Genomic DNA, 69018 nt, shown 5'->3' on the forward strand with positions numbered 1-69018 from the left:
TAATATCGGGCGGTAATACAAGTACAAGCTTGTCCGGTAATTTCTGACGAATCTGTACAGCGAATTACACAAATTTGCGTGTTACGCCAAACTTCACACTACGGCGCGCCACGCCACACTGTTTACACACGTAACATGCATTTCGCTGGCACCAAAAATTATATGTAAAAGGCTCCTGCTTGTAGCGGACGTCATCACGCGTCCTGAGCCTGAGCGCACTTAATTTAATTTAATTTAATTTAATTGCAGTCAGAGCAGGTAGCCCATTTCCGGCTAGGTTGACAGTCTAGCATGGGATTTTAAACCTGGCTGAACATCAAGAGATATTGTCGAGCATATAGCATCCAATAACCAAGAATTTAGAAAAAACAAGCTGATAACAGAGCGGCTTTAAAACACGACAGAGAACGTAAATTAAGAACATCACTATCAGAACAGTATATTTTATCCAACAGTTTATTTAGCCTCCACGCGAGAGTTGCTTCTCCAGTTTTCGTCCTCGCCTGCGTTTTGATGGTCGGGCGGCTGTCCTGCCGCAAGTTGTACGGCTTCTTCGGCTCATCGAATACAATCATTTCCGCGACGTACGTGGGGACGTTGAAGGTCACAGGATGCCGGATCTTGTACAGCCAACAGGCTTCCTGGTGCTTCCATCTGGTGAACAACGGCAGTATCCCGAATCGGTCCATTAGTTTCGTTGCTGGCGTTCTCGGGTAATTCGCGATCGCCCGAACAGCGTTTCGTTGTGCAACAGCTAACTTCTCCCGCAAGGACGCAGACGCTCCGTTCCACACAGTAGAACAGTAGTCCAGGTGAGACTGGACAAATGCGTAAAAAAGCCCAATGCGTTGAGAATCACACAGACCGTCTTTTGCACGATTAATGAGGGCAATTCCATGACTAACGCTTTTATGGACCTTATTATAATGTTCGGCCCATTTTAAGTGTTGGTCAATTATCACTCCCAAATGCTTGACAGCTGTTTCTGCTTTAAGCTGATGACCGTTCAAAACAATTGTTGGTACTTCGGTTTCTTTACTGCGAGCAGAATTAACAAACAATAACTTCGACTTTTTTTCGTTAATTACGAGATGGTTGCTGTTGAACCACTCTGTAATAGCCGGCAGTGCACTTTGTAGTTTGCTAGCAGCCATCGCTTTCGTATCCGCTATGACATAGCAGATGGTGTCGTCGGCAAAACTTTCTAGTTGCACGCTTTTAAAGTCGGTTTGAGAAAGTCATTAATGTAAATGGAAAACAAGTTCGGACCGAAATGGACCTTGCGGGACCCCAGTTCGCACTTCCACCCAACGGGAAAAATGTTTGCCGGCCCGTACTCGCTGCATTCTGCCGGTTAAATATGAGTGAAACCATGACAGCGCCGATGATTTAACTCCGATATTTCGTAGCTTTTTCAACAGTGTGTCGTGGCAGACAGATGGAAAGGCCGCCTTTAAGTCGAGAAACAAAATCGCGACTGCTTTTTTTTGGTCAATGGCCGTTTTCCATGCTTCCGTCACTTTTAAAAGTAACGTTTCGCACGAATGGCCGTTGCGAAAACCCGATTGATTAGGAGATAAAATACTATGTTCTTTAAGAAATTTAACCAGTTGGCTTTGTGCGGCTTTTCCAAAAACTTTCGAAAGGTTACACAGCAGAGAAATCGGCCGCAAATCATTCGGGGCTGTTGGGTTGTTGCACTTTGGTAAAGCAACTACCTCAGCCATTTTAAATATTTTCGGAAACGTGTTTCTCTTAAAGCACTGGTTAATTAGGTTAGCAGTCGGCACAACCAAAAGCGGGAAAATTTGTTGTAGAAGTTTATGCGGTACTCCATGAGGCCCTGCACACTTTTCCCGAGCATCTTAACAAAAATCTCGTTAACAACTTCAGCAGTTACGTATTCAAATTCAAATGATGCCGAGGTGTTTTCTTCAGGTACCCTAGCCGGCGGGTGCTGTGCACCATGTTCACCCATGGTAGCAAAATGGTTATTTAATTCCTCAAGATTGAACGGTACGTCATTATTCGGCTTACTTCTGTTCAACAGCTTGTTCAGCTCGCCAAACCAATGCCGAATTTTGCGATTTTCGGAAAAGTATTTCTGTTTAGCGTCCTTGATAGCTAGATTGCAGTTCGCGCTTCAAACGTTTATAATGTCGATTATTACCCTGGTATTCCGGAGTCTTTCGACATTTTTTTACGTTTATACGCGTCATCTTTTTCTCTGGCTAGCTTTTTAACTTTATCATTGAACCACGGCGCTTCTTTCTGAGAAATCCTTTTTGATCGAATCGGAAAACATCTGTCGATTATTGCAAACAAACCACTAACAAAACGGCCCACTTCTTCACAGAGCCTGAAATCTTCAAAGTCTATGTGAGCACAGTTCATTTCGCAAAGAGGGGGGTGTTGCTTATTTGCTTTAATTTTCATACTGCCCGACATTGTCAAGACTCAGGAATATGCATAGTGTATACCGATAGAACTGACGTTTGCAAATTTCCAGGGGCAGGGGCATGCGTATCCAGTAAAACTGGTATTAAATACAAAAACGTGAGTTTGATTTATTGGAGTATGGTTGAAGTTGTTATTTGTGCAAAAGGGTTGTCAGTACGACAGTAGATCTTTCCTCGCGAATTTTTGGAGTCAGAACATCGGCCTCGCGCGAAGCGCGAAGCCTACAGTGCTGTTTGACCAGAAAAATACAAGAAATTCAATAAAATTCAGTTATTTGTTCGGAAATATTTCAGGTTAGTCAAATTTGTTAAATATATAAAATATACAACCAGCGAAGCGTGTTGTGTTGCTAACAGACTTATACCGCCCCGCACTCCGAACAAGGCAAGCGCTCTCTCCATTGATGAACGTGCGACTGACATTCGGCGACAGGGTCGACTATCACTGCAAGTGCTAGAAGCTGTAAAACGGTAGACAAGTAGAGAAATATAAGCGCCAATACCCACCACTTTATCATTTATCGGGCGATTTAACAGATTTTCTAGTAGACACTGACAAATTATAACGTAACCATAATTCTGGCGGTGCATAACTCCAAGTGCTTTTGTTGTACAGTACGTACCGGTAATAATGTAAATCCAAAGTACCGGTTTTGAGTACCGGTTTACTGTAAATCCAAAAGCGGAAACGCGAAAAAGTATAGATAAATGTGCGTTATGTGGCAAAATAAGATCTCTATCGTTTTCATTACGCAGATGGCAATCCCTCTTTTACTCTATCTGTAAATGGACAATTGTTTGTTTCTAAACAACCAATAGGATACTGCATGTTTAACCGGAAAGGTCATTCTCTTGAATAAATACTGGATCATTACTGCGAAAGCTGAAGCACACAGTATTTGTATCGTGTATCAGATAGAAAAAAATCGTGAAGGAATTTCTTAATCGCTCAACGTGTTAATGCTTGATCGGGCCGATTAAGAAAATTCGGGAATTTTTCTAATTGAAGTTTGTTAGGTGACCACTCCGTACACACCCTTTCACACTCTTTTACTTCGTACACAACCTTTTGCACTGCCCTTCATTCCGTGCACAACCTTTGACACTATCATTCACTCGGTACACTACCAATCCACGCTACCTTTCACTCGGTGCACTACCAAACTTTTATATTTATTTATACTCGTACATAAAAATACTTGTGCTCTGTATTACTTATGGTAATCTGGAGTATTTTCTCTAAAACTTTTGCATTATGTCAAGCTCGGAAACAGGGAGTGACCTATGAAACTGGATCGAAAACTCCTTCAAAGCGGTGTCCAAACCCTGCGAAGAAAAACCGGCACAAGGACGTCTAGAATTATTTTCTTACGGGAATTCAATTTTGTAACTGCCGATGATGCTGTGAATATGCAGCAATAACTGCTGTTAACGAAAAAACGGCAGTTCCAGAAATAACGCAGACAAAGGTAGTGCCGAGTGGTTGTGTACGGAGTAAAAGGTAGTGCTCACAAAGGTTGTGCACGGAATGAAAGGTACATGTAGTGCAAATGGTTGTGTACTGAGTAAAAGGGTATGAAACGGTGTGTACGGAGTGGTCACCAATTTGTTAATCAGTACTCGTAGTGATTAAGAAACTTCTCTAGGAAGTGGTTCAAAACTGGCTAGTAGTAGCGTTCTCCGAGTCGCTTTCAGTGGCTCGGTCATGTTTTTAATCGGATTCATTATCGGTTTTGGCGCTTAACGCACATTGCCACATTCCGCTTAGTTATGCTGAAATGTGGTTACTATAAAACATGCCAACTGGCACATCTCCCGCTGAAAGATAGCGTGACACGCATTGGCTTATAGCGCTTCCCTGTTTGTTTGTAAAAGTTTTTGCTCTTTTAAAAAAGTAACAAAACAATTAGAAGCCGGTTAATTACACAGAAGGGGGGAGTGTTAACAACTTTTGAGCACAAGGTTCAATCTAGGTGAGCACATGCACCTTTATGTGAGCACACTTTGTGCTATGTGAGCACAAGTTTTCAGGCCCTGCTTCTTCATCGACATCGCTGTATTCAACAAAATCAGCGTACTTGCTGGTAAACGCGGCGACTTCACTTCGAAAATTTTCAATTTTCGTGTGTTTCCAGTCGCGAAAAAAAACAAATTTGTGCTCCGGTTTTTTGCAAGAGTATGCTGAAACCGTTTTGCACAGTCGATGATCTGAAAAATCGACGTCTTCTGCGTAACAGGACTTGTACAGATTTTTAGGGCTGCATAAAACATAATCAATTTTACTGGTACTTGTCAAAATGGTATTATCAGACTTTCTCAAGCGTTGAGCAACTCGAGTATTTCCGATTACCTTGTCTTCAAAAGAGAATTCAGCAACAAATTCCGTTAACAATTTCAGATACGGGCTGCTAGACATCGGCGAACTGTCGATGTTGAAATCGCCCATAAGAATGTGATCGCTATCCGGGTACTTCAAAAGTACTTCACGCATATGTTCAAACAAAACTTTCGTATCATCTGCATTACAATCGGGCTGGCGATAAACAGTTCCAACGATGATTTTTCTTTTCGAAATTTTAAGTTTTAGCCATAAACACTCAAACCCTTTACTGCGAAATTTTATTTCAATACGCTCAGCTGGGATATATTCAGGAACATAGCTTATAATACCCCCGCCACCAGCTTTGCCGTGAATGGCAGTCCTATGACTTCGGTACATACAATATCCAGGGATGAAGTATAATTGATCAGGATCACAGGAGCTAAGATGAGTCTCAGTTAAGGAAAAGAACTTGGACGAACCATCATCGGAGCACAGATACTTAGTAATTAGGTCAAGCTTAGCATAGCCGAAACCCTGAGCGTTTAAGTGAAGAAACTCCACCGCATGATTAACTGCTAACGCCATGTCTCCTGCGCAACCGATTCCGCTATGTTTGATACCAGACGATAGAGAAAAACTTAATTGTTAATTCAGAACTGATTTCGAAAGAGTACAACTACTATAAAACGAGGAAAACCGAGAAAACTTCTCTGGCTGGCCGGATTAAATTTAATCCACCAGCCAGCCAGCCTGTTATAAAAAAATTATCACTGTTATAAGAAAAAAACGTCTGTCTTGCAGATCTTTGCCACAAGCACGGATCCGCGTATGCGTACTTGCTCCTCACACGTATGGGCACTTAGCAATTTTCTCCAAGTTTAAAAATTCCAGTCCATTCTGTTCACAATATCATGTAACTGGAAGCTCAAATATTCTGGCACCAAAAGTAAACTTCACAATGGCAATCTTATGAAAAAGCAATTGAACCGACCAAAAGTTCATCAAAAAATGATGTTAATTTGGTATAAACTCAGGCAATTTCTATCTGGTTTGCCCTGTTATCAAAACACAGTGCCAATAGAAATCTTCTTGGTCATGACAAATACATTCAGATACAGTATTACTGTATTACAGCCTTTGTGATGTCGTCGTGGATTGTCGCAGACTGGCTCAAAATAACAAAGAACTTATAATATTCTTAAAATATTTTAGCAAACTTTCAAGACGCAAGATCCATGTATTGCATTCTATTCTACAAAACCCGGTAATTTCTAAACACTTGAGTTCGTTAACTGCAAGACAGTCTACAGGTCAAAGTGTAGACATTTTAGTCACAGCATACCGCATAGTCTATCCCATAGTGAACTACATAGTTGTTCCCGCAGTTTATCCCGCAGTAAACCACGCAGTTAACCGCAAAGTTCGTCTTGCAGTGAGACCCACAGTATATTCTGGAGTTCTTTGCATATCGTATGTGCGTGGATCACTCCGTGGTAAACAGTATATTATGTTACGTACAACATCTGAAAATTAATTTTTTTTTATTTTGCGAACGCTTTTAAATTATCTCTGTTGCCGATTGCAACATACTTATCAAAATTTTCAAAACAAAATCGGAAGAAAAATCTACTTATTCACAGTTAACATATCCCTGTACAATCAAGATGAATTCGCATTTTCACTATTTGAAAACCACTATTACCGAAATAAGCAAACCAATATCGTTCTACTGATTAAATTTCAATAACCACCACTTTCACATAAAAAAGTGCTCTTCGTACTAGAAGTCAAATGAACGTTTGAAGAAGGCAGGTTAGAGTGCACCAAATTGATTTGTCTTCCCCTGAACTTGCATTTTATATCAATTAATCTTATTATTAGTTTACAGTAAACTACGTAGTTGACCCCACAATTGATCCCACAGTCAAGAGTATATTAAACCTCGCAGTTCATCTCATAGTATGCTAAGCAGGCGAGTCCGCAGTATACTTGCAAATGACTTACATGACTGGCTTTCCTATCAGCTAAAAAATTTCGGTAATAAACTATCTTAGAGACTCTTCCTTTGATTCCATAGCTTAAGTTTTAATCTGCAGCTATGTGCCTAGTACACAGAAGCACTGGGTTCATGATATTTTGCTAATGTTTTGCTGCCAGTGATAGTTCAGAGCACAGTCTGCATAAACAGAATTTCATATAAGTTTGAGTTTAAAAAAATTTCTTACTTGAAGCAGTTACAATAATACAACTGTTATAAAGTTGCTCATGTGTTTATTAAACAGCGCGGATTGCAAAGCAAATGTATGCAAAAGCGGGCACACAATGGAATACAAACTTCAGTACGTACATGGTGTGCCAGTAAAAATGTAATGAAATACTATGCCTCTGAGGCTGTAAAATTATCGCAAAATGAAATAAAATAAATTTTATTATGTTGTACGGAATATATTATCTTGTTTACAACGGAGCGATCCACTCACATACGATATGCAAGGAACTCCGAAATACACTGTGGGGTTCACTGCAAGACAAACTATGCGGTTAACTGTGTGGTTTACTGCGGGATAAACTGCGGGATCAACTATGTAGTTCACTATGGGATAAACTATGCGGTACGCTGTGACTAAAATGTCAACACTTGACCGTCAGATTGCCTTGCGGTTGATGGATGACAATGTCTAGAACTTATTCGAATTTGCAAAATAAAATGCGATACGTGAATTTTGCGTTTAAAGGATGTTTTTGTCCAAGAACATAAAGGGTTTTTGATTACCTTGTGCCAGTTTGCAAAAACCCACGATGAGCTCACAAAGATTGTGGTACTCGAGTGTACGTGTCTGATTAAGAATTGAACTGATTTTCAAGGACATCCTGATTTTTATTAATTTTGCAGACCTTAAAGAAAACCTTTATTATTTTAATAATTATACATTGATATGAATTGCTAATGAACTAATAGCAGTTTTAATTGCTTTTTCATTTTCTTGTGGCACATAACTGTGCGAGTTTATTTGAGCTTCTAATTACATGATATTGTGAAAGCAGAATGGACTGGAATTGCTAAACTTGGAGAAAATTGCTGAGTGCACATACGTGAGAGGAGCAAGTACGCATACGCGGATCCGTGCGCTCAGGCTCAGGACGCGTGATGACGTCCGCTACAAGCAGGAGCCTTTTACATATAATTTTTTTGTTTTGGCTGGCTGGTAGCTTGTTGCGCGCCATATAATTTAGGGGAATAATAGTAACTGCCTCGCGGAAAGTGACTAGAAAATGGTCGGTGCAGACGCGTTCTTCCCTCGTATGGGAACAATGCCCTCATTGGCTGTGATAATTTAACATCACAACCAATAGAAATTATGAAATACCGGATTACACGGCTCGATTATACTTAAATATTTAGTAGCGCCTAATTAGTAGCACCTAAATTCATATCGCGTTGCTATTAAAAAATTTAGTAGCACCTAGATATACTAGTAATTTGCATTGCACTGCAATAAAATATTATAAGCACCTATTTAGTAGCACCTACATATACTGCACGTGCATTGCAATTTGCAATAAAATATTAATAGCGTCTAATTAGTAGTACCTAGACGAAATTCGCATTGCAAACGCGAATTTATTAAAGTATTTAGTAGCACCTAATTAGTAGCGCCTAGACGGTAATGTAATGGTTGCAAACGCGAATTTATTAAAGTATTTAGTAGCACCTAATTAGTAGCGCCTAGACGGTAATGTAATGGAGCCCATTTCGCAATTTCTATTGGTTGTGATCACGGCCAATGAACGCATTGTTCCCATACGAGGGAAGAACGCGTGTCGGTGCAGTAAGTGACAATCTGACTGCGGAGCGCATAATTAGGCAGTGTGATGAACGTAGTGAAGTGGCCATCGTTATAAGCGCAAACTTCGCGCTGCTGTATCTTTACGTAGGAAATTACCGGACAAGCTTGTACGTCTGCGTAATAACATGCAAGTAAAATGAGTTTTCGTAATTACAGTTAATCAGAAGACAATGAATCTTCCCAAACCGCCCTGCCTAGCTAGGCGCCGGATGACTCAGCTCCACTGAAATCATATGGTTTTATGCATAGACACCAGCGCGATCGTCTCCCCTCCTAATTACAGTATACTCATTTTATCGTAGAAGTGTAGTTATTCGCAACCGTAAATCTTTGTTTACTTTGGCACCGCTGGCCTGCGCGTCCGCGCCTTCAGTCTGTACCTCCTGCGCGTCCGCACCTCGTATAAAATGTAATAGGGAAACAAAGACGCAATAAAGGCTATGTTTTTATAAAGCGCTAGATTGTCAGATGGTAATGTACGATGCTGCCAGTGGTGCATTGGACTTCAGTTTGAACTTTGGAGGTAAACCCGCGGGCTCGCAGCCGATATAGCGCCATGCATTATGCGTACGATTGCTTACTTATACGTCAGCAGCAATTGGCAGTCCCCTGCACCTATGTATGCTGCATACATACTGTGTATACTGACCGTATGCTGCTAGATGTCCACATAAAACCAAGCAAGCAAGACCCGCTAGCTCGTTATTTTGGCGACGAGTACTATATAAATCACTTCGTTCAAAGACAGGAGTGGCCGGCCGAAGATATACAAACCACAAACTTAAACGAATAACCCGTGATGGAGTCAAGGCTCACTTACAGTTGGAGAAAGTTGCGAATGGGCTGCCAATCGTCCGGATACGCCAGGGTGTGCACCCAGCGCGCGTGCACAGTCGTAACCTTTCTTAGCATCTCCTCAGTGACCGGCGGGAAGTTGTCGTTGCAGGCGAGCATGAAGCGGCTGGCCATGTGCATTTTGCCGTCGCTGCACTTGAGAAAGAGCCGCGGAATGCGGATCTGCAGTTTGTCGATGGCCAGTTCGTGTGACTCACTAGTCAGTCGCTTCATGAATTCCCGCTCGTGAGCTGGCAGGAGGCGGCTAACAGGATCATCCCGGTAGGAAATATGTGCAAATAGAATATCGACAAAAAAGCTGAGATTCTCCAGTTGTACAGTATGATATAGTTGCAGGTGTGCTTATATGCCGTTAGTTCAATCATGGCCGTATGTTTCAACCGAGTTTTCCTTTGGTGGCTGAAATATGCGCCTGGGTCGCCGTTATACGTGTGGTCTTTGAAGACGATCAAAGGCAGCCTGGTGACCATTATAGCTTCAAGCAAATTGTTCAGGAACAAAATGTGAAAGGGCGGGGGAAAAGTCAGCAGTGTGAGGCTGATTGTGCTTGAGCTAATTGAGCGGAGGAGTAGAAGTGCCGCTTTGAAGCAGTTGCCGTTGTCCACCTTCAGCCGCCAACAGCTCTCTAGCGAGATACTGATGTGCTCCGTCATGCGCGGACTGCTCAGCAGCAACTGCCACAATGCGCACACCCTGCCAAGACAAACACATGCGCGCGGTTAAAAAATTTTTTTATTTGCAAAGAGTGACCGGGCGTAAACCACAAAAATTAAACGGATACGTACAGATATGTAGTAACATACTAACATCTCTGTATTAGCACACCGTCCAGTCCAGTGGCCTCAGAATTAAATAATAACATTATTGTAAACGTCAATATACCACCACCGCCAGGTAGTACCACATACAGAGTACATACTCTAACAATGAAGTATAAGCGTGGACTATAATATTACTACGAGTATTCATTTTTTTGTTTGGCAATGGTCATTGGTCACCGCACATAACAAAATGCCTGCGCGCTGGAGACTATAATTGAAATGCCTCATTTAAATACTGAAAAAACAATCAAAATCGTTAGTGTCACCAGTCATGTAATTTTGCTGTCACTGGATCGGTCGTGGACAAATAAGTTGCTGAACTGTTACGTATCTACTAAGCGCTAATAACTGTACTTTTATTGGTGCTGAACTTTAGCACTAAATAAACCCCAAAGCAACTGCGAACGTACATGGGCTACGCCAGTTGCTGGGTACAACATAGGTACTCACTACTCGTACAACAACAACTCACATTAACATTCATTAATCTTTACTGTACACTCCATGAAGCGAAACCAGATTCATTACAACTTTCCCGAACTTTTACCACGAATTTTTAAAAAGAGCTTTTTACAATTTGAAAAAAAAGTGATATGGAACTGGTTTTAGTTCACATTATTCCTCTTGGCAACAGGCAAAGTGCCTTTTACGGAGAAGTTTCAAGGAGATCGGATTTATAACCTAAGTTTTGGTGCAGGACAATGCATTCAGATTTTTGGTTCAAGCTAAATCGTCATATCTCGACAACCGGAAGTTGCGCGCACAAATGCTTTCCTCAAAGATGTATGCAAACTGCCTGCCTTTAGAACAGGACAGAACAATACAAAAAAAACGTTTTTGAGTGCCAGCAAATGACAATTTCAGTGGACATACCCGAAAAAATAACCACCATGTACAAGGCCTTGAAAAATTCCTTAAATTAAGCTTCCACTAGAGTTTCCACCGCCCTTTAAGCTGCGATTCGAACTCGAAATTGTGCCTGCAACTGCCGGCTGCTGTGATATCGTCCCGCGAATTTATGTATTTAATTTACACTTGAACACGTTAAACAACTAACTGTCCACCGCCAAAGTTAAGGCTTTCGTATTACCCACGGCCAACCCGGTCTGTTGATTGCTTTGTTTTGCCGTACCGTTTGGTCCTCATTTGTGAATGCACGTCCAGGTGGGAAAATATGTCACTCAGCAGCGAAGGGGTTAGATCACGGATGGAAGCAGTCAGCACCAGTGTGTCATCTAGATATGAAAACATCCCAAAGAAATGAGAACAGACCAAGACATGATACTTCGGTTTCATTTCCGACTAAGATACTTCGATTTCAGCTTTAACAAGTTCCCAATCGTGCCGACCGTTTAAAATTTTCTAAGTTTAACGCGAATTTTCTATGGAAGTGCACACCCAACTTCGCGAGAAGAAACGTCGCAGCTGGCTCGCAAACAACTTTCTATCGTTCGTTAGTTCTTTTAGAGTGAGCTCAAAACAATGAACTCTCTGTACTTACTTATTGTACATATACCGATTAAAACTCAAAATTTGCGCGCAACAACCGGCTGCTGTGCTGTCACCGAAAAATATTAAAAAAACTCTCGGTCGAGCAGACGTTATAAGCGCTACGAAGCCTCTTCATACGTTAACCTCTGAAAACGTTACATTATCCGAAGAACGTTGTAACGAAATTGTCAAAACAGTAGTGTGTGACTAAGAGTTCTACTCAGGGGCGAATTTATGGAGGGGGCACGGGCCCCCTCCGGAATTTTTCAAAAGTGAGCACTTCAAAAAAGTAAAGAGGGTGCTAACCTGCTTCGCATAAGACGCTTTCTTCTGCGCGGAATACTCGGTTAGCGATTGGCGGCAGTTCAGCACGGCTGATCATATGCTTTGCCAGCGCTTCCGCCAGCATGGCAGTCGTCCTTGGTGGGCTGAAGTCGATGGTAATGAACATACAGGCATGCTTTTGAATGCGCAGATGAAATCTACAAGACATCGACGGAAGTGAACTACTGGAATCGTCTTGCCCACTAGCTGTGTGGATATGCATGATGATTCGGTATTTGTCGGAAGGGTCGCTCAGAAGATCTTGTGCTCTGGCAAATGGGATGAAGTGTTTGGTGCAGACTAGATCACTGCGGCGCTCCAGCAAGGATGGCCAAGTGGGCGGCAACTGACGGACAACCTGACCGATGTCGACCAACTCGAAATGACCTCTCTGTGTGGGTGCGTCAGTCGTAACAGCATTAGTCCGAATGCAGTTCATTCCATACATCCACTGACAGCAGGATAAAAGCTGCGTTATAAGGGCTGGACGGAAGCGAAATGGTCCATTATCTTCGTCACGGAGAGCCACGAAACTGTTCCGATAACCTGAAGCTTCATTATTACCGCCGTCATTTACGTAGAATGGGAAGGACCAGACGGCTCCCATATGCATCCACCGCGGTGCGAAGGTCTTAGAACCAAAATGAATGAAGGCCTGGTCGCCGTCCAGGTCCTGAATGAAGCCGAGCCGCCACATGCCATCATCGTTGCGTACGAGCACAGTGTTCTGGCAGTTTAGCTGATCGACATCCGTCCACACCCTCTGAAATCGCGGCATCACACCCAGCGAAAAGGCCATTTCATCCTAAAAACAACGAACGACGTACTCAGGCTGACGTAACTTAATCCTCTATCAGAATTAATCGGAATGCGACTTTTGACTTCACATGCGCTGTGCCATGGTGTTCTCCCCTAGAAACGCTTGTAAACGGTTTCCGAAAGAACTTTAACCCACTTTGCAATGACGGGGGAAGTCATCACTTCATCACTAAAACTTCCCACGACCGGCGTTGGCCGAAGTGCCGCACATGTGTGGCGGTGGCAGCAGTTATTTCGCTGTAGTGCACTGGCTCGCGTGGTGTGGCTTAAGTGCTTTCGTCATCGGTTTTTTATAACGCAAATAACTTCAAAACGAGTGAACCGATTTTGAAAATTTCAAGTACTCTAAAAGAACAAACTTTCCTGAATCCGTTAAAACAAAAGGCGGAAAGAAAAACGAATCAGGAGAAGAATAACAGAAGCTGGCCCACTTAAGTGTATGTCGCCCAATCACTTATCATAGTGGCCCTTAACTGTCTTTACGAGCAGATGAAATGGCACCACAGAGTCTGGTGCATGGAAAACAGCGCACACGCTGCTTGACGTTCTACGTAACGTGTGCGCTGTCCGACAGGGGCAGGCAGGTAGCGGCCGGATCCAAAAGTGGTGCCGTTTCATCTAGCGGCTACAGTACAGTATCTGTAAATGATACGACCCTCAGCGCAAGTACTGTAAAACTATATTTCCCTGTTTCCGCCTGCGCTCCCTCTAAAGCAATACCTAAACGGCCTAATTTGCGTCTCATAGTTCATCGGTAACTGCGATTTCGGTTAGGCGTTGACCCAACTTCGAATGACTATGATGACACTGTCCACCGGCACACTGTCTCATTTTTACGAGCGACTGTGAGGAAAACGCTGCTGCTCGCACTTAAGACAATCTAAATTAGGCCCTTCTCAGCGTTTGTTCTTTTTTTACGGCAGTTTCCTGCGAAGCGAACCGTGACAGGTGCTTATATGCGGTACACGACGGATATCCGTCGTACCATATAAGAAACTGTAGTTTCTGTTTTTGGTGTCCAAATCCGAGTGTAAACAAAGCAACTTTTTGGCGGTCGTAGAGTGCGGAAGTGCCCGGCAAGTTGAAGGCAGCGGTCGGGCCTAACGGCGATGTGTGAGGTGTGTTGTGTTCTGGTCGATGCGTGACGAATAACACCATGACATGTAAGAAAAATGTGTACAGATTTTACTGATTGTAGGACATTAGAAAAACTCTAGAAAATTGTCGAAAAACGGGAAGTTTCGAGAACCAGTGTTTGGCAAAGAAAAAGTCTAACTGGGCAGAAACAGAGTAGAATGTTTACAACCTTACAAGGGGCGCTCGAGAAAGAGTGGTTGCGTTTTTTTACAAAGTTTAAAGCATATTTTTACTCGGGATTAAGATCGTCACATCTTGTTGCGCTATGGGCAGAATTACTTCAGATCGGTTACTGGGTATATGGAAAATTGTTTTAAGCATTTTAGATTAATAATTAAATACCTGGATTATATTATGTAATCTTACATTTAAGAATTTGGCGGAACCTGCCGGCACTCCGCTCACGAGTTGAGCGGCCCCGTAGGTTCAAGCTACTTCGCTTTCTCAATGCGAAAGTCTCAAAATTGTAAGCTAACAACTTTTTTCTATGGTGTGCGAGCACTTTTATTACTCTGATCTTGTTAGTTTTCCGCTCTCCTGCCTTTCCGGAATCTTTCCGTCCATAAGCGAATCTGCAGTTGGCCCACTCGAGCGTTCCAGACGTAAACTATTAATTGTGACGGAGCACAATCAGTTTCAAGTAAAATCTCCGGACTGATAAAGCTATGAACGCAACGCTTACTGAAAACATATAACATAAAATTTTGTTGGCAGAGGTTAAAATAATTTCTAATATTCTCGAATTCCAAGAACAATACTTTATGGAGCAATAAATTGTAGCACTAGTAGTATGGAATACTTAAAGGTAAAACAGTAAGCACAAGGTTTAATAAGGCTTCTTTGATATGGTTTGGTATGACTTCTTAATATACTTCTTTGATAATCTAACGATAGTCTTATTATATGACTTACATATCGTACGTTATTGCTAAAACTGCGAATGTAACACAAATAATTATTACTGCACGAATATTTAATGTTAGTCGTCTCTATGCTCATAATATTACATTTGCACTTCAGATGCGAGTTTGTAATAGACAAATTGCTATTCACAAACATAATCGTTTATTATCGACAAGAAGTCATTTCTTTGTTTGAAAAGAAATTAAAAGTTTGTTTATTATTAATTTTATCTGTAACTTGTTAGACGAATAGAGAAGTATTAAATTACGACGGTAATAGTACTCTAGGTAATCGTTGAATTACCTAGAGTACTCTGTAGTTAGTAGTTACTGTACAGTTACTTATGAAGAGGACGCCGCAATGAGGGCATGGAAATGCGCCAAAATCTCTATGAACTAACTACAATAAAAAACATACAGTAAGTGCAAAGTACAAACACACAAGGTACCCTCAGCGTGCAAAACGTACGTTCTCGGAGGTTCTCAGTCTCACCATGCTGACAGGTTGATGATACGCTTAGCCGTGCAATCGTCCAGAGTACTCACAAACAGAACATTAGGAAAAACACTGTATTTCTAAGATTACGAGCTCAGGAATTCCGTATTGCGGCATAATTTTGGCACAAGCAAAATCAGACTTTCCAAGGCGCAATAATATCATTCCAACGAAGACGCCAGAAGCTGGATCCCCACTATCATGCATTGGCAGCATTAATACGTGCTACATCGCAAATTATTAGCACATGCTACATGGCAAATAACGTGCAGACAATCGTCAGCCACACACCGGCAGGGCTGCGCATGTGTGTGCGGCTGTGCGCTGTCCCAGTCTCTCTCTCCTGCTTTAGAGTGACTTCCTTCGGGCTGCAAGCAGAGCATGTGATCTGCCGGTTTCGGTGGTTCGGGCAAGATACCTGGTGCACAAACCCGTCGCGAGACCCCTGTGCAATTTTCAAAAACAAACTCCTCCTACAGTTTTCATCGGAAAATCTTTCTGAATACACCATTGGATTCGTCTTGAAATTCTGAACAAAACGGTTGAGGCCGATTTTTGAAATTCGTATTTCCCCCTAGACCCTTACTACGGGCGGTCCCCAATTCGACAGCCTGACTTCTGGGGAATTCCCCCGTGCACTTTCAAAAATATACTTCTCCTACAGCTTTTATTGCTTATTTTTTCTGAAAATATTCCTGAACTCGCCGTAAAATTCTGAACAAAACGGTTGAGGCCAAATTTCAAAATTCGTTCCTCCCCCAGCCCGTCTACCCGGGCGGTCGCCTATGTCACAACCCAAGTTTTGGGGCTTTTCCCCCTGACCCCTCAGAAATGGAGAAACCATTTGCGCTTGAAATACTAATTGTATCACTGAAAAAGGCTCGAGAAAATGTCTTTGACTGCCCTTGGGGGCCCGGGGGGATTGCCCCAAGAACTGGGCTGTCGCATTGGCGACCGCCCGCAGTAAGGGTCTAGGGGGAAATATGAATTTCAAAAATCGGCCTCAACCGTTTTGTTAAGTATATCAAAATGAATCCAATGGTGTATCCAGAAAAATTTTCCGATGAAAACTGTAGGAGGAGTTTTTGAAAATTGCACAGGGGTCTCCGCGACAGGCCTGCTGGTGCATTAGTCACGTCTTCAGACCGTTAATCCGTTTCACGCATGTACGAGTAATAAAACGTTCGTAATCAATAATATTGCGTTCGTAATCAGTAAAAAACAAAATAATAGCTAATAAATAATTAATTACCATATCCGCCTAGGAAGGACGCATTAAAAATTTCTCATAGGCGGCAATGTTAACTGCACAGGCTTTATATACGGTCCATAACCCTGAATGAAAAACCGAAAACTATTTATTTTGCCTAATACTGTGTAATATTCTGCATTCTTGAAGATTATGTTTCAGAATTTAACGCTGCAATGAGAATAGTTACGAATTCTCGAAGATTTGGTTCTAAAGCGGGTGGCATGGGCCAGCGCACGCATGCAAGCTTCTCTTATGTGGTCGCTCGACAACCAACAATCTCGCAGCCACAGTTTGAAAGACAGGTTGAAAAAAGTATAATTTGAATTTGCCGGTGTGTGCTGCAAGCCTGCACGCCGTGCACGGTAAAATAACGTTGTACACTTGCTGTCTCAGCATTCGCTGGCTATCGTGCCGGTACTGCCGGACACCGAAAATCTGCTACCAGAACTATAGCCAATTTCCGGCGTACAACTTGGGACAATGACTTTCGCATGCTCAGCAGTTTGCTGCGAAAAAGCAAGCTCGTGACTTTTTCCGCCGCACAGGCGGAGGATAGAAAAGCGGGATTGTACTTGTACTTACAGGGCAGATACATCTTCGTACCGCTCGCTTTTGAAACTCTTGGACCATGGGGAAAATCAGCTAGCCGTTTAGAGAAAGAAATTGGCAAGCGACTTCAACAGCATACGGGTGAGCCTCGCTCCCATGAGTACCTTCGTCAACGTCTGTCGCTGGAAATTCAGCGAGGCAACGCCGCTTCCGTTCTCGGTACAATGGAAGGAGCGGCAGCATTAAATGAGATTTTGTTATTTTGATTAATTGTTTCGAAACTGTGATGTTACCGCATTTTGTGAAATAAAAATCTCACGAAAAGCTCGTGACGGCAAAATTTTAAATTAGCAAAATTGCTCGAACAGTTATCAAATAAAGAAGAAAGCAAATATTTTTGATTACCCATTTGCAGTTTCAATGTTAAACAGAGAATCCGCATGCTGTCTGTGGAACTGGAATGCGGACTATTTGCAATCGCACAAAGTGCAATATCCTGCTATACTTCAGTTCATCACCGGGGATGCTTTTGCGGTTGCTGGCGGTTTTATGGCCACATAAATAATTTTAATATTATTTTTATTTCTGTAGAAAATTTGTAACATAAGTACAATAAGATGCAATATGACCTGTTAGTGCAGTGATTATGCATTAAGCCCAACTATTCTTTATTACTCTGTATATTAATTTGTTCGTAATCTTCCAGTTATTTTTAACCTCTTCATGTTTTCCCAGACCGACTTTCATCTCATAGGGATCCCCTTAAGCATCCGAAAGGGCAGAGGATAAAAGGTGGCAACGGCACCTGCCACTGGCAACTGCCACCGGCAGTGGCAGTTGCCACTACGTGTTCTGGCTAGCGATAAAATGTGGCAACTTAAAAAAATTTAGAATCAGCTAAAATTCGCCTCGAAACGATTTCGCCATCAAACGATAAGTTATAAAGGAAGTACCTTTGTACTTTAACAAATCCACTCTATTAGACTTATGTTTTCGCATGCTTTTTAACGTTTTTTGTGTTTCTAAAACAGTTCCGTATATCCCAGTTCCCACGTACTTGCTTTCTAGTCGTAATACAAGTACAAACTTCGCAAATTAAAACAGCATTTATAACAGAAAACTGGTATCATCCCATTTCGCCTACGGGACATTTCGCCTACGGGAAGTTTCGCCTATAAATTCGATTCGAATCATGAATAACGCTAATACCGAAAGCGTTTTCTTCTGGTTTCTTATTTTTTCTTATATCTCCATGCTTTCTTAGGTGTCTTAGGTTTTCTTCGGTTTTCTTAGGTTTCTTAGTTTGTTTTTTATGATTCGAATCAAATTGTTGTGCGAAATGTATTTGAGCGTACCCATTACACAAAGCGCGTTTCCCCGTGGTATTTGCATAGATACTCGTTGCTTAAAAAACTGTTTCATTCTGGCCAGTGGATATCGCTATACCGTTTCGAACCTTCTCCACTACAGTAGTTTTTTGGTTCCGTTTCCCCAGGGTCCGTAAATTTCGAAGGCAGAGCAAGGAAATCCAAGTTAAGTTATCCCAGCCGAAGCGTTCCATTCTGGTATTCACATAAGAGCACGAAATCTGGGCAAAACTGTTTGATCTGGCTTGACATGTATCACATTCTGGATGACAAAAATAAAGCCACCGCAGAATCTCGGAGTCGCATTTGGAATTTAGATTACTAAAACTTGGACTTGGATAACTTGTCTTATCGATTCGATTCCGTTTTCTTGACTGTTTTTATTGTTTCTCTTTTCTTCTTATATTTCATACTTTTCTTTTGTTACTTACTTTAATTTAAAAACGCAAGAATACGCTAAAGTATAAGAAAAATAAGAAGACGTATGTTCTATAAAGTCGATTTGTGAAAATAAAATGATTCTCTTTATAGAAGTTATCGTTGGATGGCAGAATCGTTTCAAACTGTTTCTGAATTTTTTTAAAGTTGGCACGTTTTATAGCTTGCCAGAACGTGAAGTGGCAACTGCCACTGCCGGTGGCAGTTGCCAGTGGCAGGTGCCACTGCCACCTTTTATCCAGAGGCCGCTCATAAAGAATGCATATGCGTAAACAAAAGCAGAATTGCTTTATGTTAGTCGTATTGAATCTTATTTCGCAAGAACATCCTAGTCTGGCCATCGAAGCTTCGCCCGGAGGTTTTTCCAGCTGGTCATCTTTCAACTGCTTTCGCGTATCAGACAGGCGAGGATCAGGGTTTTCAAACGCAGAACAGTTCGTCGATTCCATACACAGCCATTTTGCTCAGCTTGGACACATCCAGTACCCTCAAGTCCACATCGTTCCAAATTTGCGGAGTTCCGTCCGGATGAAACCCGCTGAACCTGCAGAGCAGGGTAAGGCATTGACACACTGAAGCTAAGGCACGAAATAATGCACAATGCGTGACTGAAACTGCAAGTATCAAGTTTCTACTAATGCTGGGGTAAAACCAGCTGCCCATGCTGCTGCTACAACCAGTAAAATCTAGTTATTCTCAGGGACAGTACTTACTTTTGTCCTGTCTTTATTGCTTACTTTTCTTATCCCTGTATAGTGTTAAGTCAAAAGCGGTTTTAATATCGGGCTGAAAGGAATACGAGCCTAGTCGTCAGTGGTTGTATGGAATTTGGTTGAGAACGTGAACGGCAGAGGAACTGGGTGGGCGCTATGATTTATTGAGTTTTTGGTTCAGAAGCTGAAAAAGTCCGCAGTATGTAGACAAAGTGTAGAAGTCTGGAAGTCGCCGATCTAGCAACTAAAGAGAACATCGAGATTCGAGATGTGCATTGTCAAGACGAAAAGTGCTCGCGCTAAGTTGGTCAGTGCGTTGTGTTGAGTTGGTCACGTGATTCACCGGGAAAGGGGCTTTGGTCTGAGATGCTGATTGGCCTGCAATGGTTTTGGTTATGAGAAATACGTATGCAGAGTTGGCCGTGCAGTGATTTGAGTCGCACTTATAAAGTACAATTTGGGACACTCCGCAGTGCTCTGGGATCCGGTGGTTTACCCCTTGGCACTGCGGGATCTGTTGATTCCCTGACCGGAACGCAGATGCGTCTGTCCGGGCGGTAATTTAAGTACGTCGGCGTGATAGCATGCAAATACAGTGAGTTTTCGTAATTACAGATACAGTAATCCAAAGACAATGAATCTTCCTACACCACCCTCCTTAAGCTAGACGCCGGCTGACTCAGCAGTCTCAGCTCCACTCAAGTCATACATTTAAAAAGCACTAGTTTCGTCAGATGGTATTGCAGGATGTGGGATGCTGCCTGTTGTGCACTGGACTTCAGTTTGGAGGTGACACCTACAGCCAGTATCGCCATGCCTAACTGGGTATAGGTTATGATCATTTTGTGGTCCCCTGCGCCATTTACCTATATAAGTATATACAAAGTACTACAAGATTCGCACATAAAATCACGAAAGCAAGACCGGCTAGCGCGTTATTTTGGCTACAAGCATAAAATCACTCCGTTCAAAGACAGGGCTGGTCTACGACATACAATGGACGCAGTGGCGAATTTAAGGGGGGGCTCCCGGGGCTAATGCCCCCCCGTAACTCGGACGTGAAAAAAATTCGCAAGAGGGGTACGTTGCGAATTTTTTCTCGGCGGAGGTCGCCAAAAAACAGAGAGAATACTCCCCCCTTTGGTATGAGTTCTCTAGCCCCCCGTCGAAACCCGCCTAGACCCCCCTTTGAATGGACGCCACAAATGTGGTTACAGCGATAGCCGATAGCGCTATGCATGCATACAGCTATCGGTGTAACCACATTTGCGGCGATCACTGTACAATCCAGAAACTGGAAGAGATAACCCACGATGAAGGAAAGGTGAACTTACAGCTGTATGAAGTTGCGAATGGGCTGCCAATCGTCCGGATACGTCAGGGTGCGCACCCAGCGCGCGTGCACAATCGTGACCTTTAGTAGCATCTCCTCGGTGACCGGCGCGAAGTTGTCGTTGAAGGCGCTCATGAAGCGGCTGGCCATGTGCATTTTGCCGTCGCTGCACTTGAGAAAGAGCCGCGGAATGCGGATCTGCAGTTTGTCGATGGCCAGTTCGTGTGACTCACTAGTCAGTCGCTTCATGAATTCCCGCTCGTGAGCTGGCAGGAGGCTAGGGACATGGCTATCACCGTACAAAGCGTGTTCAAATATTTCGTACGATAGGTCGCCAAAAAATGCGGTAACTCTCCAGTTAAGCAGCAAAACGTAGTTGCAGGTGTGCTTGTATGCCGTTAGCTCAATCACGGCCGTACCCTATTAAAAGTTTTTGTGTCAATGATAGTTTTTTCAGCACTTTTTTTCGTACGTTTGGTGGCACGTGATACGTGCGATTCACAATACCCCTTAAATCGTTACGTTTTTATCCTGTAAGACACAAATTTGTCCGCTAACCGCCATTTTTATTCTTTCCAGGCATTTTTTGTCCTAGTACAAATATGTACTTTTTAACCGGGAAAATAGTGACCATAAAATTATTATTAATTTTTTTGTTTAATTAGACGAATGCCGTAAATTGCGTATGTTTCTCAAGTTGTTCAGGATGCAGTCACTAGTATGTAGTACCTAATATCATTAATTTTATATTGTGAGTGATGACGTATTGGAAAAAACATTAATAGCTGCACCGTAATTATTCGACGGTAATAATCATTACATTCAGTAAATCTGGAAATACCTATGAAGTCTTAGGTAATATGGTCTACTTGTGATCTTCAATCTTAAAGTACGAAAATCAGTACTGCTTGCGGGTAAAGGGTTTTGTTAATTACTAGAACAAAGTTAATGACCATTCAGTTCACAGCCAAGTGCAATTGTCCTGCTTGTTTTGGGCAACACTGTGCAGTCGATAAAATTAACGTGTTGATTATATTTGCCAGTAGGATCCATTTAATCCTTTTTAATGCCATTAGCCGATCTGCAAAATTCTAACAATTCAAAATAGCTGCTCTTCTCACAAGTCAGCAAAGAAGTGCAGTCACTGCGCACTGGTATAAGATAATAATTGGTCACACCGTCAATACAGAACCACAGAAATACTGCATTTTCTAAACAGTTGCTTTGAATCAACTACTGTAGAATTAGATGCCGGATAGGTATATTCCGAAATTAGCGAAATATAAGTATAAACACCGGTCGTATCAGCAATAAAATTTAATAGTCCAGTGCGGTGCATGCGAAGAGTGTGTTCGTCTGACATTTCACGTTTGGACTTGTGATATCACAGACTAATTTTGCTGATACAGAGTACAGACTCAGTACAGAGTGACTGTACACTCAGTGTACAGAGTGAAAAAGTCCTGCATGTTGATACTGCCGTTGCGAATTCACTCCATGTGAAACACTGATAACACAAGTTTTTTTCGTTATTCTGACTCCAACCGTGACGGAATGTGGTACAGAGTACAGTACATGATGCAGATTGCAGACTGTACAATGTGCGCATTATCAATGCGCGTAATAAGTACGCGTACATGCATGTACACTATGGCGATTTATGGCGGCGTTATAATTATTTCAAGTAGGCATGCGTATGCATTCATATCCTTTTACACAATTAATTATAATTACGGTCTTGTTAGCTTGGCACACGCGGCGCGCTGACTGACCACACTCTACTAGTCGTGTTGGGAAAGCAATCGCATTTGGTGCTTTCTGACGAAGTCGATTTTCTACTGGTTATTTATTTTATCCAAATAATTAAACAAAATGTAACTTCACAGAGTGCTTGAGACTTTAAAAAAAGATGAACCGTTTTCTTGCTGTTTTTTACGTCGTAAAGAATTCAGTGGCGAAAATGCTTTAGCTACGCCACGTTTAGCCATGTAACAAAACCTAATAAGACATATATAATTATAAAAATAATTTTCACAGTTAACATGTACCAGCACAATAACCAACTGGGCGAAGAAAGCAAAATGAATGTAAACGATTGTTATTAATTTTATGCTCACTGTTTACCCGCGCATTACGCGATGTATTCGCGCGAATTCAACTGAATTGCTGTTTTCGACATATTATTCTTCTTATCGACGACAATTTTCGTGTATTGACGATAAATTTGTCGTACACAGCGCAGATAATTGTACTGATCAAGATAAAAAAGTATTGTGTGTACGTTAGCATGTCCTCATCGGACGTGACTTTTGTGAACCGATATGCAAAGTCTATAACACATCAATTTTTTCGTGACTCACTCAGCCAGAACGCATAAGTATGTCTGATAACACAGAAACTATTAATAGGGGTATGTTTCAGTCGAGATTGAAGTTGATGGTTAAAATTAACTCTTGAGTCGCCGTTATAAGTGTGGTCTTTGAAGACGATCAAAGGCAGCCTGGTGACCATTATAGCTTCAAGCAAATTGTTCAGGAACAAAGAGTGACAAGGCGGGGGAAAAGTCAGCAGTGTGAGGCTGATTGTGCTTGAGCTAATTGAGCGGAGGAGTAGAAGTGCCGCTTTGAAGCAGTTGCCGTTGTCCACCTTCAGCCGCCAACAGCTCTCCAGCGAAATACTGATGTGCTCCGTCATGCGCGGACTGCTCAGCAACAACTGCCACAATGCGCAAACCCTGATAACACAACACGCGCGGTCGGTTTAAGCCACCTCAGATAAGAGCAGCTGATGATAAGATCGATTTGATATTTTAATGCACTATCTGTATTCTGTACCGTATATAGGGGGACAAACAAGTCTACTCGGCCCGTTTCCTTGTACTGCTGCCGTCAGCCGCCTGGAATGTGACGTTGCGGCAATACATACGGCTAAATCAGGCGCGGTACATAAGCGCCATGTATAGCCACAACGTAAAACACCAGCCGGCTGACATCAGAAGTACAAGGGACTGGTTCGGCTAGACTCATTTTTCCCCCTATATGTTTTAATATTGGTTTGTTAAGTGTTGCCTGCCAACCGCAACGAGCGCTTTTTCAGTCCTATTCGACTTGTCATCGGAAAACAATTACGAAAACCCCAAATATTCTAAAGGGAAACGGCTCAACAGGCCTACACACGTGTGTATCCACCACAGCTGTCGGTTGCGCACACTCAAAAACACTATTTTGAAATGTTTTGTCTTGTAGAGGGCAAAAAATTTGTACAAAAGGGATAGAATGGAATGAATGGCACTTGCTGACGTCACCCGGCTGGAGTTTTATTTGTGGTTGGCCTCGGAAACATGGTGCACATAAACATGGTGCTCATGTACCGCGCCTGATGTAACCGTATTACTGCCGCATACGCATACGTATACGTATTAACGTCATACTCCAGGTAACGACAGCAAGTACAGGGCCCTCAGCACTCCCGGGAGTGCTGAGCTGAGGCAACTGTCAGCCCCTTTTATGATAATTATTGCTGGCGCACGGGACGGGAAAAAAACACGGGCGTTGGCTGCGTGTACGGAGACTTTGAATAGTTTTAAAAATAAGCGATTTTAACCTGGGCCAGCAAATGCTTCGAGCGTTACGCCAATCGTGATCATGACCTTCGCTCACGTTTTATCAAAACTGTCGCTTCGACGGATGTTGGCGCCGTTAGGGCGCTTTGCACCGTACTGTGTATGGGCACTACAGTTCCCTTTTGTACCCAAGTTGTGTTATTGTTGTTGTTATTGAATAAGGTGAAGTGTAAGCGTTTATACATACAATACTATCAAAGGAGAAAAAGCGTAAACGGTGTCAGAAGTGCAAATTACAAAACACAAATCAAAGTTCGGAAATTAAAACAAATTAGATTCCCGTGCACGCTGCCTAAACCCGTGCAGACGCTCGTGCACGCAGCCAGTGCCCGTGTTTCCCGTGCACCCAGCATGGACCTTTGTATTTACTGTCCGTACAGAGTGCACGCTGAAAACCATTTGTGCAAGCAGCATCCAGTTATTGATATTATATCAAATTACAATCGAGAAAAAGTTCAAATGCACTGCACGTTTAAAATGCAAGTTTTAATAAGCACCGAAAGTCAGCTTATTTATAATTTATCACTTTGCGTTCTGCTGTAGAATCGAACAAAACGATACACAAAAGTGTTTTGGAGCGCCCGCAAGTGGCGGTTTCGGTGGATGTACTCGAAAAAATAGGCAACATTTACCGGGTTCATTTTCTAAAATGAGCGTCCACTATCCCTTGTAAACTAAGTACTTCCAGTTGTAACTCGAAATGTGCCCGGAACAGCCGGCGACTGAGATATCGTCCCGCACAGTTTAAACACCTGAACAAGCTAGTCGACTGTACTGTCCTCCGCCAGAGTTGCGGCTGACGGGGCTTTTGGGCCGCCCACGGCCCACCCGATTTGATGACTGTTTGATTATGCCCGTACCGTTTGGTCGCCATTTGTGAATGCACGTCCAGATGGGAAAATACCTCACTCAGCAGCGAAGGAGTCAGATCACGGATGGAAGCAGTCAGCACCAGTGCGTCATCTAAATATGAAAACATTTTAAAGAACTGCAGGTTGAAACAGACCAAAGAATTTCAAAATATTAACTGTAAGTACAACGTTAACAGGTTTGCAATTGTACGTCTGCACCGACCGAATAGGAATTATGAAGCTTAAGCCCAGACCTGCTGAGGTTGACATAGACTGCGAATTAACAGTACTTAATGATTTTATTCCGCAGGGGGAAAAAATACGCGAAAATTTTATACGTACGTGAAGCAGACCAGAGCGTTGTCGTTCAGGCTTTCTGCCCTATAACAGCCAGCGCTAAAGGGCTGAGTCTGGATCTGACCAATGAAAGTTCGAGTCTGACTACTCTGTATATGTTAATCTTATGTTATTGTTATGTTTCCTTGTGTTATTTTTTATATTCTCCTTCGTATGGTTCTTCTTTTGTCTGGTGTTATTTGTTATGTTCTTCTTCATAAGTTTATTCTTATGTTTTTCTTAGGTTATTCTTGTTTTCGTCTTATTCTCTTAAGAATGTTAAGTTAAGTTAAAAATAAAATATAAGAAAACATAAGAATCATATGAAGAAGCAGATGAGAAGTGATATAAGAAATAGGATAACAATAACAGAAGAAAGACGTAAGAATAACGCAAGAATAACTTAAGACGTAACATAAGAAATAACATAATAACAAAAGAATATCATAAGAATAACATATACTCAGATCACCGTGGTTAGATTCAGACTGTACTTTATCGACCGGAGCGTAGCGGAGGTCCTCTATATTCAAGACTAATGCACTGGTTGATTTCTGTCAGTTACGGAAACCCGTTACAGATGTTCGTTACGGAAGTTCGTTGCGGAAGTTTGTTACGGAAGAGCGTTACGGAAGTTCGTTAGGGAAGAAACATTCTTAAGTTTCGCTGCTGACCGCTATGACGTCGTTTTTGGCTTTCGTGCCATAGCGGGTTTTACAGCGGTACTTCAGCGATTGATCTATGTAAGTTACATAGACAGCACCCACACTTTTATGTACAAATACATCCTACGCATCCCGCGTAATGCACACGAGCAGGCCCGTCTTTTGCTTTTTGAGGGGGGGGGCACCCCATTGTTCTCTCCGAGGGCGAACAATGGGTGCCAGTTCCAAAGCTGCTGCCAGCTGCTGCCACCCGCTACGAATTACCATTTAAGGTGAAATCCCATAACTGTACTTTACTTACGTCCCCGTAGTTACTATAGACTCTTTAACATTTTTTCGTAACTTTAAGGTTAACTTGAAAGTGTTTAAAACTTTAAAGGTTGCATGTATTATTCATCATTCCTTAAATTTGCGGCATTTCTCAAAACCTGGCAGAACAGCCGGAAAACTAGCTCTACGCAGGTGTCTTTTGCAAATGAATAATCCATGGAATTCTACTTATTAATTATGTTCTTCTAGACCATTTCTTTCAAGACGTAACTTCTTAATTAAGTGCAGTTTCCAACAATTTTTAAGTTAGCATTACGAGTAAAAAACAGCCCTGCAACAAATATTTACAAATTTTTGTGCGGTTTGCTAAATTCACTATGTACTGCATCGTGTGCTGACCTATAGAAGTCCCGAAAACGTTCTGTAGTGGAAATTTCGCTTAAGCCTCGCTCGGGTCTGCCAATGCACGACAGCGTGGATTTTTCTAGTTAAGGAACTGCCGAAACTTCAGCTGATTGGCGGAAATGAGGAACGTTTCTAAAACCAAAGTACTGTGTACAATACAGAAACATATTAGGTACATACAGTACAGTGTGCACTGCTATATCCCATGAACCGTTTTCCTCAATTATGTACACCCACTACAACGCAGGTTATTATAGACCAAAATTAATGTCGAAATAAATAACACATTTTTTCGTCTTTGTAAGCAATTTATTTAAAACAGTAATAAAACGCAATTTATGAGCAGTGAAGTAGTTTCGTCGGATGGCTTACGCTTTTGACATCATCCGTATGCAAGAACCAATACAGTTTTTCATGATTTCCGAAAATTCATTCAGCAAATTCAATGCAAGGTTAACAAGACAATATTCGGCCTGAGGCGTCAGTACGTAGCTACATATGTACATACATAATAAATAGCTACTACCGTACAGTGAAACTTCCCTACAACATACACCCTCCGTTCCAGGCTTTCTGAATATTGTTACAGAGGGGTGTATGTTATACAGAAGCACTCCCCCCAGGGGCACTGCCCTCATGGGCTCAGGGGCACGGCCCCCGGGAGTGTTATTTAACCAAAAAATAAACAAAATATCAGAGTGTGGACATTATCGGTCTGAATGTTGGTTTTGCTGCCCTTTTGTATGCTTGGAGCTGGAAGATCTGGTACTGATCAGATTAAAAACAGAAGCCGGAACCTTATTTTAGAGACACCGAAATGGTTTTCTTCACCAGCCTAGTAAACCGTATGTTACGCAGGGGTTGAATAAGCTGGGAAAGCTGTTCCCGGTTCCGTAAAAGGTGTATGTTATAGCTGTAAAGGGGTGAATGTTATTAAGAGAACTGCCCCTGTGTTATAGTCTACCGGGCGGTTTGGTTCCCAGCTTCTTGTATGCAGCAAAGGGGTGAATGTTATAGGAAGGTGAATGTTAAGAGGAGTTTCACTGTATTATGTAGTGCACAGTAAAGGTGGGTCTCGAATTCTAAGCGAATGTAGCTAACAACAGCCGTAACAAAGCGCCGTTGAGGAACCGTAACAAAGCGAAGCTTTGTTATGGTTCCTCAACGCATGAGTGGGCGGTAGGCAGTGGCCACGGCTACAGAGAGGGTTCGCAAAGCCAGGTGTTGATGTATTGTAGCTAGATTCGCCTCGAATCTGAGACCCACCCTAGCCATTGAAAGTAGCACTAAAAACTCTCTGTACATGCAGCGGTCTTTAGTATTACTTACAGTGAGTCACATGTGGCACGATAGCAGTTAAAGACCTAAAGCGGGATAACTCCTAACCTGTTTCGAACGGGGCAGTTCCACTTGCGCAGAAAACTCGATCAGCCATAGACGGCAGTTCACTCCGACCGACCAGATGCTTCGCCAACACTTCCGCCAACATGGCAGTCGTAAGTGACTGTGATTTTGAGTCGATGGTTATGAACATGCAGACATCTTTTTGAATGCGCAGATGAAATCTGCAATAGAAGGGCGGAAGTGATGATCGGAGCTCGTGGCTCCCAAGAGCCGTGCTTATGTGCTTGATGATCCGGTATTTGTCGGAAGGGTCGCTCAGACAAACTTGGGCTCTGTCAAACGGGATGAAGTGCTTGGTGCAGACTAAACCATTGCGGCACTCCAGCAAGGATGGCCAAGTGGGCGGCAATTGACAGACAACCTGGCCGATGTCCGTTAACTCGAAGTAATCTCTCTGCGTGGGCAGGTCAGTTGTGGCAGCATCGGTTCGGATGCAAAACATTCCATGAATTACAACAGGATAAGAGATGCGTTATAACGGCTGGTCTGAAGTGAAAGGGTCCGTTGTCTTCGTCGCGGAGAGCCACAAAAACCGGAACGTTCAGAAAACCTTTGTATGGATACATAGGATCTCCCGCATAGTAAAATGGGAAGGACCAGACGGTTCCTATATGCATCCACCGCGACGTGACCTTTTTGGAGCCGAAATGGATGAAAACCTGGTCGCCTTCTATATCCTGAATGTAACCGACCCACCACGTGTCGTTATCGTTGCGTACGAGCACAGTGTTCTGGCAGTTTAGCTGGTCGACATCCGTCCACACCCTCTGAAATCGCGGCATTACACCCAGCGAAAAGGCCATTTCATCCTAAAAACAATGAACGACGCACTCGGGCTGACGTGACTTAATCATGCACCTAAATTAATCGGAATGCGGCTTCTGATTTCACATCCACAACGCCTAGGAAAGCTGGTCTAAAATTAATAAAATTCGACAAGATTTGAAATCCTTCACAAGTTTGCCTGCTCCTGTGATGTAAAACGAATTATATCTTTACTGAAAAAGTTTTCGTATATGAGAGGACAAGCGATTTGCGAATTTGTCTGTGGATTACGCGCACTTTTCACTTCTGGTGACCTTTACCTCTTTCGGCCTTTCAGTCATTGACTGGCTGATATCGCTCGCTTTGACTTCCATACTTATTCTGTGCTGATACTTTGACTATAAATGACATTTTAAAAGCACATTTCCCTATTTTTGCCTGCACTATCTCTAAAACAATACCTAACTGGCTGTAGCTTAGCTTTTCAGTATGTGTCATATGTTTATCTAAAATCAAACGATTTCTGGAGATCGCCTGCCACCTTTTCAGTTTTATCCTCTGCGGGCACTGCCCATAATTGAATCGTAATTAGAAATTTTCCAATAAATCGCAGTCTTAAAATCGTAGTTTTTGATTTTCCTTTGAACTGCTGTTGGGCAAGCAAATTCAAAGCGCCAACTATGCCCAGGAGGACGAACTGTGTCACTGGTAAATTACCATAATCGAAACCGCCACCCTGGCGCCTTTTCCCTAATCGCAGGGCCGTAATCCAGTAACAGTAACAGCAGCAGGTACCTTGAAAATACGCCGGCGGTTGCATCTGCCTAGCCGATGCAGAACAGTTGCGCTGTGAATGTGTCAAGGGTGAAGTGAAGGTTGCTAACGTACGAAACAATACAACTGTCGGTTCTTGTTTTTGACTTCACGGTCTCAAGGAATATTAATAATAAATTTGACGTATGTGGACGTTTGTTCCAAAAACAAATTCAGGGAACCGTACAAACTGTACGGTACAGTTTCCAGTTTTTGCCATAGTTAGTGGTAGAAAATATTCCCCCGAAAACGAAAACCTCTCGCGCGTAGCCAAAACTCGTGGCGCGAGATACTATCGCACGCAGCCAAAACCCAAAGTGCGGGAGTATTTTCGCGCGTAGACATGACGATTTATTTATTGTAAGTAACTGAGCATAGTTAAGTGCTAGTATTACAGTTCAAAATAGTAAGAACAAGGTGTAAAATATGACAGTATGTTACGTATATTGTTATTTTATGTTATTGTGTGTTGTTTTTAAAACGGGTGGCGGAGCGCATGTACAAAGTAAAACAAATTGTTATTATTGCACGAATGTTCAATGTCACACGACTCTATGAGTCTATAGACTAAACAACTTCAAAATTAATACTGCGATCTTCCATTAATACTTCAGTTGTGAGTTTGTGATAGACAACTTGCTATTCACAAACATGTTTGGTTATTATCTGCAACTGCAAGACATTTCGTCGCTTAATACGGTTTGCTATTGTATTATTATATTTAGAATTAAGAATATTTGCAGTAAATAGGGGAGATAGGGAGATATTTGTGCAATTATGGTGTATGACCATGCTGTAATAATTCGTTACCTACTCAGTGGATACCTGTGCAACAGAACTTGACACTGAGGGCATGGAGATGCACCAAAATCTCTGCAATAATTATTAAAATAAAAATATACAGATAAGTCCGTAAGTGCAAAGCGCAACCAAGCAAATTAAGTCCTCTCAGCGTAAAAACAAACTGCGTTTTCACCAAAAATTCACCAAAAATTGCACCTCACCATGATGTGATGCTGACAAGCTGACAACCAGATTATCCGCACAATCGTCCAGGGTACGGCACAAATCGAACGTTAGGTATAACACTGTATTTCGTAGACGATTACGAGCCCATCCGAAATTCCATAATTATTATAATTTTGACACAGTGCAAAACAAAACTTTTTAAGGCGCAAATGCCGCGCAATATTATACACCAGACGCCAAGAACTGCATCACCACTGCTATTATCATGCAACGGCAGCATTTATAATGCAGTCTGTCTATTGCAGTATATTCAGCACATGCTGCACAGCAATAGCGTGCAGACAACCGTCTGCCACGAACCGGTATGAGGGCGGCAGGGCTGCAAGCCGCATGTACGTACACGGTATATGAGCTGTCCCACTTTCTCTCCTGCTGTAGAACAACTTCCTTCGGGCTGCTAGCGGCGCATGTGTGCTGCTGGTTTCTCAGGCAAGATATTTCGTGCCTTTTAGTCGCGTATACCGTCGTTGTACGTACGTATTGTATGCGTAGGCCACTGAATAATCTTCGGCGGCATCCATAAATTACGTAACGCAAAAATTCGACATTTTGATACCCCCCTCCCCCTATGTCACCAGTGCTATCAAACTCAGATCCCCTCCCCTGAGCGCTACGTAACAAATTTAGAACCCCTCCATAGATATAGCATGGTGATGTCATAATCGTAACAAGTTTTTAATACCCCCCCCCTCCCCCTTTGTAACAACAGTAACGCTTTCAGGACCTCCCCCCTCCCCCAACTTGTGTGACGTAATTTATGGATGCCGCCTTATGTGTATTTATTATTCTGTGTCTTGCCACTGTCTTCTGTCTGGCCAAGACCGGTGCGCTTCTCGTGCTGCGCCGGGAGCTGAACACCGAAAATCTACTTAATAATACGTATTATTAATTTGATGCCATATTCGGCGTACAACTTATGGCAATGATTTTTGTCAAATTATCCACGCACGACCTACTGCAGTAGTTAGTGCGGTTAATTTCGCGCAAAAATTATGCGCCAAAACATCATTGTTCAAATTTTTCTAGTGTATCATAATCGACCTTTGGTCTGAAATAATTGTGTCTATCTATTTAGTAGACTTGTACTTGTAAATGGTATGCACTGTAACGTAAATAATATATGGTCTATGATATATGGTCTATGATTAGGTCTATGACTCTATAAGTAAATAATATATGGTCTATGATTAGGTAGCCAGAAAGCCGCCGTCAACCGGAAGATGCACACCGTGATGAATTTTGACCCGTCTGATAGGAGAAACACCACCGCATTGACACAGTCGTCCACGTCTGCAATCAGGCCAAAATAACCGCAACACCTCGATGTCTTGCTGTTGTTGACAAGCTCTATGTGCTCAGGTACAGTCAATACCTCCTAGCCGCTCCAAAGGTATGCGGTCTAAGAAGGGCTGCGCGGTTGTAGGGTCCGTCTTGTAGCCGGCCTCCATATCCGTCAAAATCAGATTTGAAAACATCGAGTTATAAGATGAATCTACGAATAAGTATAAAAGTACGCTATGATTCCTGAACTGGTTAGCAATATTTTAACTAGTAATAGTTTTTTATTTAATTTTTCGTAACTGTATCTTAAGTCCTTGCACTTGAAGGAAATTTGAAGAGTGCAGCCAGACGCACTTGTACGACCGCATTCACCATTCACATATACACGGCTTGCAACTAACGCATGTTAGAACGTGAATTGACTGAACGTTTATCCGGCTATACAGCACCGTACCGCTCATAGCGTACAAATTTCCTTCAAGTGCAGGGTTAGGGTACAGTACTAGAGGTTTTGCTATTTAAAGCTGTCATATATCTGTTTGTACGAATTTATTTGGTACATTTGTCCATTGATTTCCAGATAATTGCTAAATAAATTCAATGTATGCCGGTTTTATACTTCATGTGGCCCAAGCTCCAGCGCCATGCTGCGCTGCTTTGGAAGCACAGTACACTGTTACATGGTGTGTAACGCTACTTCTGGACAGATACTGGATACAATGACGATGGATCCAGGTGTCTTCCGGTCAATCAACGACTTGGCAACAACCTGCCCAATTAATTAACAACACAAGGTTTAGCTTTTTTTTGGCTTTGGAATTAAACATTAGTACGAGGGCCTGGGAAACATTTATAACGGCTTTCAGATTCACTCCCATTTGTCTGCAAAGCGGGGGACTGGTGACCTTTATTTAAACCGCATGATTGATATAATAAAAAAACGACTGCAAATGATGGTAAACGTATGGATTATTATCGATTATATTATGGTAAACAGTTTACCGTACTTAACCGTTAGCCACGGTACGGCCAAGCCGGTTGTTTTTACCGCAAAAATACAGCACCATAACCGTTAAGCCGTTGGCTAAAACCGTACGTAACCGTATGAAAACTAACTACCAAGTAGATTTTTGTAGGGTTCCGGTCGGGGAAACACTGGTTACCAACTCTAAGATATAACGGCAGCTGTAGCCGGCTAACTTGTTTCGCTCGGGACACTTTCGCTTGCACAATGCACGGAATACTCGGTTGGCGATCGACGGCAGTTCAGCCCGGCTGGTCAGCTGCGCCTCCAGCACTTGCAACAGCATGGCAAGCGTCAGGGGCGGCCTTAATGGGTCCGTCGTGAAAAAAATGAAATGAACATGCAGCCATCACCGTGATACGTAGGTGAAACCGGCAAGAGTATGACGGACAAGATGACATCTGCTTTTCCCCAAGAGCCGTGCTCACGTGCTTGATGAGGAGCAGTTTGTCGGAAGGGTCGCTCAGCAGGGCGTGTGCTCTGGCAAACGGAATAAAGTGCTTGGCGTACAGCAGGTGAGCGCTCCAGCAGTGATGGCCCGGGGTGGCGGTAACTGGCTCACAACCTGACCGTGGTCAACCATCCCAAAATGCGCTCTCTGTGTGGGAGCGTTAACCACGGCAGTATCGGTACAGTATCAGTCTGTACTCTGTGTGCACTCTGTGTGTAGCTCATCGGTTAAATCGTTCTTCTAACCGTAAGCCCTTTTCGGCACATGCCCTAGCTTGAGCATACTTTCGTTAGCCCGTCAGCACGCTCAGGGAGGAATGTTCATCAGACACAGCAGCCTGATAGAGCTTGAAAGCTTTAGCTGGCAGAAATATTTATTCATTAAAGATTAAACGTGAATGCGAAGATTCTGAGCGCTCGCAATAATACGTATTAATAATTTCACTGTTTTCACAGAGTGTGCAGCTTATGGCAGCAGCTCCTGAGCAGGCGTGAAGCTACCGACCACATCAGAATCAGCTTGGAAACCTGCAATGATGAGACGGAATTCGACAACATCAACTGCTACACGGCAGCTGTTCTTCTGTCCCGTACAGTCAGCCCAGCTACAAAAAGCCTGGCTATACTGAAGCCTTTCGACAACATGAATTATTTAATTAATTTGTTGGAAGCCATGCAGATCAAGTTGCCGGTTTTAATTTTGAAAGATTTGACGATTACCGATTCCGGATTTCGGCTCGCATACTACAGGTTGTCAATGTCCGACGACTTCTCGAAATTTCGCGCGAAGCTTGGTGCCACGTTATCGTTCTCGGATTACCAAGAGAGAAGCGACCGCCTCGTACTGTACAACTGGAAACTGCAGAACATTTTTGGCCGAGCGCTGTATCAGATATTCTTCAGTTCGGAAATGTACGGGCTAATGCCTCTGCCAGCCCATGAAATGGAGATGATGATACCGCACACAGTAGAGGCCCAGGCCGATGTGCTGGAGATCGATAAGCTTCAGATAACGATCCCCAAGATCGTTCTGGATTGCAGCCAAGATTGGGACATCATGAATAACAAATTCATGTGGACGTTGGACAGCAATTTCCCACCGGTCACGGATGACGTTTACGTAAAGGTTAAAAGTGTTTATGCTCGTTGGGTGCAGACACTGGCTTATCCGCATGAATGGGAGACCATCCGCGCATATCTCTCTCTGTAAGTTTATTTAAATTATTTTAATAAAAAATATGTAGCTAAGAATTTGGTTAGTGCGACTGTGCGCTTAACATCCGATTGAGAAAGTTTAGGTGTACGAGGACATTTGGGTGCTGTGAACATACCCTGCACGATTAGGCTGCGATGAACAGCTGGTTAGCCGTAGCTCGCAACGCTACTGATATCACAGTCTGAACGCAAACGGCTATAAATTTAGCCGGCTGTTCATCGCAGCCTAATCGTGCAGGGTATGTTCACAGCACCCAAATGTCCTCGTACTAAAAGTTTGATTATACCGTTTAGGCGTATCAAAGATCGTTTTGACACGGAACCGGAATTCTGGCATTTCTTTCAATTTTAAAATAAATTTTAAAGCTTTTGAAATTCAATTTAGAATTCGAAAAACTTGAAGGAAGCTTGGGTTCGTATTAAAACGATCTTAACGCTTGTTTGTTTTTTTTTGCAAGATTTGAAAAGATGTAAGAGATCGGTCCATAATTACACTTCTGGTACACCTTAATGCATTTAAACTTTTGGGAATTTTCGTACAGCCAGAAATTTTAAACTCGATGTGCCGCTTACAAGCGGTTTTCACATTAATGTCAACAGCTTAATTCGTTATACGACGTCATAAGACATTGTAAAGGAGTGTTTGGGAGTGCGCGAAAGTGAAACGTTTCGTGCATATAACCGGAATTTGATACCATGTATCGGGCCACTTATCTTAACCAGTACCAAAAATAAAACTCCGAAGGAGAAGTACATTTAACCAGTATAACGAAATACTACGGTTTGTTTGCAGGTATAGTGAATTTCACTCAGACGGGACACCGAGATCATGGATAGAAACTGATCTGAGACGTGTGGATGTGTGTAAGCTGAGCAGAATGGCCCTAGTTGGACTTGCAGGGCTATTTCGTGTTTGAAATACCGACCCATCTTGGCGAACATACTTTATTTCTCCACGCTCGATACCTCCTGATTTCCTCTTGCTCGAGTACCAGAAGTCTAAGAGCTCTAATTAGTTTGTGATAGGCTCTGTTCAGTGGTTATGATACGCTAGCGGTTAGTTATCTGTTATAATTAACCATAATTGTAACACTCGTAGTCGTGTCTGCTGTCTGATAATGCAGTTGTTATGAAATAGGTGCCGTATATCCTGCTAGTACATGATATTGTATGCTGCACCTGATACTCGCTCCCTTATAATTATTAGTTTCTGCTATTTGTCTTATGTAATATTGCATTCTTATCAATTTATTAAGTACATTTGTTAGTTGTTATAGAAATACTGCTGTTGAACATCCATATTTACCTACTATATATAAAACTGAACTATTTATTCACTATGAATTATGATTGTTGCATGCAAAGTTTCCTTGACGCAAACCGAATGCCTGGGTTTGTTTTGCTGAATCGCGTAAATCATCCGCTCGATATGTGAATGGTGTACAGATTAAAAAGGGGAAAATCAAATCAGATATATGGTTCCCTTGTACCGATGGTGTCAGCCAGCTGGAGTGTGACGTACATAGTACCTAAGGTTACATATACGTACTTACGTAGTAGCTGAAAATGGCACTTACATATGTACCGTGCCGGATCTAACGAACCATATAGATTCCTATTGTTTTCCCGCCTTTCATAGCATTACTGGTATCAAATACTTACTATAGTGTGAGAAGGACTGGTAACCTACCGTTTGAACGTCATCACTCTCGCATACACGGGAGGGCGGCTGACATGGCGACAGATGCGCGATTTTCACCGTTTTTGTCAGTTTTCTCACCATATTCCTTTTCTCTTCTATTTCTAGCCCCTCATGTTTGGGTTTCTAAATTCAATATGATCTGTTAAAATATCAGAAAGCTTCAGAGGAGAAAGGAACTGAGAATATATTTTACAAAGGACAAGAAAATCTGTGGACCTATGGTAAGCAATAGCACAGCAGTGCATTCTGTATGCGACAGTGATGACGTAGTCGACCGTTGCACAGTCGGTTCCCAGTCCTTCTACCTATAGCAAGTTCTTGCTGGTATATTATGACAGCAATAGCCATTGTTAAGTAGCCAGAAAACCGCCGTCGATCGGTAGATGCACACCGGTGATGAATTTCGACCGGTCTGATAAAAGGAACACCACCGCATTGACACAGTCGTCCACATCTGAAATACGCCAAAACAAACATGACACCTCGCTGTACGTGTTGTTGAGCAAATGCAAGCCACACTACTCGATATACACTATACAGTGTATTCTTTACCGCCTAGTCGCCCCAACGGGGTGCGGTCTAAGAAGGGCTTCGCGGTGGTAGGATCTGTATAGCCGGCCTCCATCGCCATGTCCGTCAAGATTAAGTTCGGGAGTATCGAGTTAACACGGATCTACGAACAAGTATAAAAATTAATTATACTTAACAGTTAATAGTTACATTCTGTTCATGAACCATTTAACAGTATCTTACTAGTAAGATTTTTAATCGAATTTTACCTACAACAGTTAAAATGTCTGATGTTTGTGTTAAACCATTTTGTCTATTTGGTACTTCGGCATTTGGTAATTTTTTTTATTAATTAGCACATAATTGCTGATTAATAAATTCAAGGGAAACGTTTCCGGTTTTTTACTTTATGTGGCCCCAGCTCCAGCGCCATGCTGCGTGTCACCGCGTCCAGCGCCGCTTTGGAAGCACAGTACACGGTTTCATCGTGTAGCGCTACTTGTGCACAGATACTGGATACATTGACGATTGATCCTGGTATCTTCCGGTCAATTAACGACTTGGCAACAATCTACCAAATAGTACAACAACACAAGCTTTAACTTTCTGTGTTTCGTTTGAAATTAATTAATAAGCATTATCTTGCCTGGGACACATTAATAACGGCTTTCAAATTAACTCCCATTTGTCTGCAAAGCGGATCATGGGTGACCTTTTGCATTAAATCGCACGGTTGATATAAAGTGTACCTTTCGTAGCCCTGTTCAGTAATTTGAAGGAACGATTCGTGGACAAATGTGGCGGCATTGTTGACCAGCAGGTCGATCGGCAGAACCGCCTCGACAGCGCGACGGGTGGCGTCCCAGTCGGAAAGATTCACTTGGATGGGATGTATTCGGGAATTCTGGAAAAACATCCTCAGAAAACTGCCGTAGGACCGTACTTTTATAGCCATGCGCAAGTTGCATTATTTGCGTTCATGTCACTACTATATAACCGAGATTTATAGCTTAATTCAGCTACATACAGTCGTTATTATTTTTAAAGCTTATTACGTACGCTGTGCCAAACAAATTCCATATACAGACACGTCAGCGTACCTCTTGTTGAAGCTTCTGCAAATGCTCGGCGGATGTCCCCACAGCAAACACATCCGCTCCTAAACTGGCGAGCTTGAGCGCAATTCCCTTACCGATCCCTGTATAATCAACCGTATGTCCATAATAAACGTATTACAGCGAACAATATGCACTGAATAAATTTTAATAAACCATAGTATGTATTTTCATCCGAGCTGTGATTTTCAATAGTATTTTACCTAAAAAAAGCACCGACAGCAAAGACTGCACATTTTGCCTCGATTACCTCGGCTAGCTCCGGTAACCAAGATGCGTTTTCCTGTAAACTGCTCGCTGCCGGATGAATCAGTCATCGTGGAAGGTAAATCAGCTGTAATTGCTTCAGATTCTTCAATTTCGTTGTGATTCGAAGCACGGTGTCTCACAATTGACTTTTAAAAATCATAACAAACGATGCATGCGTGCGCGGTTTGTCGAATGCAGTTGTTGGGTTTTGGTGCCTTGATTGAGCTTGTCATACCACAATTGTTCAGTCGTAATCGTACAGGTAATTGAGCGTGCACAACTTTGAGGTATAACACCGCAAGCCAAGATCAGGATATTATGGATAACATGTACCGCAGTTCGTACATTTGCTTTTACATGTGGGTAGCGCAAGTCAGCAAATGTTTGATGACACCAGCAAATTTCACCGGGTATCACGCGCAATAACGCGCATACCATTATGTTTGCTATGCTGATAACTGATAAGCGTAGTTATTCTTGTTGCCGCTTCGACTACAACAAACATTACTGTGGTGCCAAGTAAATTCCGCACCATTTCGTAAAGCCAGATACACTAGAGCTGTATATGGGGTTCAGCGTTCGCTGAACGCGCTGAACAGCGTCAGGCTGCCAGTAGTAAAGGGCCGAGCGTAACGGAGCGTTGCTCACTCTTGAAAAATCGTTCCTGCTTCGAAACGATTCTTTATCAGGATTTATAGACGTGAATCTAGTCCAAAATAAATTTTTACTATTTATGGTTACAAAACATGCTAACTGTATTACGTATTATCTAACTGCTGGTTTTTTTAAGTAGTATTACGTAGTAATCATTTTAAGTAGTATTACGCGAATGCACTTTTTGTAACACTGATGGCCTTTGCCCAATAAAATCTACATAATGCTGGTTCGAACTGCTTTGTCCGTTTGTCGTACCCGCGTATACTACTGAATATGAATTATTTCAAATTGCCCGTTCAGCCAGTTCATAAGGCTGTAGACAGTGAACCCACTGAACCCTAAAGCCGTCCATACAGCGCTTGTCTAGCATGCTGTACGAAAAAGTACGGAATTCACTTGGCACCACAGTACTTTTGTATTTACAATTTTACACCTACCAGCTTTGATTCACTCCGTATTATTTGCTATCGGAATGCCCAAGAACGGTAATCTTAAGCGCAAACCACACTTCCTGCACCTCTAGTGCACGGCAGCAAAGGTGGACACGTGTTTTAAAAATCAGTAAAATTTTGAAGTTCACGTACTGCCCCGATGGGGACGCTTTTATCAAGCGAGTCATTATGATTCGAAGCATTTCTTTTCTACGATAACTGCATCTGGTATCTACCTAAAATGGTTTTCAAAATAAAACAGTTTCAAGATAATTATTATGGATAACGAATTTCAAACCCGATGATTTTATTATGTAGTATAAATCAGCGCAGGCATGTCGTCATGTACCGTATACATGTACTGGCTTTTGTCGAAATAAAACTCAAATAAAACAGATTTGTGAGAAGCTTCGCAATCATTACGTCAGTGTCTACAGGTATACTGAATACATCGTTCTCTTTTAGGATCTTGTCTTCGGTGGCGTTAAGCGAGATTTCCCGTCAAAGTAATGGAGGTGCCGTTGCAGATGTGGGCGTCTTTCTTTACCATCTCACTCATTACCAACAAGTACGATACGGACAATCCGACTATCTGCAAACAGGCCAACACTTTCACTTATAGCGATTAGCGACCGTTCAACAGCTTTCCGGTAGCTGCAGTGGGCTTACGGTGACAATCAGCTGTTTGTTGAGAGTAAACAGTCCCCATCCCGAGAATTCGATGGGATAATCGCGTAAACGCTGCACCGTCAGCGTGCACAGCGCTTTCCAGCGTTTAGTTGACCTTTCCTCGACTAGTGTTACGGCGGAATTCTCCATGCTGTGCAGAAGACGGTACAGAATCGGAACCACCGAATGCGCCTGTAAGGAAAAAAAGTGGGTAAGCGTTTTTGATTTCGTCAAATTCAGGACGTTTTCTGTTTCCGTTGAACCGTCAGATGAAAAGACTAATTGGTCTACAATTCAGTTGGCAAAGCTAAACACACACTTTTGTCAGACAATGAAACCGGTTTTCGGTCTTTACTACTAGAACGTTTTTGTGTGCACTAACCCCGAAAAAACATACTTTTGTTGTTATCTTGCAGTAACCCAGCTAAGAAAGCGTAGGACCAAGCACCTACCTGATCGTGAAGGAAACACGATACGCCCACTTTAATCAGCAGTAGTAGCACACTTCCAATTCCGCCGATGAGGAACAAAAAGCGGTGTTCTTCCCGGTCCATGGAGTACAATCCCAGTGCGGTGTCCATTTTAAAATTGAACACAAAGTTCAGCAGGAATATCAGCATGGTTACATCGGTAGTACAGTAGAACAGGGTGGCCGGGGCGAAGATAGCGTCCATCTGTGCATGGATGCGGGATAACTCCTGGTGCCGGTGGAGAACCCACTCAATCCCGATTAAATCTGTCAGCTGCTCCGACGCGCACACGGATGGTTCGTGCCAATGTTGGAGCTGCTTGGTGCACTCGCCGAACTGTAGGGCATTCGTGAGGCCCAGGAAGCAATAGGCGCATACCGATGCCAGGCGGGAGAACATGGCGTTAGTTAGTATGAACTGCATGATAAACATTACCGGCGCTCCTGCATAAAACGTTTGTACAATTCATTTGGGGAAGCAAATTATCAAATAAATAAATAAAATCAAATATCTGTCGTTACGTCACTCGTGGGTTAACAAGCTGTGCCGTTTCCCATTTTCTAATAAATACCTAAGACAAATAATTTTCATGTGACAAATAATTTTCATCATGGACCACCACACAAAAATTTGTGTACCATTATAGAAAGGGTGTTTATTTTATGCCGTAATATAAAGCTAACAATGTGAAGAATCCTACTCTTGCTTTTCCGGGACAGCATACGGAAATTAATATCCATTCCAACCATACGCACGCCTATGTTAGTACTTCTACAGAGTGCACAGCCATATAAACCTTAATACTTTACCTGGAAAATTGATGCCCCATAATGTATCATAGAGACCAACGGCGGGAAAGATTTTCAAGTAGAACATCACTACAACGGCTGCAAACAGCAGCACAGCCTGACCGATGATGTGCGTTTTAATCTGCATGATACGCGGAAATGTGGATGGCAGAAGAAGTCGATTTAGTGCTACCACGCAATCGTAGATATGCCGATTCGTGTAGGTGTTCAGCGGAAGCGCTAGAAACGCCACAAATAAATACTGCACATTGGACAGCAAATGTAAGCTCACGTCCAGTTTGTCATTTGCGTGAGTTATGGCCTGCAGGAAGTGGTACAGCAGATATACCGCCATCACCACGTTTAAGAGAAGGACGAACAGCATTATGTAGATGGGCCATATGATGAATTTGGGGCGTTTGTCCCATTGCCGGGGAATCGACCAGGGATAACATCCGGTCAAGGATAAACCAATCATAAACTGCCGGCACGAGTTGAGGAAATGGGATTCTTCAGTTTTCTGTGTTTCTTCCATTTTTCAAGCGAACTGCGATCCAATTGCGACAATAATTAAATGCTAAAGCGAACGCTTCCAGAACTCAAAGTTAAAGCTGCTGGCAACATTTATTGCAGCTTCCGGTTTAAAACGGCTGATTCAGCATATATTTAATTCCCAAAACGTTGGTTAATTTAACGGTTATTTGTTTTATACTTCAGAGTTGCGTTCTGTAAACCATTGCGTATAATTGAAGTATTCTATTACGTATTTCGTACCTGTTTTAGCTGATCACTTATAAATCTCTCTACAAACCAGATTCATAAAGCATTTTCGGAAAGTGGGGTAGAACGCTAGATAAAAGAAAACCGGCAAAAAATCCTTGGCGAAATTGCAGAGAAAATACGGCACTGTGTACTCGGGACCGCCTCCACGGCGCAGTCCGAAGAAATACAGTGCTCGCGCGGCCGCCTGACAGACCCCACTGGCCACCACAATCGTCGCTCCAGCCAAGACATTTTTGGCCATATCGCGCAGCACCTCCTTTTTGGCGTTATAATCATTCTGCGAAAGGTCATTGGGATGGATACTTCTGTGTCGGTACATCTGCCACTTAATCCGCAATGCCACATAGGTCAATCGAACCTGCGGCATGGCCATAACCAGCAGTGCCCCGAAAAACTCCGTATTGTAGAAAATGATCCAGTGTGGATCCATCCAGGCCATGTAGCCACCGCGGTTGCACGGTATAATGAGGATCTCATTGCCCAGGATACTGAAGACGATGGTGTAGAAGAGGAAGATGCTGCCGCAGAGAATCACGTGGCTGCCGATGATCACCGGTTTGGTTACGCGGCGTCGGTAGAACAACGGGTACTCCACCGATAACCACCGGTCGATACTGATGATCATCAGGGTCCCGTTGACCCACGGGCTTAAAATGACCCCGCCTCCGAGAGACAGCTGTCCCGGCCAGGCGTAGGGTACGGTGGGATCGATTAGCCGGTAGATTGGCCCGATTGTCCCGGTGAAACCGCGCAGAAGTTCCCCACCCGACAAGAAAATGTGGTGGATAAGGAAGAGTGGTTTGTTGCGCCATATGGCAAAGACCAGCAGGTTCACCGCAGCGGCGATGACGATGAGGAGCGTGGGGATCATTTGGGTGAAGGTGTGCGCGCGGAATTCCCACGAGCCGCTCCACGTCCAGCAGGGCTCCCGGGCCGCAAAGGCCCTCTTCGTCAGGTTGGTTGAATTCAACAAAAACATGGTTTCTATCGGCAGCGGAGAGTTCACCAGCATTTAACCAGGACCTCCATTGACTGGTCAAAGTTGTTGTAGTTGTGGCTTTTTGTGACGGTTGGTATCCTTTTCTGGTATGGTATGCAATACGTATAGCGAATATAACCGATGGGTTTAGAGTGTGTAGCGTCTAGAAATGCGTTTGTTCCCCTCTAAGTGAGTAGTTCACCAAAAAACGCTACTCAGTAGGTCATATCCCATCCCGTAACGAGCGATTGTATTTAATAGAGGTATTATGGTACGGATAGGGAAATATTCGACTCGCAAAAAAAAGCGTTCGATGGCCGATTTGCACGTTACGCTATTAACGCGGAACAAAATTCACTTCATCTTAGTGTATCATGTATAGACACACGTATTCCGATATGTTGCACGATGCACGTAGCACTCGCAGAGCTCCGATTTACCGTTAGAGAAAGTTATTATTGGTAGAAAATTATATATTGTGAAAAATAATTATCTGTAGGCACGATACGTCCCATTCTACAAAGGTTACAGATTCCCTACAGCGTACCGCTGCATCAAACTAGCCGAAACTGAGTATCTCTATCAATAAGCGATTGGTTGGCTTCTAATATACTTCAGATGACACCGCTAGTACTGTAGTTTAAATCATCTTGCGACATATTGAAGGCTGCGCTTTAATTATTGGGTAGCCTTGCGTCATCCTAATTGTGATCTAAGGCTCTAAGCAGGTAATATCTTTAACTTTCTGTGCCGATTTCGGCACATACCGCTGTAGACGAACACGCTTCGGTGGTTCGGCCGGATTCAACACTCATTACGCCGATTACCTGAAGTGGGAGCCTTATTTTTTTAGAAGGACGCACATTTTCTTCGTTTCCCGCTTTCCTGCTATTCTGAACTTTCGATTCTTGTCATCAATAAAAACTGTAATTTTGGTAGACTCCACTGCATTTTAGCCAAGAGTTTTGTTATTTGCCAGGCTATCGACTACGAATTTTTTTCACGAAACTTTTATATTCGTTGCCCTTTTACCGGGTTTTGGCATATCTGGTCGAGAACAGTTTTAATTGTTTTTCTTCTTTGAATTTTCTCATTCGCATCGACTAGAATCTGAAGCAAATTTTATATTGAGTAGTCGATGAATGGTATTAATAAAAATACTGAAGAGAAGAGCTGAAAGAGTTTGCGGGAAAATATATATAATAGGGATAAAAATTTCTGGTATGTCCTTTGTAGTTTTGTGAAAGGGAAAGCCGAAATGTCTGTAAAGTTAAAACACCATCCAGCACCCATCGTGTTCTCCGGTATCTCGCTTTCGGTGCGCTACCCGGAAGTTCTCGCACAAGCAATAGCAGTGCAGTTACAGATGGTGGCATCTTTCTTCCCCATCTCACTCATCACCAGCAAATACGACACGGACAATCCGACAATCTGCAAAAACGAACCAACAATTTCATTTCGGCAGAGCGTTCACTCGTTTTCCAGCAGCTGCAATGCGCTTACGGTGGCAATCAGCTGTTTGTCGAGAGTAAACAGTCCCCATCCCGAGAATTCGATGGGAAAATCGCGTAAGCGCTGCACCGTCAGCGTGCATAACGCTCTCCAGCCTTTCGTTTTTGAGCGTTCCTCTTGTTCAACGGCGGAATTCTCCATGCGGTGCAATAAACGATAAAGAATGGGGACGACCGAATGCGCCTGTATGGTAAGAAGATTCGCAAGAATGGTTAGTACATTTTAAGACGCTAGCCCCATTCCTTCGGTCCGTCGAAACAATGGACCCCACTGGCCAAAACGCACTGGCATACTTTGGGTTACACGATATTGTATAATAGGTTTTCTCAATTTTCACTCACAAAACCGTTTCGTGAGCCACATAAGTCGTACATGAATCGTAGGGCTCAGAAAAAGTTTCTTCGTGGTTAAGCCTTTCTGTATTTGAACCCTATACGTATACATGTTGCAGAGGGTTTGAAGATTATATTTCCTAAATTAGTTTTCGAACCCGTGGCCGACTGACAAAGTCTGCTTTCTAACAATTAGTCCTACATTGCAATGACTGTATTATGATGCACTCTGTACGTGCACTTTGTATGAACACAGAATCGGTTAGTAAATTTAAGCAGTAGAATAAGGCAGAAGCGGAATGGTATCCTATATAAAACTTCTATGATCGACCAGTTAAAAAAGCAAACTGCAGAAAACGAAGGCAAATTACCAACCTGATCATGAAGGTAACAAGATACGCCCACTTTAATCAGCAGCAGCATCACGCTACCGATTCCACCGATGAGGGATATAAACCGGTGCTCTACACGGTCCATAGAGTACAATCCCAGTGCAGTGTCCATTTTAAAATTGAGAACGAAGTTCAGCAAAAAGATTAAGATAGTCACATCCGTGGTGCAGTAGAACAGGGTGGCCGGGGCGAAAACAGTGTCCAGGTGCGCATGAATCCGCGATAACTCCAGATGCCGGTGGAGAGCAGTGTTAATGCTGGACAAATCTGTCAGCTCCACGTCCACATGTTCCTTTATTTGCTGGTAGCAGGCTCGAAACTGTACGGCGCTAGTGAGACCCAGAAAACAGAACGCACACACCGATGCCAGTCGGGAGAACATGGCGTTGGTCAATATGAACTGCATGAAAAACATCCAAGGGGCTCCTGAAAAACAGTCTTGCACAGCGTAATCTGGGGAAATACGATGCCTGGTATATATAATCTGCTTAACGAAGTGGGACTTTCTGCATAATGCACTTGCAATATTAAAATTAGATATAGCGCATTTGGTTGCAAAATTACAGTAAAACCTGCGTGCATTGAACACCTGCGGTTCCAAATTTTTCGTTCAATGTAGGCGCCTGTTCAATGTACAAAACAGCTGCCCCCAGGGGGCCGCCCAGGGGCAGTGGTTCTGTGCACTAAAACTGCTCTTGAGGGCGAACGTGCGCCGCTTAAAGGGGGGCAGCCCCATTAGCGAGCTTTTATACGCTATTTTCGCGCATAACAAATCAAAAATCGTGTGGTGTTAAAGTTGTAACAAGCGAATGGCTTGTGAACTTTGGTCCGTTAAGCACATTTTTTTGTACTTTTTCGCTCCCGAAATCAGATTTCGGCGCTTTGTTGATTTTTAAAAGGGCTAAACATTAGTAAATAATTAGATCCGTTCCAGCTAATTTGTTCAATGTTCACTTTAGAGAAGTGTTCAATATACGCGGGGTCCCCCCTGTGTTATAGTCTACGAGACGCGCCGGTTCCGTAAGGGCCGTTCAATGTACACCAGTGTTCAATTTACGCGAGTGTTCAAAGTCACAGGTTTTACTGTACTGTAAGACACTACTGGGAAAAATGTTTTGAAGTTCATAGGGTGATTTTCGAAAGTTTTATTGAGCGTATACTTGTGACATGGACAAAGTGCTTTGCTCAAGCTGTTTATTAGATCGGCCATTATAGAGTACAGATACTTTACCGGGGATTTTGATTCCGAATAATGTATCGTACAGGCCAATGGCGGGATAGATCTTCAGGTAGTACATCACTACAACGGCCGCAATGAGCAGCGAAGCCTGACCGAGGATGTGCTTTTTGATCTGTATGATACGCGGATATGTGGACGGCAGGAGAATTCTATCGAGTGCCACCACGCAGTCGTACAGATGCCGGTTGGTATAGGCATTCAACGGAAGCGCCAGAAATGCCACAAATAAATACTGCACATTGGACAGCATATGCAAGGTTACGTCCAGTTTGTCGTTTGCTCGAGTTATGGCCTGCAGATAATGGTACAGCAAATACACTGCCATCACCACATTCAAAAGGAGGACGAACAACATTATTATAATAGGCCATATGACGAATCTGGGGCGTTTGTCCCAATTTCGAGGAATCGACCAAGGATAACATCCGGTCAAGGATAAACCGATCATAAACTGCCGGCACGAGATGAGGAAATGGGATTCTTCGATCTTCTGCTTTTCATCCATTTTCCATGTGAAAATACGACTCGATCGTGAAAGATTTGCAAAACGTTTACGAGTTTTGATACTAAAGCACAGAGGACATGCTTCTACTAGTTGTAGGTTTCCAGTAGGCAATGTACTGTACATAAATGAGATTATTGGACATCGAAAAGCATTGACGCATTTATTTATTTTGCAATGCTGAGCTTGCTGTTCTGACACGGATGAGCGGCTGGTACACCCCTGGGCGCATAACGCAAACCACGAGCCAACACAATTTGCATCTTTGTTTCACTTCTCACATGCTGCGGGATAAAATCCACACAAGCCGCTCAGGCGACCAGATCTTACCAAATACAGAATCGGGCTTCTGCTAGATCAAAGAAGCACGGCAAGTAAGCGAGCAAACACCAAAACAATCCACCTATGACACGGTTAGTTTCCGTTTATTTTTTCGGGCCAGGGGCTTGACTTGTATCCAAAGTAGCCTCTACGTGTCCTTCATGTACCCAACAAATTTTCTAATTTTTTTAATCACTGCCCTATGCCACTGTATGTCTATGCATCCCGAGTGTTTCATTAGGAAAGCTGTTCGGATAATTGAAAGGCACTGGACGAATGCAGTAGCCAGTAGGGACGCATTAAATAGGTTGGGATAATGCTGTTGCAGATACCTCCCAAAGTTGTATTCAGCAGGATACTTGAAGCGTACTTAACTGATTTTTTGTTCGACGACAGCATTAGCCAGTGCTCCTCGTAACAAGTATCATGCGCTGAAGGACGTCTGCAGTTTATTAAAATTCACACTCGGAAAGAAAATATAAACGTTCAGTATCATTCAACAATTTCTTTCGCGAACATATTTTCGATGCTTGCCGGTGTAAAGGCGGGATGCTCCGCCCTTCTGAGTAGCTATTCGCTGTTTTTGGGGAATTCCACCCCGCACATATTTGCGCTGTTTTGACGGATCTGCAGCACAGTTGCACTGGCTGCAGAATCCTTCCTCATTAGTGTGGTGTTGCTGCGCCACGGTGCGCATTAGATTCGGCAATAAAGCCTCATCCGGGTTCACCGCTGTTCGCTATCGAGGATACGCGTGGCGCCCATACGGCCCCGCGTTATACCGGATAAAAAAACCATTTTATTTAAGTATAACAGCACTGCGTTCTTCCGTACTATGTAATAGAACGAGCTAAGGTCAGAATCTAAGAATTTTGTTTCGGCTTTTCCTCTTGAATGGTAAAAGGTAACAGAAAAATATAAAGATCGTATAAATATCTGTACATAGATTAATGTGCTTGTGGTACCATAAACCTTGTTTTTGATGTAGTACTGATCGTACACCGCATAAATGTAATCGTACAGATGAGATGACTCACAGTATGTTTCATCTGTTTGACATATAATAACGTTCGATTTTCGAATACTTATAGGCACCGCGCACAGATGCCCTATCGGAAACAACAACATAAGTTCTCCATAAAGAATACGCAATAATTCTGTAATCAAATTTCAGCCATCTAGCTAATCACTTATTTTCGGCTGAAAAGCATGTGTACAAGCCGGTCCGGATGATGAGCACGATAAAGAACAGTGAAAAATGTAAATTCATGGGTTACGCCAAACGCCACGCTACGCCACACTGTTTAAACACGTAACATGCGTTTCGCTGGCTGGTGGCCTGCTGCGCACCTGATAATTTAATGAGAATACTTGTAATTGCCTGGCGGATGGTGGCTAGAAAACGGTCGGTGCAGTAAGGGACACTAACTGCGGAGCGCATTTACGCATTGTGGTAAACGTAGTGTAGTGGCCATCGTGTTCAGCGCTAATATCGCGCTAAATATGCATTAGCTGTACCTTTACGTGCTCATTACACGGACAGGCTTGTACTTTGAAATAGGTGTGATAATTTTGGTTATCCGTTTAATTCGGCAGTTTTTTAATCAGTATATCGCGCTCGTTACAGTTAAAACTAGAATATTTGTTATCGATGTCAAAATTTAATTACTTTCATAGCAATATTTGGAAATTGCGAGCATATCCAGTGAATCCATGAACCTGTGCTACTGCTACGTACATGTTTCCGATTATTTGTGCAATGCACTGCCGGTCTCACACAGGAAGCTATGTTCCCTTAGGCGAAGTAACAAAAGACACGCATTACGCGTGCATAACCTGGTGATTCAGGTGCAAACAAACGCAAAAACCTGCTCAAATAACTCAATCATATTGAATTTGCCAAATACCGGAAAAACCTACTCGTTTTGATGGTTACATGACTTTCGCTATACTTTAGCTCATGACAAATACGGCAATTATAATCTAATTATAACAACTAATTTGTTACTGCATTTTTCTTTCCAGCATGTCCGGCATTTGTCTTTCCAGCATGTCCTTAATAATGCGTAATGTAACATAAATAATTATGGCATACAGATAATACAGGTAACGGCAAATTAAACCATATAAGAAGTACTGATAAGCCTTATATGACTGTGCTTTTCGTAGAGTCTCGTAAAAACACAATAAACGGCCTTAAAAAATACGAAATGGCATGTAAACCTTAAGGAAGAAGATTTTTAAAATTGGATACCTTATTGAGCTGCAATTTGCTGGGTTTTTTAATATACGTAGTTTCCGATGTATCATGATTCCATGACCGACCTTGCATTTTTTTGTAATTACGTTAGTTGATTTAGAGTTCTTATTTTTAAATTTTTTTTGATCTTTTTCGTATATTTCTCAAAGATTAATCGACACAACTGCGACTACTTGGTTTACATGCAGTGATTTTTTTATGGTACTGTACTAGTAAATTTGTCTATCAATGAAACGTATACCAATGTGAAGGATATAATAAGTACTTTTAATAACAATTTTTACATTCTCCGGTATTCATTGCCGGTCTTTTATTAGATTAAGTTAAAGCAGGATTAGAAAAACGTTCGATATAGGAAAACCGTCATGGTACAGCATCCTAGAGAAAATCTATCTGTGCCAGTATTTCATGCCCATATTGGTAGTGTCTTTAGGGAGCAACAAGAGTACGCCCCCTGGAAGCGGCACGTGCATTCCACAACTTTACAATGGCAGAGCGAAGATTACTTAAGGACAGCGCAAAAACAATGGGATCCAAAATGCCTGAAGAGGATACAAAATCAGGGCAACTTTCCTAAATCCATCCATTGAACCGGCAACCATAAAACTGTCCAGTGTCCCGTATACTTGAGCAGGCGTCCAGCATATCGCTATACTGCACGTCAGCAGCGTTAGGATCAGGAACGGGCGAACGGTGCCGTCGTTCTTCTGGCTGGTAGCGCTTGTTGCTGTAGTCTGCAATATAATAGTAACATTTGTATACTGCCTTTGTATTACCTTTGTAGTGCAAAAGTCTACAACAAGTTAAAAACGGCGTTCACGGTGACAGACAACTTATATCACGTGCCTTGCTCGAGTTAGCTTGGTTATTGGTTCCGTCAATGGGCATCGGCGATGCTTGCGCTGCCGTTCTTGTTCGCCGCCGGCGAAGAAATTTGTACAGCATGTACGGGTAGGGAAAACCACTAGTACAACAGGCAAGTTAAACCCTACTATGATAACTGTAACTGCATACACCGGCTGGTCGGCCGCGTTTAAAATGCATTCAAACTGTTCCGGTGCCGGCCGATAGTACGAGGTACAATTCGTCGATGAGAAAAATGGGAAAACATACGATATGCACATACGCTACCATGCCGACCGTAAGCAGACACGCCACTTTAGTGTTGTGATGATTGCGGTATGACAGGGGAAAGGTCAACGCCCACAGGCGATTGACGGTGATCAGAACGTGCATGTGCATAGCCACACTGGCGAACACCCAGATAATGTAGGTATAGAAACTGCAAGCGGCTCTGGACATCCACCAGCCCCCGTACAGCGACTGCAGAATTTCCAGTGGACCTTGCCCAACAGCGTAGAATATATTAGCCGACAGAAGCGCAATGAGATGCACGTTAAATCCAGTGCGCAATGTTTTGTGTGCGACAAGAAAAAGCAGCATGGAAACATTGAGAACAAGTTGCACAATGAACCAGGCCAAGAGCGAAGTCGCAAAGTAGTTCCAGTCTGCAGTCCCCGAAATGGTGGCGACAGAAACGTTAGTCGTGATATTACTAAAGGTACCGTTCATAGTGCTATTTGCAACTAACACACGTGGCATCGAAAATGCGGTGCACTAGTGCGGCGGACGTGGGCTGCTTCAGTTTTACTCACGCTTATGGGGGGAAAGTGAAATTTATATACACCTGTGCTGTCATAAGTTGTGCAACAACTCATCCATTGACGCAGAAACAGGAATTCAAGAAAGTTCTACAATTAAGAATTCCATGAAACAGCGTTAGCTAGGCTTTTCACATGGAATTATAGTTTCCGCTTGCCGGTTAAAATAGATACTCGTATCCTGTGGCGGAGTGATCTACGCTCGCTATCACCCTGGCGGATGGATACACCTGAAGAATGTCGGTAAATTCCTAAAGAATCCCAGTTGAAAGCCTTTTGCGTGCTGATCCAGAGACACAAACCTAGGCAAACCGATAACAGCCGCTAGTACGATATCTAAGGCATGTAGCATGCTTGTAAAAAACTTTTGATAGTTCAAATTGGAGTGTATTTTGAATTTTATGTGTGTTACAGTATATTAGTAACTATCGGTTCCACGGTAGGTTAGAATAAGAACCGGTTACTGAACGCAACGCGAGTAGTTAAAGCGAAATCCGAATATCGATTTCAAAACACGAAAAAAAAACCAAAACTACCAAAATACGATTACGAAAATTACCCAAATACGAAAATTTTAAAGAGCGATTTCTAAAATAGACTTATGTTGAGTCCGGCCATTCTTACTAACAACTTCAGAGCCTAGTGGATTTTTTAGGCGACGAAAGCTGATTTTCGATGGAGATGAATTTTTCTTTCCGAACATCAAGCGCCTTGCACATACAAATTCACATCTCCTTGAAAATTTAATTGCTTCTGTGTTAATATGCACGCTCTAACATAAGGTGGCCTTAAAGGATTCAATACGTACTCTAGTAATTTGAAAGGTACGAGGACATTTGGGTGCTGTGAACATACCCTGCACGATTAGGCTGCGATGAACAGCTGGTTAGCCGTAGCTCGCAACGCTACTGATATCACAGTCTGAATGCAAACGGCTATAAATTTAGCCGGCTGTTCATCGCAGCCTAATCGTGCAGGGTATGTTCACAGCACCCAAATGTCCTCGTACATGTACTTGTGCAGTTGTGCAAGAATTTCTGGTTTCACTTCGGTCTCTTGGTACTAGCGCATAGCGATGCACGTCCCTCCTCGTAAGGGTCCGCTTAAGCCAAGGAAAATCTCGGTGTGAACGTTACGTGCCTGTGCACTATGGCCACTTCCAATATCGCCAAGACGTCCCAGGAGGCCGGTGCTGCCGCCACCATGACGGAGGCGAAGAGAAACCACAAGCACGGATATTTACGCGATAACATCACTTTCTCTGCTTTGGTTTTTGAAACAATGGGTGTTGTGGGCTAGAGAAGCAAAATGTAAGATATCTACATTCGGTAACATGCATAGTATACATCATCCAGCCTCTTAGAAATACGGAATATTTCCTGAACACAAGCAGCATTACTTCCATTAAATTGACACTGGCCCTCTGCTTCTTCTAGCAATGCATGTACGCTCCGTGCGGTTTCTTAGTACAGAGTTGCTGCGAGGAGGTCTTCACTGAGGAGGCTCATCAGCGTATGCAATGAGATGGCAATAAGCTATCGAACAATGCGAGAATTTATGCCTTCAGGTAGGCTGAGAATAAGCTGGACATTCTTGCTGTCGTTTTCCGGACAATCATCGCCAGTCTAGCAGCGTCTTGCGCTAATGATGAAGGTCCGCCGTGTCAGAGACCGCACACTCGAGGCGGTAGACACCTCTTGTGGCTTTGCTCTGTCGCCCGCCCGCGCACGGCTACTCCATTCGTGCCGCGCTATTACGCTGCTCACTCAGCGTATACTTTGTCTACGCTGACCAATCAGCGCATTTCTGCACTCTTGGGGGCGTAGCCCAGCGCCTACGAGCGATTCCATGCTTTACGGCATCAGCTGTTGCGTACCCGCAGCACGCTGCATCATTACCAATTTTACTGACTTGCGCGCTCGCAGCTACTTTTCCACAGTGATACCGCATTGGTTTTTCTGTGTTTGTTTGTGGTTGCTTTATTGTTCCCAATAAAGGCGATATTTGCCCCACTTTTCGTTCTGCTTCTGTGTCATATCTGACATGGTAGCAGTATCGTTCGGTTTTCCTTCCCGGAATCCTCTGATCTCCCAGTGAAGGCACCACATCGGTCGAACTACGCTGATCGCCTATAAGTAGGCCAGCCAACCCGCGACCATCATCTCCTGCATCATACGGATCTCATTGGAGATCCGCAGCGCGACGGATTATTCATACGGGTCAGGTTCATAAGTGGACCTCCCGCAGCTTTGGCTCCCCGCTCAAAAACTGAGTTGGGTACGTCGCAGTTGACCATAAAAGCGCCCTACCGGGTCGCGTTGATACGGGTCAGGTCTATAAGTAGACCTCCCGCAGCTTTGGCTCCCGGCGCAAAAACTGCGTTCGGTACGGTCCTGACACACCATTACGCCCTATCGGGTGCGCTGCGGCCCTTACGGTAGAAAAGGGTGAAGGGGAACGACGGAGCAGCAGTTTGGACGAGGAAAAACTCGGTAAGACCTGTTGTGGCGTCGTAGGTTTTCGGAGAACTTTCAAAAAATTCGAGGTTTTCGCGTAGAACCTAACTAAAACCCTTCATAACTTTTGAACCGTTCATCCGATTCGCTCAAAAATAGCTTTTTCGGATTCCTCATGAAATTCTACACTAGAATCGTGTAGCGTTACTCTCGAAAAAATTTTACCAAATTTTTTACGAATTATCGGCGAAAAACAACCGCCATTTTGTCCAGCCGGAATTTTCGCGAAAAGTCGCGTGACGTCAGCGTGGTTATTTTCCATAAATTTCTGACCAATCAGAACGCGTGGGAAACTTCCCCGTGTTATAATAGTCGTAGTGACTCATACTTTTTTGCAATTTTGCTCACGGCACGCTACTCGTGACGTAGAGCTTTTTGCAAGACCATTTCGTACGTGACGTCACACTGGTCAGTAACGTAAACTAGGGCCATAGGGAGCTAACGCTAATCCTAAGCTCTAGCACACCTGACCAGCACCGACCAGCGATCCAACCCAACGTTCCGGTCCGGACCAAAGACCAAAGAAACTTTCTAAGTCCCAATACCATGGGCCAAACAGAAAGCGCCTTGGCCAAGGTGATGCCATACACCAGCCATGAGCAACTCCAACGGAGAATGCTCAGTCCTATGGACGGGCGCCAGCCAAACGAATACACCCGGCCTCGCGGGAAGAACTACGCCACGCGCCAACCAACGGGGCCTTACGGGCTTCGCAGCGCCAGGCCAACCAGTTCTGACCCGGACGAGCCAAACTCGGCCGGCTCTACGAGTTCGGTCGAGGCCAGGGCCAGGCGGGACAAACAAATCCTGCCGGCTGACCTGGAGACCAGCGACGAAAGCTTGGACGCCACCCGGGACGACACATTCCTGGAGGCATCCGATGAACTGTCCGAGGCCAACCAGCCTCAGGACGGCCAACCTGGCGCCGATAGGACGGCCCAGGCCAACAGTGTCCCTCGGGACTTGGCACAACAACCGGCCATACCTGGCTCGGGCCAAGTCCAACTTGAGGCGCCAACGGCGGCCACAAGTGAGGACAAGACACGCACCGATGGACCAGGGCCAAACAACTTGGCCCGGTCCAACCTTGACGTCCAGGGTCTGAAAACAAGTCCAACCCTATCGGGCTCGGACCAGATCCAACCTGAGGTACCAACGGTGACCAAAGGTGGACGCAAGGCCAAGGGCCAAGCCAAAAAGGCTGGTCCAAAGGCACATGACCAGGGCCAACAGCCCATGAGTCAGTCGCCCATCATGTTTGAAGTTGATGGCTCAACCCCTGCAACGCCATCGCCAACCAATGACGTCATCGGCGCGTCTGGCCCGTCCAAACCGGACGGAGAGCCAATCGTGGACCTGGCCCAACTTAACAGGGCCACAGCCAGGATGGACCTTAACCAGCCCTCCTGGGACACAAGCCGCGCCAACGTCAGCCCGCCAAAGCTGATCCAGGCAACCCGGCCCGAGGAGATCGACGAAGTCGACCAACTCCGGACCACAGTACGGGACCTGACTAAACAGCTAGCGGACATAGCCGAGGCCGCCCTAGCATCCGAACGTTGGATGCAGGACGAAGTCTCCAAGCACAAAAACTTTGCGGTCCAATCGGACGCAGAGGCCAAACGCGTCTCGGCCATACTGGCCCAGACCCAACTTGAGCTAACCCAGCTCAAGTTGTCACCATGTCCCAACGCTGAGCGAGACCAGCTCAACAGGACAATCCACAGCCTGGAAACGGCTGTGGCGGGCCTTGAAGCCCTGCTCACCTCTACGAGGACTGAGCTGGCCAAAGCCAAGGATGACTTGGCTGCGGCCCGGACCACCATTGACGACACCGACTCTGAGGCGGACCGCCTACAGAGAGAAAACGAGCGTCTCACCGAAGACTTGGCCAACCTGCAGGACGAAATCAACCGCCTGCGGAACGGCTACAATCTTCTTTATGAGAGCCACCAGAATCTCATGAAGACTATCCAACAAGGAGGACTGATGAGCCAAACGGTTCAACAGAAGGAGGCACAGAACGTGCAACTCCAGCAACAAATTGTTGCCCTCCAGAGCCAGCTCAAGACCGAATCAACCATTCGGGTCCAACTTGAGCAAAATAGCGCCATTGGACATCAGAACTTCGTCCAATTGGAGCAGGCCTTCAACCAAGCCAAACAGGTGATCCAGGGCCAACATGACCGGATCATCACTTTGGAGGCCAATAACGCCGGCCTGGTCAAAGACTACCAGGCGGCCACCCAACGCATCACGGAACTGAACGAGGACTTGGAAAGGTTAAGCACGGAGAACGCCTGCTTAGATGCGGAGAAATCACACCTCGCAGACATAAACTCCGAGTTGTCCGCAGAACCACCGTCCTACCATACCTTTCCGGACTCGGATACACAACGTCGACAAGAAAAAGTCGACGAGGCTTTGCGGCAGGGCCAACGCTTCTACCGAGAGCCAGTGTATCATCAGCAGCATTACCATGCGAATATGGCTGTGGAAGGACCATCGGTTGGACATCCCCCAACGGGGCCAACCATACCCACGCCTCCCAGCCCGGTGGACCGTGGAACATCAACGGCGACAGTAACACTGCCGCCACCACCGATCCCGGTCACCACAACAGCCACTATCGGTCCAACGACGGTAGTGACACCCGCAACGCAGACGCATCCGTCTACGTCAAGCGGGCCAAGCTTTGACCCAAGCCAGGCAATACCCAGCCACAGCTACTTTGGGTCAAGGCCACAGTACCCGTCCTTGTATCCGTCTATATTCCCGAACATGGACTTCACTTTTAGTCCACATCCGGTCACAAGCCAGGCTCACACCAGCGGCATGGATCCAAACCGGACCAGCCTGCCGAGCCCAATGTTCGGGCCACCAGCCACACAAGGACAGATGGGAGGCCAAAGTGGTACACCAACGGTGCAACCACCACTAGTAGGCCAACTAAGCCTATTTGGCCCTCCTATCTCGGCGGCAGCCCAAACGGGCCAAGCTCAGCCGCAGATGGGCCAAACCACGCCCACGGGCCAAAATGTGCCCAACCCACCAGGCATACCGCCAACAGCGGCCATGCCACCAGGACCAGCAGCCCAACCAGGCCAGGGCCAAAATGCGCCCATGTTGGTCCAGCTCCCGAATGGAGCATACGCATGGATGGCGTCCAACGGGGCCATCCAGCTTATACCGGGACAGCCAATGTTGGCTCAACCCCAGCAGGTGCCGCAGATACCACTGCAGCCAACACCTGCCCCATCACCACCGGCCAGTCCAGCTCTCTCAACCAGAGAGCAAATAAAGGAAATGGCCCAAGAGATGGGAAAAGCCAACGCGAGAGCTCAAGTCCGCACCGAGTTGCCAAAATTCGATGGCAACAAAACAATGGTGAAAGGATGGCTTGCACAGGTCCGACGGATCTGTAAGCAGTCGTCTGATCTGAACAAACCAGATCCGGACTTTATGAGCCGCATTTACATGGCCCTATCGGACCCTGTAAAAGAATGGTACACTGGCCAAGCCAATCGCGAAGACGAGGACGGCTGGCCAGTAGAAGAGTGGCTCCAAAAATTTGCCACTCGATATGGCGATGATAATCAGCAGGCCACTGCCATGGGAGAAATCACACACCGGTACTACCAGCACCTGACCGAAACCCCTGAGCAGTACTATGACGCCATGCTGACCCTCCAGACGCGCGCTGGCTTGGACGACACAATGACTCTCCACTTCCTGAGGGAGAACGTCAAAGAGCCAGAACTGCGCCGCGCTCTGGACATCCGGATACCGAAGTCACCGGCAGAATTCCGGGACTACGTCCGGCAATACACAATGGGAAAGCCGGAGTACGAAGGGAAGGCGGGCCGCGGATACCCAACCATCCGAACGGCCATAAAAACGCCACAAGCCCAAGTCGTACCGCAACAACCGGCACTTTATCCCCGCAGGCTACACAAGCCCAAATAGAGGCAACATACGCCGCCATCGCGGCCCTGAACTTAGCCTCCCCACAACGTGGGTCTACACCGCCCAACGGCGGTAGTGGCGGATATGGCCAGGCCCGAAACCAGGGCAACTTTGGCTACAGCCAGGGCAACAGCGGCGGAGGACCAAAGGGCAAGTTTTCCAAGGGCAATAACGCCAGCTTTAACGGAAACCAAAGCGGCAACAGCCCTGGGGGACAAAACCGAAGCCCAGGAGGCCAGAGCGGCCAACGCCAGACTCTGAGCCCCGAAGAGGCCCGCAGACAAGAAGACATGTATATCGACAGAGTCGAGCGCATGTTCGAACGATGGGCCAAAGACGGGATAATCACCTGCAACCACTGCCTATGGGGAAACCACCCAACCGAGGGCTGTGGCTACGCAAACAGGCCATATGGCGAAAATCCAAACCGGAAATGGTATTTGGATTGGCGAAATCGCTATCAGAAAGGCTACCCCACCGGGTCAGCCAATCCTAACCGCCTCGGCTTAGTGCCACCCAAACAACCCAGACCACCACGTGGTAGTGGGGGGACCGGTAGCCGAAGGCAATCCACCGGCTCAGGAAGTGGGTCAGGTGGCGGCAACCGGCAGAACGGTCCAAAACAGGGATACCAGACGCCAGCCAACGAAAGGGCAGCGCTACCACCCATACCGGACCAGCTGGTGAAGCCAAATGGCAACGGCGGCGGCGGCCCTAGCCGGGTCAGCCCAACCGCGGGAAACGCCTAAGGTCGGGGAGTATCGGCAACTCACCCGACCTAAGACCGGAACCGAAACCGCCGGACATAACCCTTGTACAGTCACTAACCCACATGGATCCCAAACTAACCCACATGGCTCAACAGCCTACTAGCGGATCCAGGCTTTGCGCCAAACCAGCGCCTAAGCCACCTGGCTCTAAAAATGATGCCAGGCCGACAGTCGTCCAGCTGGCGACCAAGTCGTTTTTCGGAGCCTCAACTAACCCTAAGGCCAACCGATCACCAAAATTCGGAGCCGCAGCTATTGCTAAGGCCAACCGATCACGTGGCAAAGCGAGACGTCGCACCACGAACATGACGTATCCACAATCGGCGTCAGACACATCCTCCGACAGTGCACCGGACGGATGGTCCGTACAAGATACGGACAGTGAGGTCGGATCCTTAAAAGATTGGACAGCCGAACCTCTTGAGGCGTCAAGTCCCCGCACCTGCTGGCCCCAGACCGGAGGACGACCCCTCGGCACCACACCAACGGTGCGAACTATCAACAGCTCACGGACCTTCCTAAACACCAAAAGCATGTTTTCGACCTTACGGGTAGCGGAAACATCACCACAGGAAGAGTCTGTCCAACAGGAGCCTCCATCACCTCAGTACGCTCCTGACGATCCAGGACCAGTGTCGCTAATCCCCATTGTACCGGTGATGCGGGAAGTGACAGTTGGTCTTGACGAAAACCGCAAACCAAAGACCGTAAGAGCATGGACACACAAAGTCCAAATTGGACCAGTCCACACGCTCGCTATGCTGGACACCGGAGCGGAGACATCCCTCATTAGCCAGCAATTTTGCACCTCCAATGGCATCAAAATGGAGCCATTAGGACGGAACACCAAAATCCTTGGTGTTGGCGGACAAACCGCCTTCGTGGTCTCCCACTGCTGCACCGTACCGGTGACACTGCAGGGATACAAGAGCCACCACACGTTCTTCGTCCAACCGACGTTAACGGACGTGCACGTACTACTTGGATGTGACTATCTCCACTCCAAGTTCACCTTCATTCTTAAGCCAAACGAAGAAATCGTTTGGGACGCTGTAAAGTCAATCCCGATACCAGAGGCACCGGGACCCGATGATGAAGTGAGAGTTAATCGGCTTGATCACCCGAAAGGTTCTCCTTCTACCTGCTGGGAATGCCTGGATACCATTGAAAGCCTCATATGGGAACTGCGCGTCCATAACGCAATCGAGCGGTATATGACTCAATTCCGTGCAGGCATACTCAAGCCAAATCACGGGATAGTAAAGACTATCCCGATACCAGAGGCACCGGGCCAACGGCCGGTGCCTGACAGAGAAATTAAGGAGAACCTGGTCCAGCGCTATAAAACTTGGTTCACAGGAGTAAGAAATTTCCTGGAATACCGCGTTAACCAACTCCTTGCTCTAGAAGAGAGCTGGCTTGAAGAAAAAGGCGAACCACTAACGTGGCCGCAAATTGCCGAACAATACGGACCATTCGCCCAAGAATTGGACGATTTGGTTCAAGAAGGAGCATTATGGGAGGACGAACGTCTAGCCCTAGTGTGGGAATACAGGGAGTACCACATGGAAATGCCGAAAGCCCTTCAAAAGATGTGCACGGATCTCTTCGATGACATCATAAAACTTCGAAGACAAGTGGCCCAACACCCTGGCTTAACCGTCAGCATATGGCCAAAGTACGACCTCAGCCTGACTAACGTTAGGACCATACCGGAATCATTGCCGGAAGCTGCACCGCATATAGCGACAAAGGTGCGCTTCAATGATGGCCCACACCCAGAACAGGGAGGCCATCGAAGGGACACCAGCCAGAACGAGCAGGACCCTTCATCAGAGGAAGTCCAATTGACTTGTCCTCTATGTGGAGACGGCGTTGAAGCAGTAATACGGGCCATACAAACCCGTTCGACTCAACGATGGGCAAAAGGCCGACCAGCCTCGCCACTCCCTAACGGGAGCCGTCCAACCACTTTGGCGGAACTGGACGAACCTGAGAAACAGGAAATCGCAACCGGGACGCCAGAGATCCAACCAAAGGATCTCATAACAGAACCGGTACCAAAGGTGACCGGCGGGCCGCCAGCCTCTAACGAGGATAAAGGCGAGCCAAAACAAGTGCAGGACGACAAACCCGAGTCTACCGATTCGGACGTCCAAAGCTCAAGCGACTCACCGGACACGGACTCCGATAACCAATCATCGGAGGAGTCGAGTGATGACGAAGAGGACACAGAAATTCTTCAACTCCGAGCCGAAGCACCGGTAATCCGCAAATTGCGGACCGGACGTCCAACCGACGTTTTAAAGGAGGAGAAAGAAGTCGTTTTCGTTCATCAGCGGTACACCTTACCAGCTTACTCAACCTGCTGGATTAAGGTCCGGTCCTATCGGACTATGGACCCGGGACGGCCAATCCACTTTAAATCGCTGAGACGACCACACCGCTTGGTCATACCGATCGAAGCAGAGATCCAAACTCGAAACAGCGAACACGCGTGGATTCAGGTCCAAAATAAGTCCCGACGCGACCAAATCCTCCGCAAAGGTGCAAAAGTTGGCCATATGTACTATAGCGACATATATGAGCCAGACATCAAGGAGGACGGCGTAGATTGGTCAATTCCCAACGCCGACGCCTTACCATGGCCAAAAGCGGCGGGGAACAATCCAAATCGGTACCGCACCATTAATGACCATGCTATGGTCCGGGCAACTGTAAAAGTGGAACTCCCACCGGAGTCCATCACCCCGGTCCGAGTCAGCATTGACTTTCCTGTCGACCCAAGACAGAGACTTATGTACCTCGGAAGCCAAGACACCAAACGGAGTCTGGCCATGCTCGACGGACCAGTCCAGCATGATGGCACTAGTTTCACCATACTGGTGTCAAACTACTCCAAAGAGCCCCATATACTCCGGAAAGGAGTCAATATGGGCCAAGTGGAGCCATACGAGGAAATCTCGGACGAAGACTATGCCAAGATCAATTCCCTCCAAACCGGAGAGGAAGATCCAGAAGTGGAGCGTGAAATCCGCGCCCACATCGCCAATGCACATTTTGGCGACCACCTGACCGAGGAGCAGACCGCTCTACTCCGTCAGGACTTATGGGAACTCAGGGCCATATTCCCGACGTCCAAAAAGCCTTACGGCGACGTCAAAGGAGTGACCCACGTCATAGAAGTTGGCGACGCTGCACCGATCAAAATGAACCCAACCCGAACGAGTTGGAAGGGACGAGAGTTCATAAACAAGCACGTCCAAGAAATGTTGGACCAAGGCGTGATTGAACCGTCCATGGCAGCGTGGAGTTTTCCAGTGGTCCTCGCTTCAAAGAAAAACGGCGACGGGACCATGGGCACCAGGTTCTGCATAAATTATATAAAGCTGAACACGGTGACCAAAAAGAACAACTATCCATTGCCCAATCCAGATGAACTCCTGGATCAATGCGCAGGAAACGCCTATTACGGCAAGGTAGATTGTCAGTCCGGATTCTGGCAAATCCCAATGGATCCAGCGTCAATGGACTACACTACCTTCGTGACTCCAGAAGGGATGTTCCGGTTCAAACGAATGCCGTTTGGTGTCTGCAATGGGCCAGCCACATTCCAAATGACAATGGACAAGATTATGGCGCCGGCACGCAAACAAGGCGGCGTCTTCGCATATATCGACGATGTGATATTCTTCGGCAAGACATTCGAGGAATTCAGGAAGGCGTTCAGAAACACGCTCCTCTGCCTCAGAGACGCCGGATTCACAATAAAACCGTCGAAATGCGAATTTGGAATGGAAAAACTCCAATTCCTTGGACACATCCTCAGCAAGGACGGTGTCCATACCGATCCCGAGAAGGTAGCGGCCATCGCTGAGAAACTACCGCCCAAGACCGAGCGTCAACTTCGCTCGTTCCTTGGACTCGCTAACTACTACCGGAAGTTCATTCTGGGCTACGCCCAGAAGACTTCAAGATGTATGAACTACTGCGGAAGGAAAGTTCAGTGAAAAACGACTGGACCGACGCCCACACCGCTGAGTTCAACGAAATCAAAAAGGCCCTAACGGAAGCCCCAATATTGGCCAAATTCGATGCAACTAAGCAGACCACCATCGAATGTGATGCAAGTGGCGCTGGCATCGGAGCCATACTCAGCCAGGACTCGAGGCCAATTGCCTACGCAAGCCGCGTCCTACATGGAGCTGAGAAGAACTACGGCGTAACCGAATGGGAATGCTTAGCCGTAGTGTGGGCCGTCCAAAAATTCAAACACTACATCGACCACGGACCATTCACCGTAAGGACGGACCACAGAGCCCTAACCAATCTGCTCAGATGCGAGTCTAACCGGCCCGGCATCAATCCTCGTCTTACTCGATGGGCCCTCGCCTTACAGGGACGGGACATCACCATCGAGTATAAACCGGGCACATTCTGCGATAACGCTGACGCATTGTCCAGATGGCCACTCGAACGGGACGACGACAAAGGTCCACATGAAGAGTTGGACCAAGTCCCAAACTTCGAGGATTATAAGGACGAGATTCCAGCACGCATCATAAAGGTGCGCAGGCTGCAAGTCACGGACGAGGACCCCGCAACCGAATGGGATAAGCCTCTCCTTCCCGATTGCAACGCAATTACAGATTGGGATCAATTCAGCACGGCGGACATACGGGTCATCAATGTACCGGCGCCCGCACCGGGAGAGCCAGAGCCCGAAGTCCCACCGTGTCCAGAAAAAGTCACGGACCGCACCGCGCAAGAACTGCGACGGATGCAACACCGTGACCCAACTCTGGCCAAGAAAATCCATGAGTTGGAACACCAAAGTGAAATGGACAAGAGGTCCAAATTACCCGAACACTACCAGATGGACAAAGGTGTGCTCTACCGACTCACCGACATCAATGCGAAACTCGAAAGGAGGTTCGTTGTCCCTCTGTTCATGCGGAAAAACATTATCCAGTCCCTCCATGACGGAAAAACAGGGAACCATTTTGGATACCGCAAGACCATTGAAGCAGCTAAACTCCGGTACTACTGGGACCGCATGAGCTGCGACATACACGACTACATCGACCGATGTCAGACGTGCATTTTCGGCAAAGTACCGCGGCGAGCTACCTACGGTATGCTGCAGCCGACTGAAGCTGTTGCGCCATGGTATCGCGTCTTCGCCGACTTCAAAGGACCTCTACCGGTAACACAAACAAAGAAATACCGGTACATTGCTGTGGTGGTCGATCAAATGACGAAGTTCACCATAGCTCGGCCGACCAAGACAAACTCGGCCAAGGAATTTGAGAAGTTCTTTGTCGAAGAAGTCGTACTAAAGTACGGCATGCCGCATACCATGCACTCCGACCGGGGCACGCATTTTACGGCAAAATCTTTCGCCAAAGTGGCGAAAATCTTCGGCATCGAGCAGACCTTCGGATCCGCTTATCATCCAGAGGGCCAAGGCCAAGTCGAACGCCAGATGCAGACCATCTGGGACGGAATCCGAAATTTTGGCGGCGCCGGCGACGAACATCGTTGGCACCGGGCCCTACCGTACGTGATCTCCGGCATGAACCGTGCCGTTCACGCAACCACTGGATTCTCGCCATACCACATGCTGTTTGGACGAGAAATGACGATACCGCAAGACGTCCTCGCTGGGACCAACGTCCCAGAAACTTTTACGACTAACGAACGTTACGTCAAGAGGATGCAGCAGCGCCTGAACCGGGCGCATGAAATTGCCAAAACGCGGATCGAAGAAGGGTTCCTACGGGATGCGGCCATCTATAACAAGAAGAAGTCGCAGGCCGAGTTCAAGAAGCGGGACTTGGTCACCCTGAAGAATATGGTAGACGACCCGACTAATCCAAACAAGTTCGAAGGCGTCTACATTGTTATCGGCATACCTAAGCCGAATACTTACTGGATCCGAGAGCGGGACACCGGTGTAGAACACACTGTATGTGTCGATCGCCTTAAGCCGTACCTTAACCCGGACGGCCCGAGTCGCAGAATAACACGCTCATCCAAGAAGAAGAGCGGCGACGCAGAACCTAAACCCACAGAGTCGGAAAGGTGTAATAACAAGGCAGAGCCAGGACAAGATGCAGAGCTCCCACATGCCCAGAGCAAACTCGAGACGCTGCTGAAAAAGCAGAAACCCGGAAAGGGCCCGTCCAAGAAACTTGTGGCGGAGCAACAAAGACTTTGCAGATCCTGGCTATGGCCCACCTGACTCAAGACATCAGACCCAGCGCCACCAGCGAAACGTGGCCCAGGCCGACCTCGAAAGGCCAAACCGGATTTCGAGACACCGGCGCTTCAAAAACTTCAAAACCAGCCATTGGCCGCTATTGACCCGACTTTGGCCCCGGCGGAACCAGAAAAAGGAACATCCGCTACGGACAAGCCAGCGGCGACCGAAGGGCCAAAGATGGCTCCGACGCCCAAGGAAAAGCCCAAGAAACCAAAGACGCCCAAGAAGCCTAAGGCAACCCTTACGGCCCAGCAAGTCCTGGAAGAGGACGTAGTTGCTGAAGATGAGGCGGAAAAAGACTTGCTCACCCGCATAACTACAGGACGGGAAAAATCAGAGAAAGTCTCAAAGGGCAAAAAGCAGAAGTCCAATACGGTCCTACCGGACGTATCGGACAAGTCCAGTACAGTCCCACCGGATGTACTGGACAAGGCGGCTCATCAGGCTGGACAGAATGACGCATAATTAATTCAGACTTAGAATTAGTCTAACTAACCTAAAGTCCCACGATCATCTTCGTGAGCTGCTAAACCTAAATCTAAAAGACCAGTAGCCTAAAAGTAGCCTAAGTTGGTCTGACATGGTAGCTTAAGAATTAGCTAGCCGTACTTTGAACTAACACAGTAGGTAGGAGTCTAACACCGCGTGATTCGTCTCGTGACAGCGCCCCATTCAACGATGGACGGACGCCGACGCACTGATCGCTCTGATGACTCCGACCGCAGTAACCGCACACATCCATACTCACGACCGGAATCCCGGTCGGGCGGATCTTCCACTCGGTCGTCTAACCGGCCTCCGAGTGTACAGGTACCTAATATTAGGGCCAACCTAACCGCCGAGCAGCTGGCAACTATGTCAGTCGGCCCCAGTTCACGGGCCGACACACCGCTACCGCGGTCACAGCCTCTGCCACCTCGAGCCATACCGCCACAACTTTGGCCGCCAGGGACATTCTCTGACGTGACTGGACTCCTGGTGAATGCAGCAATAGCCGGCAGCCAGCCAAGCTCTTCGTCGGGCCAAACGGTCCGACGCTATCCTCACGGCCGTACCGGCTCACATCAGCCAATTCGGTATGGTGGCCTACCGACCACTTCGGCGAGTCAGCCAGTTTTCACCACTGCGGCAGTCGGGCCAACGGTCACGACTACACCGGTCCATACTGGACCGCGGCCACAGTACACTCCGCCTCCATACTATAACCCTTATTATGGATATCCACCATACCCTGCGCCTGGACCTTCAAACCAGCCGCAGCCAGATCCGAACCAATGGCGACACCCACCACCGTGGATGTATCCGCCAGGACCTTATGGATATCCACCGCCTTACGGCGGATATGGAGCATACGGCCAACCGCCGTATGGCCCACCTTCAGCGGCACAACCTGACCCAACGGGCCAGGCGCCGTCTGACTCATCCATTGAGCCTCCACGAGCGGGACCGGAAGCGTACGCAACCCCAGCGCCGCCGGAAACCCAGCCAAGCACATCACGGCCCGACGGGTTACGTGATTACCCATTACGGGTATTCGTGGACGGACGACTAACAGTTTACAACCGGCCAGAAGAGGTTCCACCAGCATTGGCGGCCCAACTTGGCCTAGCCGAACCGGAACCAGCGACACAGCCAACGCCTAACCCAGCGTTGACTGTCCCATCAACCTGCATCATATCTGACATGGTTGAACCTATATCATCGCCAATACCAGACGATGATGAAGATGAAGGGGACGTCCAGGTGGATCTAACCACCCCACCAATGAGGATAGAATCCCCTACAGAACTTTTGGCCGACGGCCGGACTCCACTTTACCAACTTCAGGACAACCTGAAGGACGTAGAGAATGCCATCCAAGAATTGGAGGCCATGATCCGAGAATTGACAGGCGCAGCCTCACTACCGTGAGTCGGCCCAGCGCATCCTCCTCGATCAAGAAGAGTTCCGGCGCCTCGCACATGAACTTAGCGAGGAAATTGCGACCCGCCAGGCTCAGCACGAGATATTTCCTGCATGACCAAACCGGTCAGGCATTGCTGGCGGCATCTCGCAGGCTGAGGGATCAGCTGGTACAGCACCGGACGGACAGACAGCTAAGGACAGAAGGATCCGCAGCACCAACATGTCCGCCACCAGCACCATCAGCAATGCCCCCACTGAACCCAACAGTCGTAGTTACCGCTACGATAGGGGGAATCTTTCCGCGCCACCAGTGGCTCCAGCCTACGTCTACCGACGAGGCAATGCTGACGGCCACTGGATTGGAACCGCGAGAACCAGCATCTTCTCCGTATGACCTAAGGGCTTACCCAGACATACCTCTCCCTTGGAGCGTGAACTCCACGCCGCGGAACGCCTCGAAGAGGAAATCCGTAAGGTTATCAGTAGCCTGAAGGGAGTGGATATTGCCACTTTACGGAGAAAAGTCGCGTTGGACTCTGGAATTCCAACGCGTCCTGGAACACATAACCAGGATTAGACGGGCCATGCTTCGGTTTATGGATAAGCCGTTGGATACGGCCAACGACGCACCATCATTGCGCGATTTCCGTAACCGGCAGTATCAGCTTGGCCTGATCGACGAAGCACTTAGGCGCGTGTTACCCAAACCCCGACCGGGGCAGACAACACGCGTCGGACAAACTGGACTTCTCTATACCGACACGGTCCTCAACACGCCAACCGGCAGAAGAATTGAGGATGCGAGTCTCGAGAATCATGCGGATACCGGCTGAACGATTTGCAGCCGGACCGGCACTTAGTCGACCAGCCAGCGCGTCGGATACGGAAACCGACAGCGACATCGACTGGTTTGACATGCCAGATCCAATCCCAGTACCAGGGATTAATAGCCTGCCTGACCATATGGTCGCGCCAGAACGACAGGTCCACCCTAGACCAGGTTCACTGGCGCCGCCACCAGAAATAGCGGAAAGCCTGGAACTGATTATGAGGGCCAACGTCTCGCAAGGCAGAGACCGGCTTATGCGGACGACTTCCCGTGTTACTAAACCAACTGGTTAACGAAAATCAACCGGCCCTCGCACCATACGTCAACAATGGGATGATGAACAAGCAGCAGCGGACCAACGGTTACGCGAGGCTGACACGAGGACCCATTAGGATGACGATCCTCAGGCACTGAGAATAGGAACCTCATTAGAGATGCCGAGGACATCGAGCGTCGACTAACTAACCGATCCAAGATCTCAGCCCACGGACCCAGAAGCGGGTCAGGGCTGACAGAACAGCAACAGAGCCTTACCCAACGGTTATTCTCTGCTCAGGATCTTACCTGAACAGTACGATGCCCACTGGCCAATCGTTAACTGTCGGGACCACACCACAAGATGGATCCGAGAGTTCATCGAAGATTACTGGAAGGTCTAACGACCTGGCCCGTCAACGACGGCACGCCCCAGTAACTTCGACCCAGTAAATGAATGGCGACATCACCAGTGTCCGCCAGCACCTTTGGCCCTGACATACGAACCGGCCGCCTTATCATCAGTTGGACAGCTAATTCAGTTGAGTTGGCTCCAGGCCCTAACGGTGCCTGGTCCAACATCGAGCCAACTAGTGGACACTGCTGACCTGCCACAGCGGACAGCAGTATAGAAGTTCCACCGCAGGACGTCGAAATGGACGTGAGCCTGCCTGATAAAACC

General features: G+C 45.5%; 6 protein-coding genes and 1 long non-coding RNA gene across 8 annotated transcripts; 1 reads left to right on the forward strand and 6 right to left on the reverse strand.

Moving 5' to 3' along the window:
* Positions 1-9446: 9446 nt before the first annotated feature.
* On the reverse strand, positions 9447-15709 carry LOC129595474 (uncharacterized). Its single transcript, XM_055492496.1, has 5 exons — positions 15449-15709; positions 12104-12926; positions 11439-11541; positions 9804-10178; positions 9447-9729 (listed from the first exon to the last, which is right to left on the reverse strand). Exons 1-5 carry the CDS (start codon positions 15473-15475, stop codon positions 9447-9449), a joined length of 1611 nt encoding a protein of 536 aa, XP_055348471.1. The 5' UTR covers positions 15476-15709.
* Positions 15710-19492: 3783 nt separating this feature from the next.
* On the reverse strand, positions 19493-21510 carry LOC129595490 (uncharacterized). The gene is made up of 2 exons (XM_055492515.1): positions 21129-21510; positions 19493-19625 (listed from the first exon to the last, which is right to left on the reverse strand). Exons 1-2 carry the CDS (start codon positions 21374-21376, stop codon positions 19502-19504), a joined length of 372 nt encoding a protein of 123 aa, XP_055348490.1. The 5' UTR covers positions 21377-21510; the 3' UTR covers positions 19493-19501.
* Positions 21511-23467: 1957 nt separating this feature from the next.
* Positions 23468-30054, reverse strand: LOC129595475 (uncharacterized). The gene is made up of 3 exons (XM_055492497.1): positions 28663-30054; positions 25610-25712; positions 23468-23861 (listed from the first exon to the last, which is right to left on the reverse strand). The coding sequence occupies exons 1-3, from the start codon at positions 29120-29122 to the stop codon at positions 23468-23470; spliced, it is 957 nt and encodes a 318-aa protein (XP_055348472.1). The 5' UTR covers positions 29123-30054.
* A 6436-nt stretch (positions 30055-36490) lies between these two features.
* LOC129595447 (L-xylulose reductase-like) lies at positions 36491-39173 on the reverse strand. Its single transcript, XM_055492459.1, has 7 exons — positions 38835-39173; positions 38570-38667; positions 38219-38373; positions 38116-38158; positions 37876-38040; positions 37512-37632; positions 36491-37413 (listed from the first exon to the last, which is right to left on the reverse strand). Exons 1-7 carry the CDS (start codon positions 38899-38901, stop codon positions 37310-37312), a joined length of 753 nt encoding a protein of 250 aa, XP_055348434.1. The 5' UTR covers positions 38902-39173; the 3' UTR covers positions 36491-37309.
* An 855-nt stretch (positions 39174-40028) lies between these two features.
* Positions 40029-41456, forward strand: LOC129595449 (uncharacterized). Of its 2 annotated transcripts, none has more exons than XR_008691319.1 (3): positions 40029-40149; positions 40387-40801; positions 41007-41456. It is a non-coding gene; the product is annotated as an uncharacterized LOC129595449 (long non-coding RNA). The 2 variants fall into 2 exon arrangements; XR_008691318.1 differs by having other exon boundaries at positions 40387-40797.
* LOC129595448 (uncharacterized) lies at positions 40246-41513 on the reverse strand. The gene is made up of 3 exons (XM_055492460.1): positions 41043-41513; positions 40591-40782; positions 40246-40513 (listed from the first exon to the last, which is right to left on the reverse strand). The coding sequence occupies exons 1-3, from the start codon at positions 41490-41492 to the stop codon at positions 40406-40408; spliced, it is 750 nt and encodes a 249-aa protein (XP_055348435.1). The 5' UTR covers positions 41493-41513; the 3' UTR covers positions 40246-40405.
* Positions 41514-44788: 3275 nt separating this feature from the next.
* LOC129595484 (uncharacterized) lies at positions 44789-47629 on the reverse strand. The gene is made up of 4 exons (XM_055492507.1): positions 47078-47629; positions 45830-46272; positions 45114-45305; positions 44789-45041 (listed from the first exon to the last, which is right to left on the reverse strand). Exons 1-4 carry the CDS (start codon positions 47589-47591, stop codon positions 44934-44936), a joined length of 1257 nt encoding a protein of 418 aa, XP_055348482.1. The 5' UTR covers positions 47592-47629; the 3' UTR covers positions 44789-44933.
* Between the last annotated feature and the right edge of the window lie 21389 nt (positions 47630-69018).

This window comes from Paramacrobiotus metropolitanus, unplaced genomic scaffold (assembly GCF_019649055.1).
Source record: "Paramacrobiotus metropolitanus isolate TYO unplaced genomic scaffold, Prichtersi_v1.0 Parri_scaffold0000078, whole genome shotgun sequence".
NCBI lineage: Eukaryota > Metazoa > Tardigrada > Eutardigrada > Parachela > Macrobiotidae > Paramacrobiotus > Paramacrobiotus metropolitanus.

Coding starts and splice junctions, on each gene's coding strand:
- LOC129595474 (XM_055492496.1), bottom strand. CDS start 15,475: ATGGTGAGACTGAGAACCTCCGAGAAC. Junction 12,927..15,448: donor GACTGAGAACCTCCGAGAAC/GTACGTTTTGCA, acceptor CGTTGTTTTTAG/GATGAAATGGCCTTTTCGCT. Junction 11,542..12,103: donor AAGCGTCTTATGCGAAGCAG/GTTAGCACCCTC, acceptor TTTCATATCTAG/ATGACACACTGGTGCTGACT.
- LOC129595490 (XM_055492515.1), bottom strand. CDS start 21,376: ATGAAGCGACTGACTAGTGAGTCACACGAACTGGCCATCGACAAACTG. Junction 19,626..21,128: donor ATTCGCAACTTCATACAGCT/GTAAGTTCACCT, acceptor CCTGCTCTGCAG/GTTCAGCGGGTTTCATCCGG.
- LOC129595475 (XM_055492497.1), bottom strand. CDS start 29,122: ATGTTTTGCATCCGAACCGATGCTGCCACAACTGACCTGCCCACGCAG. Junction 25,713..28,662: donor AACTGCCCCGTTCGAAACAG/GTTAGGAGTTAT, acceptor TTTCATATTTAG/ATGACGCACTGGTGCTGACT. Junction 23,862..25,609: donor TCACAAATGGCGACCAAACG/GTACGGGCATAA, acceptor TTGTGTTATCAG/GGTTTGCGCATTGTGGCAGT.
- LOC129595447 (XM_055492459.1), bottom strand. CDS start 38,901: ATGACTGATTCATCCGGCAGCGAGCAGTTTACAGGAAAACGCATCTTG. Junction 38,668..38,834: donor GGTTACCGGAGCTAGCCGAG/GTAATCGAGGCA, acceptor TTGATTATACAG/GGATCGGTAAGGGAATTGCG. Junction 37,414..37,511: donor CCCGTTGGGGCGACTAGGCG/GTAAAGAATACA, acceptor GGCGTATTTCAG/ATGTGGACGACTGTGTCAAT.
- LOC129595448 (XM_055492460.1), bottom strand. CDS start 41,492: ATGTTTATCATGCAGTTCATACTAACTAACGCCATGTTCTCCCGCCTG. Junction 40,783..41,042: donor CGTGTTTCCTTCACGATCAG/GTAGGTGCTTGG, acceptor TTTTCCTTACAG/GCGCATTCGGTGGTTCCGAT. Junction 40,514..40,590: donor ACAAACAGCTGATTGTCACC/GTAAGCCCACTG, acceptor GCCTGTTTGCAG/ATAGTCGGATTGTCCGTATC.
- LOC129595484 (XM_055492507.1), bottom strand. CDS start 47,591: ATGGATGAAAAGCAGAAGATCGAAGAATCCCATTTCCTCATCTCGTGC. Junction 46,273..47,077: donor ATTCGGAATCAAAATCCCCG/GTAAAGTATCTG, acceptor ACTGTTTTTCAG/GAGCCCCTTGGATGTTTTTC. Junction 45,042..45,113: donor ACAAACAGCTGATTGCCACC/GTAAGCGCATTG, acceptor TCGTTTTTGCAG/ATTGTCGGATTGTCCGTGTC.